This window comes from Cyprinus carpio, unplaced genomic scaffold, assembly GCF_018340385.1.
Source record: "Cyprinus carpio isolate SPL01 unplaced genomic scaffold, ASM1834038v1 S000006593, whole genome shotgun sequence".
Taxonomy (NCBI): Eukaryota; Metazoa; Chordata; class Actinopteri; order Cypriniformes; family Cyprinidae; genus Cyprinus; species Cyprinus carpio.
Genome location: NW_024879242.1, coordinates 647343 through 719431, shown reverse-complemented (window position 1 = coordinate 719431; position 72089 = coordinate 647343). Strand labels below are relative to the sequence as shown.

The 72089-nt window shown below is 36.5% G+C and overlaps 3 protein-coding genes, 1 long non-coding RNA gene and 1 pseudogene across 4 annotated transcripts; 1 reads left to right on the top strand and 4 right to left on the bottom strand.

Moving 5' to 3' along the window:
• Nucleotides 1-2852: 2852 nt before the first annotated feature.
• Nucleotides 2853-4426, bottom strand: LOC109088603 (G2/M phase-specific E3 ubiquitin-protein ligase-like). Its single transcript, XM_042754801.1, has 3 exons — nt 4262-4426; nt 3852-4066; nt 2853-3262 (listed from the first exon to the last, which is right to left on the bottom strand). The coding sequence occupies exons 1-3, from the start codon at nt 4393-4395 to the stop codon at nt 2979-2981; spliced, it is 633 nt and encodes a 210-aa protein (XP_042610735.1). The 5' UTR covers nt 4396-4426; the 3' UTR covers nt 2853-2978.
• A 339-nt stretch (nt 4427-4765) lies between these two features.
• On the bottom strand, nt 4766-7492 carry LOC122144126. Its single transcript, XM_042754799.1, has 3 exons — nt 6908-7492; nt 6137-6450; nt 4766-5135 (listed from the first exon to the last, which is right to left on the bottom strand). The coding sequence occupies exons 1-3, from the start codon at nt 6973-6975 to the stop codon at nt 4870-4872; spliced, it is 648 nt and encodes a 215-aa protein (XP_042610733.1). The 5' UTR covers nt 6976-7492; the 3' UTR covers nt 4766-4869.
• Nucleotides 7493-9966: 2474 nt separating this feature from the next.
• LOC109088606 lies at nt 9967-12774 on the bottom strand. The gene is made up of 6 exons (XR_006159547.1): nt 12266-12774; nt 11775-11855; nt 11560-11628; nt 10508-10573; nt 10369-10422; nt 9967-10134 (listed from the first exon to the last, which is right to left on the bottom strand). It is a non-coding gene; the product is annotated as an uncharacterized LOC109088606 (long non-coding RNA).
• Nucleotides 12775-21116: 8342 nt separating this feature from the next.
• On the bottom strand, nt 21117-25991 carry LOC109088598. The gene is made up of 6 exons (XM_042754784.1): nt 25815-25991; nt 23828-24331; nt 22949-23104; nt 22399-22610; nt 21770-22083; nt 21117-21662 (listed from the first exon to the last, which is right to left on the bottom strand). The coding sequence occupies exons 1-6, from the start codon at nt 25820-25822 to the stop codon at nt 21441-21443; spliced, it is 1416 nt and encodes a 471-aa protein (XP_042610718.1). The 5' UTR covers nt 25823-25991; the 3' UTR covers nt 21117-21440.
• Nucleotides 25992-34295: 8304 nt separating this feature from the next.
• Nucleotides 34296-62443, top strand: LOC122144120 (annotated as a pseudogene).
• Nucleotides 62444-72089: the final 9646 nt, after the last annotated feature.

Genomic DNA, 72089 nt, shown 5'->3' with positions numbered 1-72089 from the left:
AAAGAAACAAGCTGAAGTCAAGTAAATGTAATTATAAACTCTCTTAAGCTGACAGTCTGTTGAGGGAACACCTCCAGGAACAAACAAACACAGGAAGAACAGGATGAATGCCCAAAATGTAACAAGGCAAAAGAAAAGGTAGCAGTCTTTAATTGGGCTTGTTAGTGATGTAACAATATGTATTTATATGTAACAATATGAAGGACCCTTTGAGATACAGTGTGTCTTCTACCAAGGAGAGACTGTAATGATGGGCAGCAAAAGGCAAAAACAAAACACCAAAATCTAGAAAACAAAGTAAAATGTTACTAGGTGCTTTCATTATTATAGACAGGCTGCCAGTTCATGAATAAAGTGTGGGCTTTATAAATCATTTTTCACGGGTCAGAGCAGACATTATGTATTCTGCCTTTTATGCGGCATTGCATATTTATGCATAATTTAGATTGGTCACACAGAAACCATCTTAGCTGTGTAAAAACATTGTGATAGTACTGTTGATTAAATAGCTAGAAGAAACATTAAAGTATGTAAAGGATGAGAGTTGATCCTATAGATTTAAGTATGGTGACATGAACCATCTGGTGTTCGCCAGAGTCCGAAAGAAGAGTCAGAGTTAGGTGCTGTCCAAAGATTAATTTGTGCCTTTTGAGGTTTTCAGAGTCATGAATCTTAAAGGCATGTGGCTCGATTTTTATTTCTAAAAATGAAATCAACAATTATGTAAAAATGATAGTTAACTGAAAAAGGTTATAACAATTTTCTTTGTTTAAAAACTGCAGTGATGTTTGAATATGACCAGAGTCTACGATGGAAAGAAGTAAAGGTAAACTATCTGTAATACCAATTTGTAGCCACTAGATGCCTGTATATCTCTCTATATAAATATATGCTGGACTGTTGGCTGAGCTTGTTCTCTTCTGTCTTCGGTTTGTATTTTTCTTCAGCTCTCGCCATCATGAAGGTACGATCCTATGGTTTTATAGGTCTGACATGTTATGACATCCACTTAAAACATTGCAATGCTCATGATCAGGGCCGACCCAAGCCCTTATTTATTTGTGGGCTCCTCGGTGTCACCAATACACGATTGACTATTGTCAATAAAATGTATTAGTTGTAGCTGTGTTGCTTACATCATACCAATGTCTGCCTGTCATGTTTTTTCCCTTCTAAGGTTTCTAATTGTAACAGTAGCAAACCCACAAGAGTGGTCAGGTGTTCATATTCAAAGTCTTACAGTACTGCAGTTCAGAATGGGATATGTACAATTTTTAATTATTCCTTAAGTAGTCTCTTATGCTGAATATGCTCACTTTCCCCCAGGATTATTTGATGAATAGTTCAAAAGAACAGCATTTATCTTAAAAGCTTTCAAAGAATCCTAAAAAATAATGTTTACACTGTTTTCAAAATTCAGCTTTGATCACAGGAATAAATGCCACAACCTGCTACATGAGCTGCTGATTCAGTTCTACTCGGCCATCATCGAGTCTGTTTTATGCACTTCCATCACTGTCTGGTTTGGTTCAGTTACCGAATCAGACATCAGGAGACTACAGCGGACAGTCCGGAATGCGGAGAGGATTGTTGGTGCCCCCCTGCCCACCATAGGCGGAGGGTGAACCAACTCCAGGGTAAGGCTAAATTAAACATGTAGTAAACATCATAAACACGTCTTTTTAGGCAAGAACCAGATATGGGTGTCATGTAGGTTAAATACAATGTTTTTATTGGGACCGAATTTGCATTTAACGAGATTACAATTTAGAAATGTATAATTATATTGACTGCCCACCCTCCAGGACCTGTACCCTTCCAGAGTGAGGAAGAGAGCCAGTAAAATCCTCACAGACTCCACTCACCCTGGACACCTCCTGTTTGAACTGTTACCGTCTCCGATCACTGGCCACGAGAACAGCTTCTTCCCACAGGCCATTTCCCTTCTGAACAGTTAATTACCCCCCAAGGCATATGCCTGTAAGTGCAATACCTCTAATCTTAGCTGATATTTAAATTTATTCATACTATTCAAAATACTGTAAATATGTTCATAATCTTTAAATGTTTATTCTGACTAAACCTTTTTATATGATATTCATATTTTGTTCTTGGAATTTGTATAATGTTTCTTGTTGTATTTGTATATGTGCACTGGAAGCTTCAGTACCAAGAAAAATTTGTGCAAGCACACCTGGCAATAAAGTTCTTTCGGACTCTGATTGCACTTTACTATATATTCACATAGAAAACAGCTACTTTACACTGGAATAATGTTTCACAATATAACAGTTTTTACTGTATTTTTGATCAAATAAATGCAGCCTTGGTAAGCAAAAGAGACTTCTTTTAAAAACAATAAATGTTGATTTCTTTTAAACATTAAATAGAGAATTTATTTTGGCGGAAACATGCAGGAAGACCTTGAAGTGCATCTTTTTGTTGACAGCAACAGATTTATAAATTATTCTCATTATGAATTTGGGAAGATGTTTGACGCATGTTGTGTTCCCAAATGATAATTGTAAGCGACTCAAACATATCGCCACCTTGGAATATGTGAATAACTCAATTTTGACAAATGGGGATGATATGCTATAGCACTTGCAGAAAAACATTTACTGAGAAACTGAAAGCTATGATGTACTCCATCCAAAACATACAGCACGTCGGATAAGGTATTCGCTCTAAAATATCATATTCTCCTGGCAACATTTGTTACCTACGCAATTAGTAAATGTACTTGACCAGTTGATTACTCTTCGACAGCGATGCCACAGAAATATGGTCCCCATAATAATGTAGGGAATACAAGTACACACACACACACACACAAGTTTAGATTCAGGGAAATTAAGTTTAACAAAACTTTAATGTTTAACAAACATTTTACAATTTCTAGTAAAAAAAAACAGCAATCCAGCAGGAGAGCTATCAGCCACATGGGATGGGTGATAAGGGTTGGGAGAACAGGTTTTTTACGCTACCCCAAATGTTGGCGATTGAATTACACCGGATGTCATGAAATGGCAAAACTCTTCATATTCCTGTCCAATCGGCAACTTCAAAGTAATGGTGCATGTGTTTGCTTCTGGGAACATCCGCCAGTTGCCATTTATGTTCTCATGGAGAAATGTGATATTTGGATTCTCTTTGAATCCAAATACGGGTACGGCAGATGCCCCAGAAGCAAACACAAGGACATTCTCTAGGGTGACTTTAATTGTGTCCCCACCATCCACCTCCACTGCTGCATCTCCATCTGCAACACAAAAAGCAAAGCATCATTTAAAAAAAAGAAATAGTGACACAAAAAGATTCTAATCATACATACCTCCAGTCACTATGAATACTTGATTAGCTTTATATCATTGTTTGAACTAACTGCATGCCATATTTTTATATATATATAAACAAGCTGAAAACACTCAAACACATTAAAAATGTTTTATTCTATATCATTTTATTTATTTATTTTTATTGCGCCTTTGAATGATTATGTAATTGTGGCATCTGTATTTGTAATCACGATTAGAAAAACTATTTATTGTGCAGCCCCAACAGCAACCTAACTCTAACCCTAACCCTACCTTATCAACCTCACAGCAATATGATAGTAACTATACTAAGTACCCTAGCAACCACATAGCAACATCCCAGCAACCACCCCTATGTACCTTAGGAATCGCACTGCATAGCAACCACCCAGAAATCCTTTGTAACTGCATAGGAACTTCCCAAACAAACACTTGTTTAAGCGTACAATTTAATTTTTCAACAAGCAATTTAACAGTGACACTCAGGGTCTGCAAAACTATGTTAAAATTAAAATTAAAATTAAATGGACTCACCTTCGACTTCAATGATCCAATCCCGCCAGTGACCAACTGCAACCTCCTCCAAGGCTCTCCTGTTAGTTCCTCTTGGGGAGTAATGTATTGTGAAGAGGTCCAGCAAGGAGGCAGCTGACAAGGTGGGGGGACCACCACAAAAGAGTTCCTCCATAATGGAAGAGTGCTCCTTTATGGCATTTAGCACCCCCAGTGTCTCCAGTCCTTCTTTCAGTCTTTCAATCAGGTAAGTACATATGTTGTCAGAATCAAACATTTTTAATCATCAGTAGTTATATCAATTGATATGCAACACATTTGAAAAAGTAACAAATGTATGAAAACTTAACCCCTACAGAGAAAGTAGTTTTTACCTTTAATTTTAACATCAGCATTTAATAAAACATTAGTGATCAAGCAGGTAATCTTACTGTTTGAGAGGCATCTCCATCCTTCCCTCTAGATAGTATTTTAGCGCTGCATTGACAAGATCCTGACGCTCTTCAAGGGTTGAAACCTTGCATAAGGCACCGAGCATGTGGAGGCTGTTTGAAGCCTCTAACATGGCTGTGTGTGCCTCTGTAATGGTTCCTGCCCTTTGGATCTAAAAGTTAGTAAGAGAAGAGGTTCTATTAGAAATAACCTTTTGTTGCTGGCAATGTGAAGTGTTCTCCTTATTTCCAAAATAATGGCAGTTGTAGTACAAAAAATAATTGTGATGTATACACAAAAACTTGGAGTAGTCTTTTACTTTGTTATATCGTACCATCATGACAGTAAAATCTGTTATAAATATCAGTCAGTGTTGACTGAAAGTACACACTTATGTAGTCAACTTGTCGGCACAAGGGCCTCTATTATTATTGTAGTTGTTTTTACACAATACGGTCCTTTAGATGTGCAAATTTGAATTTTGCGTTTATCAGTGTGTTGTAATTTTTTTCCTAAATGTTTAACATGTCCATATTTACCAACAATCTATCTATAGCTACTCAACAGACCCCCCCAAAAAACAAAAACATAGCACAATACAAAGAAGCTATTTTGGCCCTGAGGTTAAGGTGTTAATGACATTACAGATTCGACTTTTGATATCATAAAGACCAAAAACAGATGTATATCTTACCTTGTCCAGCTGGTCATGCAGCTCAGGGTCATAAACCTCTTCTATGTTCACTGGTGGAGCAGGGATCCCTGAGAGCTGTGAATACAGCCTTCTGGCCAACACACGGGGTCCCACCCCGCCATGAACAAGGCAGACTGATATGATCATCCCTAACACCTTGTATGTTCCTCTGGATAAGCCTACACAATTGAAATGAAGACCACAGTTAAAAAAAAGAATGAAGATTGTTATCTGTTTTGCAACTAGGGGTTGTGAATTTTGTGAAAACACATTATGGTGTGAAATGTCTGACGTCTCTCGCAGCGCAGTATAGGCAACCCTGCAATTACATGCACCATATTCAACAATCCAACATGTCCTCCAACCTATATGCCCAAATAGGTAATTTGTCACTTTCTTGAAATACAACCCATGGGAGCGTTTACTAAAGTTGCACCCCTATTGACAAGAGGACACGTTCATTTTAGTGAATTTTACCCTTTTATCTGCGTCATAATTCAGGTTTCATGTAGCTTAATTGGTAGAGCATTGTATTGTACCGTGATATGCAATGATGTGATCATGCGATTGTGGCTTCGATCCGAGGGAACACATAACTTTCCATCTGACAAATGCATAAATGTAAATGAGTTTTGTTAAATGGAAATAGGACAAATGAAAGGTAAGGGACCATGTAAAAAAAACACACACACACACACACACACACACACACACACACACTGCATTTAAATAAACACTCATTTTGATTGGTAACAATGATCATTCATCATTTCATGACGACAGACGCAACACGACACTGTCATTATTTTTACACCAGCTAGTTGCAACACCACAAATGTTAGAAGTATGGTGAACAAGCATATTTGAAAGCTGTCTGAAAACTCATGTGACAATGAAGATTTAAGTAATGGCAGTTTTAATTTCTGCTGTGCTATCACAGGAATAAATTGTGTGTTACAGTGTAGTATCAGCTAGATTTTTTTTTTTTAATGTATAAGTATTTTGATATAAATGGCTGTTTTTGCACTCTTTGGAACCTTTTTCTATCTACTTACCTATTGTACTTTCTATTTGGATATCTATCTATGAAATTGTATGTACTGGTTCTATCTATCAATCAGTCTATCAAATAATCAATCAATCTTTTTTAATATATATATTTAAAAGAAAATGTACCTACCAAGGGAATCAAGAGCAAGGCTCTTGCCGTTCTCGGGTCCAACAAAATATCTTGAATCCAGGAGTTCTTTCATCAGTAGCCTGAGAAACTCCCGGGTAGGACCACCAGTATCAACAGATCCCTCCCCTGTTCCGCACGAATCCACAAATACGATATCGAGTTGTTTATGTGGATTGAATGCTCGTCTGTTGAAGGTCCTCAAAGCACATTGTAGCACCCTGGACCTTACTACATTTATGCAGTTTGCTATGGGTCCAGACTCAACCAGATCAACAGCTGACTGTAGACCTTGGAGCAGCCTCCTCAAGTCATGCCTGCAAAACAAAGTACAGCAATGTTATCCAAGTTGTCATAAGAATGTATTTAAATTGTAAAATAATAAACAAGTCTGAAAAATACACCAAATGAACAAAAAATTAACCTTCAGTGCATATTTTGTAGCCTTCCCCAGATCTGTGCCTTGCAACAATCCTGTCTATGAGCTATGCAGGCAGTTCCTTTGACCTCATGGTTTTTTTTTTGCTCTTATATGCGATGTCAGCTGTGAGGCCTTTTATAGAGGTGTGTGCCGTTCCAAATCATGTCCAATCAATTTAATTGACCAAACTTTCTGAATGCACTGCATAGGCTTCAGCAAGCTCTCAAGCTGTACTCTTGTACTGTACAGTGACAAACTGAGTGAATCAGTTTGAACACTGCAGTGCCACTGCTAGTTATCACATACAATGAGGGTCAAACAATTGTAGTTTGTAGTAAAAAAAAACATATTACCTAGTATCACTCACTGCTGTGCTGGTCGAGGTAGAGGTGTAGGTGGAGGCGGAGGCCGGAGAGTGCATAGAGTCAAAGGGAACAGGTGGGTCGAAAGTGTCAACGGAGGCAGAGGGAACAGTTGGGTCGAAAGTGTCAACGGAGGCAGAGGGAACAGTTGGGGTCGAAAGTGTCAACGGAGGCAGCAGGGAACGGTTGGGTCGAAAGTGTCAACGGAGGCAGAGGGAACGGTTGGGTCGAAAGTGTCCATGGAGGCAGAGGGAACGGTTGGGTCGAAAGTGTCCATGGAGGCAGAGGGAACGGTTGGGTCGAAAGTGTCAACGGAGGCAGAGGGAACGGTTGGGTCGAAAGTGTCAACGGAGGCAGAGGGAACGGTTGGGTCGAAAGTGTCCATGGAGGCAGAGGGAACGGTTGGGTCGAAAGTGTCCATGGAGGCAGAGGGAACAGTTGGGTCGAAAGTGTCAACGGAGGCTGAGGGAACAGTTGGGTCGAAAGTGTCAACGGAGGCAGAGGGAACAGTTGGGTCGAAAGTGTCAACGGAGGCAGAGGGAACAGTTGGGTCGAAAGCGTCCATGGGAGGCTGAGGGAACAGTTGGGTCGAAAGTGTCAACGGAGGCAGAGGGAACAGTTGGGTCGAAAGTGTCAACGGAGGCTGAGGGAACAGTTGGGTCGAAAGTGTCAACGGAGGCAGAGGGAACAGTTGGGTCGAAAGCGTCCATGGAGGCTGAGGGAACAGTCGAGTTGGAAGGAATGGCTGCTTCAGCTTGGTTGACTCCAGCAGGTGTTACATTGTCACACAGTGTTACAGAGTCCTGTTTTAAACACATTGAAAACATTGGGTTACTCTAAAGCACAAAAGAACATAACCAGCCCTATAAAATATCTACAAAATGTATGATTAGAAATGATCCATAGGTATCATTGTCTTACATACATTAGAAACTACACAACTGGAATGTGAAACAACTTGTGTTACGGATGCACAGATGATTGTAATATCTGCTGAAAGTGCAGATAATCTGTGGGTTAGACAGGCCAACTCATATAAAATAACATTTCCACAAATTCCGGTCATGGGTGGTCAAGACAAACTATTATGATTGTAAATATTACCTTTACTCTCTAAAATGAAAGGTTGATTAGTACTTATTGCTGCATAATGAATAAAATGGTAATGTCACAAAGGTAGGCTATGTCACATCATCATTTCACATTTTTGAACCAGAAGTCTACACTTCACATTATATGCCTGTAGGTAGCACTTAGCCTTTGTTGAACTAACATTAGTCATACCATCATGCCAACCATACCAAATTATACTTTAAGGTGACTGATTTTTTTTTTCAGTGGATTCTGGTAATGTTACAGATTATCCATGCATCTGTTTCATTCCAAAACCGAAGTCAACAGAACATCATTGATAAATCTGAATGTTACATGTTTAGTCTGCTTTTTAATTTTGACAAGCCATGTAACTGAAATTACCTCTATCTTGTAATGGTCATGTGAAAGTTTTAAAAATTTTTCCTACAGTGTATTGTAAATGTAGGAAATATTTGTAATTATGTTCTATTCTTTTTAACTTTTTATTCATCAAAGAATCCTGAAAAATGTATCACTGGTTATAGCAGCATAATTGTTTCCAACACTGACCATAAATATTATACTGATTTCTGTAGGATCATGTGACACTGAAGACTGGAGTAATGATACTAAAAATTCTGCTTTGATCACATGATTAAATTACATTGGAATGTATATTGAAATAGAAAAGCATTTTCCTGTATTTTTGATCTAAGGAACATCTCTTGTCACCATTGATAACCAAGTGGCTTACACACTGACATATGGCGCAGCTGTGACTTGAGTTCTTTTCCCGATCCCATAACTCTCTCTCCACCTCAAAAAAAAAAAGCTTTACTGTCAATTTCCACTATCCTTTCCAAAAAACCTAACATTACATATCTTACTGTACACAAAGTTTTGACTTGTAGCATATGTCTAAGTTAATTATAAAGTCCTATCAGTTAAAACAGATTACAGTTTTTGGGGCTTTAGTTTAGTCAATTAATCAGCACAATTAGAAAAATGTATAACATACATCTTCAGCTCCCATCCAGCGAACAAAAAATGTGGTGGATTGGGTGATGTAGTCTCCTATTTTCCCATTAGACGAGGTTGTTATTACAACAGCTGGACTGTGTGATATCAAGCAGAGTGATTCAGTTGCTGAATCCACTGCTCCTGCATAGAATATGAGTTGCTAGAAAAGGGAAACAAGTTGCAATTAACCACTTATGTAAATCTGAAAACTTATAATACAGATGTATATAGCAACAGGCTGTTACTTGTATAGTGTTCTGCAGCTGGAAATGTCTGCGTTTCCGAGAGCCATCCGGATAGTGAAACTGAAATGTAACATCTCCTTCTGAAGGGAAAATTGCAGACAGTTGTATCCTCTCACGTATGACCTATGTGACGGAAGTATTTTATTAGTTCATAATGAAATTCATGAAATACAAACCAAATAGAAGCCTACATTCCTACTGTATTTTGTACAATTATTTAAGGAAAATAAATTACAATAATAAAAGGTTACACATTACAGCACACTCTGTTATCACAGGTTTATACAAAACAGAGATGAAATCTTATTTTTATCTGTATTCACAATTATCATGTTTTTTGATTGCTCTCATTATTGACTTCATTGCATCAGTGATGGATTATATTCAACAAAGCAAACAGTGTGAATGCCAAAGTTCTAAATTTCTTAGATTGGAAGCGTAATGTGGTCTTGCTTAATGGACCACCCTTGTCATTGTTTGTGGTTTTATTGCCTGTCTTGATTATGGGACAGATATAAGAAACTGAGAGCCATAAGAAACTAACCACATCCTTGTAGGTAACTGTTGAACTTTCATACTATATGTATGGTTCTTGTAAGTTCTTCTCAATTTGTCTCAGCAATTTGAAAATTACGCTTGAAAAATTAAGCACTATTGATTAATTTAACTTGCCTGGAGTCGTCTCTCCTCTTGCTGTTCTCTTCTTCTCTCATTATTAATCTGTACAATACATGTCATTAACATAGTTACATATGTAGGCTTCTGAATTTCTGCTGTTTAAAAAAAAAATTAAATTACCTTTTCTCTGTCCGACAGCAAGGACTGTTCATATTCAGAATCTTGCTCTTCAATCAGTCTCCTTCTTTCCTCTACACTCTCCTGTTAAACAATTATTGAATCCATTATACACAACAAGGTGGCAACAAAAGAACACAACCACATTTACAACATAATTTGTCAGTGTGTGAAAGAATAACTTGCACCAGTCATTGCTCAAGCAAAAAAATGTATTCTTAGAGAGATAGATATATATGTTATTGTAGTTCCTACAGAGTGAAGTGAAATGCATTTTGTCATTCAAGAGTGTCTGCAAGGTTAAAATGCAGTGCTTACTGTTTCTGCCCCAACTTGATGATCTTGATTTGAATGATTGTTTTCAATGCTGACCTTCAGAATTAATTAGAAATTTAAAAAAAAAATTGCCATGACGTGTAATAACTACAACAATACAGAAGAAAAAGCTTGTTCTTACCATTTCATTATCAGCATTATCATCACCATGATGACTTAGTGAGGATACTTCACTTTCATTGATGACCTACACATTAACAGGCAGACAAACAGAAATGTAACTGTAATAAATACTACATTAAAAAGTGAAGAATTAGGTCTGATTCACAACACATGTTAACGCAGAGGTAGAGTTACACTCACGGTAAACTGCAGTTATTTGCAAGTTCATTACTTGCACCCATTTAAATGCCTTGCAGTTTCAACTTTTCATTAGGGTGCTGTTTTCATAGGTGCTTTTCTGATCGCTTACAGTCAAAGAGCGCATATATTAAATAGCAGGTTGTTACTGGACTGAATTTATTTTTATCACCCAACACTGTCAAATACACAGAAGGTTTACATAAACACAATTTGGTTTGTCTTAAATATAAGTATACAGTTGAATGAAAATAGGACGTGTGTCTAATATTAGATGCGTGCAAGTCTTAAAGCAACAGCAGTAAACATGCTGCAGCTTGCCATTAAAGGGATAGTTCACCCAAAAATTTATATTCTGTCATCAATTAAATCACCCTCATGTTGTTCCAAACCTATAATAATATATTTCTTGTGCTAAACAAAAAAGATGGTTTTGGAGAATGTGGGTAATCAAACAGTTATATCCCCCTTTACTTCCATAGTACTTTTTTCCTACTATAGAAGTCACTTGTTACCATCAACTGTTTGGTTACCCACAATCTTCAAATATCTTTTATGTTTAACAGAATAGACTTCATTCTGGTTTGACTGAATTTTCATTTTCGGGTGAACTATCCCATTGATGTTAATAAAACAACAACAAAAGACAAACAATTCTGCTAATAATTAAACCTTAACCTATTGTAGCTGGGAAAAAAATAAAGCGCTGATTATATTTGTATATTATGTTGTTTATTTGTAATATGCATCTTTGTTCTATTTTCTTAAAACGAAGATAAAATGAAGTACAGATTTTTATCTTGGCCTATATATATGCACACACACATAGAAGAATGGAAAGATAAAAGCAAAGAACGCAATTCATGGTCTTACCATTTCAGTAGTGCTATCATCATCACTGGCATGATGGCTTTCTGAAGAATTATCACTGTTAATGATGACCTTTTTATGGACAGAATTGTATAAATTATAATGGCTACATTATAAACCGGTCAGTAGCAAGCACTTTATATGGTATTTCACTTCATATGCATTTTCCTCAAAACAATTAAATATTACATCAATAATTATGTAATATATGTTCTTACCACTTCCTCATCACCATCAACAAAAACATCATCATCATTATGATTTTGACCTAGTGGGGAATCATCACTTTCATTGATGACCTACACATGAACAGGCAGACAAAAATTTAGCAACTGTAATAACTCCATTGACACCAGATCAGAAACAAGAATTAGGAATGATAAGAGGTAGATACACATGACCTCTGGGCAGAGTATATGTTCAAAAACACAAGAGACGGAAGCGATGCAATACGTTTAGCAAAATACTGAAATGTGATGAGAGTGATCCACATTGACAAAGTTAATAAAGAGTTAAATTCATGTTCTTAACATTTCAGTAGTGTCGTAAAAGCACATGATTAACATAAAACGTAGTAGTACTTTTATTGTAAGTATACATTAACTGTCTGTTTGAATATGTTTTAATAGGCTACATATGGCTTTAAACGGTTATAACCTATATACTTAACACATAATAACTCAAGTCATGGTTACATATTTTTCCTCACCAATTCGTCGTCTGTTGTTGCTGAGTCAATGGATTCCTTAAATTTGTAAACATACCAAAAATGTCAACCCAAATTTTATACTGAACGTCTTTTGTCTGATTATTATGCACAGTATACTGCACAGTACATTAGTTATTATTAGTTACTCACCACTGAAACGGTGTTACCCTCATTGTTGTTTAAAGGCTGCTGTTAAATGTAATTAAACAATACTTGATATGAATAAAAAAATGGATGATTACATTTTGGTTTTTACATAACCTTAGTGAGCTTACACTTGGCCGGAGGTAGAGAGCTGACCTTCCCAGCACTCCACTGTTTCGTATTGCTTTAGGTGTCCCCTCGATCAGTGGAATTACAACACGTTGTCTATTGACTCTGCACATGTCGAATGACTTGCTCTTCAGTTGGGGGTATTCCTCCTCTATAAATGTTTTAAATTGGCCCTCAGTCAAGCTTTGAGGGACCAGAACACTTCTTACTGGATCAGCTGCAAATCAAATACCACATTAATTTAATTATTAAGAAAAAGGCTCTTTAATTTATACTAATATGGTTTCTTCTATTTAATTACTATTTTTTCCCTTTTAATTAATTGAATGGTTAGTTATTGTTAGTGTAAAGTCACAGTATACTGTTACACTCAAACTTGGCACAAGCATAATTTGACTGCGTCAAGTTCCACATTTGAGAACAAACTAACACTGTCTGCTAAAACTCCAAATGTTCAAAGGTGTTCAGGTCATGGCCTGTCTACTGAGCAGCACTAACATACTTTAGATCTCAGTTAGATAAACAGTGCAGAGCTCTGTCTGATTTCTTGCTTATGATGTTTTAACTAACAAATACTGACTTTTAGTTGGGGTACAGGAATAACATGAGTTCTTAACTTCTTAAACTGGGACAGCATTCCCTTTAAAAACATATGTGAGTACTAAAGTAACAATACATACTACAATTTACAGAAATACAAATTGGTAGCTTATAATAGTTGGTACAAAATGCCACAATACAAACATGAAGGTAAATTTTTGTACTCCCTGGATCTCAATGTCAATACTATCCATCCTATATAGTATGTGAGATCAAAAGAAGTGTGTCCCAACCCATAGTATGTTGAAAAGAGTATGCCAAAAGACCCAAGATGGTCTACTATTTCCCGCAGGTCTCCAAAGTGTGGATTTTCATGCACGCTATAACGGATAATATTGCCCACAACCCATTGCATTTGGATGACGATTTGGTTGGTATTGCCGGCTCAGAGCCCTTTGAAACTGCATTGATTTGGACTTCAGCATTTTGGTTGCAGTTTAAATCCATTGTGTGGAGAAAAATCCTGAAATGTTTTCCTCAAAAATTTATTTTTTTACACTGAAGAAAGAAAGACATGGATATCTTGGATGGCATTGGGGTGAGTCAATTATCAGGAAATTTTCATTTTGAGGTGAACTAATCCTTTAAGTAACTTTCTAGGTATTGGGCGAATTAAATGTACGTCAGGGATAGACAGTGTCAGTAATTAAGTGCCACTTTCCTACAGATTCTAGGTCCAAATGTAATCGAACACACCTGAACAAGTTAATCAATGTCTTCAGGAATACTAAGGCAAAAGGCAGGTGAGCTTTTTCACCAGGGTTGGACTCAGCACTCTGACAGCATTTTGACAATATTTAGTGATTAGGGACTGACCTTTCATGTTGTGTTAGATGTTGGACCAGGAGGTGAATGGGGACCTCCTGTCCACACCTCTTACACTGCTCTTTTCCAAAACCCTCATCCTACAAACAGTAATGTACTTGTTAATGTTTGGTTCACAGCTACACACGTCTGTTAAAACTGCACAGTAAGGCATGTCTTAGAATCTGAATGAGAGCACTTTTCACGAGGCTAATTCTGTACAAATACTTTTGCCTCCCTCTATGATTAATGACCCTTTTCCATAGTCCCTGCAAAGGGGCTATTGCTTTTATACAACTACACTTATCAATAACACAAGCACAACAGTTATTTTCTATATATCTTACTTTCTGACTGAGGTCCTCCTCCTCCGCCATTAAGATGAGGTCACTTTGAAGAGGCACAACATAGGCGACAGCTCTGTTTAGTCCACTGTCTTCTTTTAAATATGACACCGTGTAGCCTCCTGCTGGGACTGGCAAGTCAATTAGTTTCCTGCTTCTGCAGCACCTCATTATCTTAAACCCACCGATGCCACGGAGGGCTGTAAAAGCTTCTTCAATTTTAACTTTTACATCTGCTGCAGAACCATTCACTGGAAATTGTATAACTTTCCTGCCAAGTCCATTTCTTTGTAGGATCAGGGTCTCCTCCGCTGATGGAACTGCATCTGTAGATCTTAGCGCACAACCGAAGAAAACATGCTCCCATGGCCCACACACTGGCTTGTTAAAAAGGCTGCTTCGTCTTACTCTGCTTCGAGGATATGGACTATGGAAAAGCCTTGAGAGTGTGGTTGATGTAGATGTTTGAGGAGCCGGTACAAAGGGAGCATGGGTTGAAGGATTGGCAAAAGTTTGGAGTGGACGGGACTGATTAGAAAATGAAGACAGAGAAGGAGCAAGCATGTGGGGATGGGGAAGAGTGTGTGCAATAGGTGGATACGTGACTGGAGTGCTGCTGGCTTGTGTGAGTGGGCTTGAGAGCATCTGGTTAGTAAGAGCAGAATTAGGAGGGAGGACGTTTGCTGTGGAGGGAGGGGGAGAAGGAGTCGGATTTTCTAATGAGGATTGGTCATTTAAAAGACTTGACACCCTTGCGAGCATTGAAGCAACCTGTACCAGCATCAGTTCAACAGCACCAGTGATGAGGGGTTCATGGTGTGAGTTGTTAGTTACAATGAGCAAGACGGACCTCTCACGGTAGGAAATGCACTAAAAATTAACTTAACAAACTTATTGCCAATAATCTGGAAGATAAATTATTCAAAAAGTTGTACAACAATGTAGTGTTGGTGATTCAAAAATCACTCTCAAACACTCTATAAAGCTGAATAAAAAATTAGTTATTTTACAACACTTCCGCTTTGATTATTATTAAATGTGGATCATATTTTAGGATTCTGAACCTAAGTAGAGAACCTGACAACTTGAACATATGGACACTCCAGGTAGGTTGCAGTTATGGAAAATGGTGGCGCTGGAGACTTAAGTTTCTTGATGGTTTCACACTTAAATCTTAATTCTTTTTCGGTTAACGTGTCTTTTCTTCTTCACCTGTTTTTGTCTGACCCTTCTGAACCAGTGAGCCTTTCACTGTCCAATGGTCATGCCATAATGTAGCAGTTTGTTGTATTAGTGAATTAGTTCAGCATACTTCTCACTGGGCATTTAATAATGTTTGTCATTTAACGTTTTGGCCCCAGTTTACCTGTAAAACCTGCATACAATGTTATGTTATGCATGTCAAAATTATTATATATTTTTTTAAACATACAGCCTTCATTAATCATTAAATACCACTTATAATTCATTACATACAAAACTAATAGTAGTAATTAATATTGATGTGGTTTTGGATTGGTAAAATGTGGTTTGAAAAAAAGTGATCAAAATAGCAGCTTGCATAATTATGCATGCAGTTTAATTCGCCTTTTGTTTATTTACGTTGCCCCGGGACATGGAGTAGGTGAAAAAAATATTTTTCAAAAATATATTAGCCTATAAAGAGACAAATTTATATTATACGGCTCGTTTTGAGAAAAATTGTGTTGTAGCTCGTTGTCTACATTGCTGTAAATAGGTGTCATTTGTGTTTTAACAACGTTTAGCTCGAGTTATTGATCCGGGAAGTTCGAATCTGTGAATATTGCCAATTTCACTTGAGTTATTTTTCCTTATATTTGAGTCCAAGTTCAATGAACCGCTCCACTGTAAACGTACGGAGCTCTAGAAACAATGCCAGCGGGACATTAAGAGGGAACGCAAAATATATATATATATATATATAATATATATATATATCTATATATATATATATATATATATATATTTTTTTTTTTTTTTTTTTTTTTTACCATGCCAATTTTTTTTAAAAAAAAATTTTAATTTATAGATAAAACGAAGTCTATGTTAAACGTAACTTGATGAAACTTAAAAATGTTGTTGCTCAATGCCAATTAAACACACAGAAGGAAACCACACATTTTTATGGAGTTACGTTCAGCTTTGAAAACGTAACGTTAGACTACTGCATAAAGTTTTTTCATATATTAATACATTTGTGTGTGTGTGTGTGTGTGTGTGTGTATGTGTGTGTGTGTGACAGCCCTTGCTGTATGTGACCAACGTTACCTTTTATGCATCGTGGGTAGGCCTAATTGGCAGACATTCCTAAAAAGTGCTTTATTGTCATACTACTCTATTTTCCTATGTAGATCTTATTTATTTAAGACCGTGTTGGCCTTCTGTAGTCATGTTAGCGATTTCATGGTTGCAAGCAAAAAAATGTCACTAAAGTTACCAAGCTTCGTATAATTTTCAAAGAAAGTGAATGTAAAAAAAAAAAAACATAGGACGAATAACGTAACAAAACAAGAAAAGGCGGGTAAACGACCGCAAACTATTTTACAGGTCTCTTAAATTTAAAAAAATAACACGGGAACATCGCACTGAGTAGCTACTATTTTGCTCAGCTATGCCAGAAACTATGGAAGAGTGCAACATACCTTTCATTTGGCGCTGACATTTAGATCTCCTTCGTCGTCTTCTATGCCTCTTCTTTTTCTGTGCACACCCAAAAGCAGTTCTTGAGTTAGATATAAATAACTTTGTGTCCCGACCAAAGCTGTGCTCAGGGTTATATAAGTATCAAGCTCCAACAGAGTGGGTGATCAGAGTTTTTATCATAGGTTTTTATACAAGTTAGTTTTGGACACTTTGTAACATTGACAATATTACACAATAAGCCATTCTTTTTGTTATGCGTAAAATGCTTGAAACATCTATACATATATAAGCAGCTTTTAAATAATAAAAGAATAGTAGGCCCTACTTACCAACAGTCTCTAACGTCGTGCACCTTAAAAGTGAAGTTTCGTGGTTTGCGCTTTTTTTGAGCAGCAAAGCCCTGCCTTCTTTTTTTTGATTGGCCGGCTATCTCTGCATTTAATTTTTTTTCTTTGGTAAAAATGCTTCTTGCTTGTTTCATATTTATAAACACAATTTTATAAACACAACATTCTTATTTCATTTAAAATCGTTTTAAAAATAGGGCCTTATTATTTCAGAACTGGTAGGCAATTAAAATACTATTTTAGTCCGCGATCTTTTTAATGAAAATGGTCCTTTATGGTCAATTCTTGCAAAAATTTTATTTTCCTGTTAGGCCTAGAAAATTCGCTATTGTTTTTGATGCTACAACCACAGGACTGCACTAAAGGTTGTGAAAAGACTCTTTTTACTTTTCCTCCTTTACTCTATCCCTTCCAACAGCAGTGGGCAAGAGTTGTTACATAATCTAGTAATAGGTCTATTAGTACAATCTTTGAAAGAGATATTGGCACAAAACCTTCTGTAATTTCCTATTGGAGCAGTTTTGGCATAGTGGATTGGAAAAAAAGTTTGGTTATTGCCACACAAATACCTCATTGTAAATAAAGTCAGAAGTTTCTTTTGAATTAATAGATTCTGTAATTTACAAAACTTTACTACTGTATTTAGGTTACTGGTCAGCAAATATGTGCAGAATGTGAATACAAAGCGCTCACTTACTGTAATATTAGTCTCCGTTAAGCGTTGTTGCTTTACTTTCCTATAGGAGAGATAGGGGACAGTGTTTATCGCGTTAATACGCGTTATCTACTTGTCTGTATTTATCACCAAACCCAGTATACTCAGTGTATACTGGGTTTGGTGGTTTCCTATTACTGTACTAATGGTTTAAGCCAAGTAATAGTTTTATTAAATTTACATCACCACAAATGAGTGTTTCATTATTGTTCATGCAGACAAATTTTGAAGTTATAATATAGAATGTTCAATAGATAGGTAAAAATAGTTTTTTGTATTGTTCTTAATGCTAATATGTTGCTATGCGGTTGCTAGGGTACCCGGGTGGTTGCTAGAGTATTGCTTTGCAGTTGCTTAGGTATTCTGGATAGTTGCTTTGTGGTTGCTAGGGTTTTCTGCCAATAGATTGGAAATAGTAGATAGACAGAGACGAATAGATTTAGCATATAGATAGACATAAACTTCTAAATGTCTATTACAGACCAATTGCAGATGAGCAAACAATTTCAAAAACACTTCCTTAGTAGATACAAACTTCCATTTGACATGATATGCAAGTGTGCAAAGCAGAAAAACAGTTGGTACCGATAGCCTTAGCCTTGTGAGTAGCTTTTTTAGTTTTATGGTTGGTGGTTGTAGAATTTGCCTTGTGAGTAGATTTTATTGATTTTGTATCCTCAATATGTCCTGAGTAAGAGAAAAAAAGTCCTGAAGAATCCCATTAGGGAAAAGTTTCGAAAAAGACCTAAATATAGCCTATTCATTCTTTTTCTCACATGAATAGGGTAAATATTTAAACCTTTAGATATCACCATGAAAATTACTGAGTTTTAGTTTTTAAATAAATAATTATTTTATATTACTTGATAAACCTTTTTTAATCAAATAATATAAATCAAGTAACGAGATCATATAATAAAAAAAAAACAAAAATTTTAAGCTACACTTGAAATTATGAATGTGTACGTGTATAAATATAAGTTATGAATGAGTGTACGTTTGTTAAATAATGAAATCTATACATACAGAAAGAAATGCCTATGTAATCATATTGTATATTTATTAAATATACATACACATTCATTAAACTTACTTACTTACTTACTAAACTTAAATAATGAAAATAGGCAAAGGCAAAATTACTTTCAGGATAAATCTCTGTCCAAATATTGTAGCTGTAGCGTGAACCAGACAAATTAAAGATTCGATCGGGAGCCTGGTTGAAACATGAGCCGAATTCCTCAGAAAGGCAGGATGTTGTAAATCAACTCCCAGCACCACAGTCTGATAACCAAACTCTTTCACAGAACAGCTTTCAACATTAACACCATTAGAACAATTATTGACAATTTCAATTCGAAGAAGAGATTGTCTAATTTGGGGGCAAGTAATCGAAGAGATGGGACAGTCTGACCCTCACATGTAAATCCATGAGAGTAAACAAGATCGGTTGGATTGACTTCCCCCCCACCTAGCAAAACCAGACTGAAATTCCTAAGGAGACCTGTTAACCCCTCTGGTCTTCACAGGACATATCCTTACTCCCCAGAATGGCACAGAGAATGCCTTCCAATGCATATATGCACCAAAATGAACAAAAAAAAAGACTTCTAAATGGATATCAGTCCATTGCTCAACTCCATATCATACATGTAACCCCCACATTGATTATAAGGTTTCTAATCACTTATTGTGTATGTCTTTTTAAATAACTCTTGAATAGCTTAAGGATCATATTCATGTTTAGTATGTGTGTGTTCGAATCTTCTTGCTTGAAAGATTTCTGACCAATCAGTTTATTTGTCAAATGTATCATATTCTTTGTTATAGGAATCATGTCCAAATTATACACCTGCAAGAGCGGGAAAATTCGGACCTCGTGCTTGATTAGATAACATATGATTTATGAAATGTGGTACAAACATCGCAACACCACGAGAAAAAGACAATATCTAATTTGGTCAAGACAACATTTGAGGTGTGGCCAAAAGGCCAGTTTAAAATACTCAGGACACCATCAAATTTGGCTTTTAGCTTTGCTTGTAGTTTAAGCTTTTAGTCATGCTTTTTAGCGTTTAGCTTTCGTTTAGCTTTTGCTATCAGTCATGCCGGCTTTTGAGCTTTAGCTTTTAGTCATAGCTTTGTCATCACTTTTAGCGTTCTTCGAGCGCCGTTCCAGCGTGCTTCGGCCTGCACGCCTGCTGCTACTTAGCCACGATGAGAAGAAACACCACCTAGTCTCGTCAAATTTCACTTCTTTTCTTTTCCGTTTGAGAGTTTCGTGTTCTGAGTTAAGTTTTGTAACGCCGTGTCTCCGAGTCTGACCTCGCGTATCCCGTCTGAAACTACAACCAGCCCACAACTCTGCATCTTCAGCCAACGCCCAACCACGGGCTTCCCAAGACGTCACACTTCAACGACTACTGAACTTCCAGCCAATCAGCAACTTCGGGAAAACCCCTTTTCAGCGACAACAAAAGCGAACCCCGTTAAAACAGGAAACGCAAGTAACCTCCAGACTCACATCTGTAACTGGTGTTATCTAATATAATTTTAACCTCATTGAGGTAACTCAATGCGAGGGTTAATTAAGTGATTAAATGGTTGTTCATGTCTATGCAATTTCACGTATTGCTGTAAACTTGGGATTTCACACAAAAAATTCTCTTAAACTCATTCTTTCCTAACTTTCTATCTTCCTGCAACTTGTGTGAATGTGTGAGTGCGTGTGCTTATGTGTTAGATTAGTTTATATGTCTTAGATTTATCTAATAAAGCCTTATTTATATTGTGTTTTGTGCTCACAAGTTAATGTCTTAAACTGCCGATCTTGTTACTGTGCTAATTAATAGTGTTTTCACTATACTTTGGATATTAATATCCAGCGCAGATTTGATGTTAATAGATTCCGTTCAGTGAATCGCTGGCCATTTCAGTGATCAGCCGTGAAACAGTGATTCTGTTCAAATCCTTTAAAATCTTAAATGATTCCCTTTGACTAAATGACCTGTTTCCCTTACAGAGAATAGGCAAAGGCAAAATTACTTTCAGGATAAATCTCTGTCCAAATATTGTAGCTAATGTATTTAAAAGTTTTTCACTGTATGTTATTGATGACAAATGGTAGCTTACAGCCTATTTTCCGGTGGAATATCTCGTTTCTGTTTATTTAACTGGATGTTGAGTAGAGAAATGTCACTGATGTGAATTAAGAATAATTATTTTACATTATGTAACAGTAAATGCTTATTATTATTACTTAGTTTATTCACTTTATTGTACTTATTTTCCAGACTATGTACATCATTGAATACCTCTGTGGTCCATCTACCTCCAATACACAGAGTTAATCTACAACAACAGTCCAAAAGCCTCTCCAACACATATGGTAGGACAATGAGGTTCAGATCCATTTTAGTGACTGTTCACTACTGAATGTTGTTCAAAACACTTCGAGCCACCATCAGTGCCTCCTGGTAAATATCCACACCAAACAAGTCACTGGTTTTGAAAGGGTCAATGCTACCCTGGAGCTGGGCCTCCAGCATCTCTCGAAGTGCTGGTTGCGTCATTGGAATGTCAGTTTGTTGCTGCGGATCTTCAACAGGAACTGGTCCATCCCAATCAATACCCCAGTCAGACATTTCGACCTATAAGAACGACAAATAATAAGGTACATTAATAATTTGTAATCAGATTTGTCAATATAAACATTGGTCAAGAATCAACATTGACGTACATCTTGAACTGTCTATACCTCTTCAGGAAGCTGTTGTGGTGCAACAAGTAGCCCTGCCACCCACAGCTGCTGGGGAGACCTGTAGCCCTCCGAAGACAGGGGATGTCGGGCCCAGCTGTCAGAAAAGAACTTCAGATGCCAGTTCAGCCTCGGAATCATCACATAGTGTAGACATGTGATATGAACATCACTGTTCGGATCAAGAACTCCAATGTCCTCCAGGTGCCGGAAGGCCGCATAGTAAATATGGATGACTGTGCACCATAAGTCCCGCCATAGCCTCTCTATGCGTTGATTATGGACACTCTTGCCTGTGATGTAGCTCTTGCGCTCTGACAGAAAATTTACATTTAATAATCATAATTTAACAGAAAAGGTACTTCCAACAAAAAAAACTGCAATCAATGGAAATATGCACTGATAATCTGACTAGGGTCAGATGATTTATACAACATCTAATCCTTTTCTAAATGTGATACAATAAACACGTGGAGAATTTTATATATATATATATATATATATATAAAATAAAATCCAACATTGCAGATATGAAGTACTAAAAATGTACAACTAACACCAGTGATGCAGATTTGTATTAACAAGTCACAAGACTCTAGTATTTTGTACTCTTGTCTTACTGCACCTACCAGGTCCTCGATCAGGATGTTCAAGCATGAACCTTGCCACATCTACATTTTCCCCACCATGGTCACTGCGGACACGCTGAGGCAGTAGATGGTCATGGATAGGTTCGATGAAGCATTGAAGTTGAGTAGTGTACATGTTGTTATCGCTGGCTTTCAGGTACATTATTTTACGGCTAAAGCCATCAATGCCCCCATGGACAACTATTCTCCAACTGTGAAAACAGGGAGGAAAAGAGAATATATAATTAGAACAAATGATTTAACTGGAACAGTTGACAATGTGCTGGTATTGATATAACTGCTGATTATTGTAATACCTCAAATGATAAATCAACTTTTTAAAATGTATATTTTGTATTTGCAAACAGACAGCTTTACAGTCGGCTCGTTTTTTTCCCACATTAGAAGAATAATCGAAAAATTTAAAACTTGATTAAAAATTCAACAACAAAGAAGATTCTTGACCAGAACAAAAACTACTTGTACTAATAATGTTACTAATTACAAAAACAAAAAAAGATTAAACGGTACCTTCTTTTATAAGTCTTACCGGATGAGTTTATGGTTTCCATCAATATGCCACAAGGAGAGAGGTGCTGGAACTGAATAAGGGCGTCTTGGCACAATATTCAGTTCCAATCCACGTAACATAGTCCCAACCGGATCAATGGTTCTCATAACCTCACGGACTCTTCGTTGCTGTACCCTGTAGAAACAGAACTGTTATAATGACATGCAAAAGTTTCTCCTCCTTAGTCATAATATGTTGCTATGCATATCAAAGTCAGTAAAAGTCAACCTCATTTCCTAAAAATCATCAAATTCATTCTTGAAGGTGTTGATGTATTGTATGACAACAACTAGGGGTCTGCAACCATGCTCCTAGGTTACCGTCCTGCAGATTTTAGCTCCAACCCTAATCAAACACACCCAAAGGAGCTAATCGATGTGTTCAGGGTTGCGTTCAGAGTTAGAGCAGGGTTGGGACTGAAGTCTGCAGGACAGTAGCTCTCCAGGAGCAGGGTTGAAGATCCCTGCTACTAGGGTAAACAACAGAACCAATATATAGCAGATGTTATTAATGTTCCTATTGGCAATAATTTTATATAATTTGACAAATTAATCTGATTTCAATATCAGAAGGGAAAGTCCTACTTTCAACGAAAGGTGCATGGAACTGGGAATGGAGGAGGGTAATAAGCTCCTGAGCAACACACTGAGCTACTAAATAATACTGAATGGTCCATAGAAATACCATGATAGGAATCGTACTCCTAGGTAGACGTAGATCAGCTGAGAGTCAGCTAATGCAAGTTTGACAAACGTGACCTGCCAGAAGTATAAATCATTTCTCTACATGGTTAAATGTGTTGTGTATAATTTTAAACAGTTCTCTGAAGAAGTAACATACTCATAGTTTGAAACATACCTTATACCTCTTGCTTTAAGATGTCCCATGACCATCTTTTGTCCTGTATTAGGACAACTGGCAATGAATTCCATCACATGTATTTTTAAGTCTTCATCAGAGATATCATTGTAAGTCTGCCTCACAGATAACTGATACTGTGTCATTCTGTTCCGGATTGTTCGTTGACTTACAGAATACATTGCAGCAATTTCTTTAACTGTGAAATGTTCGTCAAGCAAATATTTCAGTTGCTGTTCACTAAGAAAGAAAAATCTTTCACAGGTTTGGACTGGCAAAGAATAGATATGTAGCTCATGTAATGCAATATTTAAAAGTGAAAATATCTCCTCTTCTTGTCGCAGTGATCTGTACACAACAAATCTGGACAAAACATGGACAATGCTTTCCAGTCTAAAGAAAAAGTTATCGCAGTGTGTATCTACAGCAGCCTGTCTCAGCTCTGCACCTAATGACTGCAGGCTCTCAGAGATGGCACTCAGCACATCCAGATGTGCTCCTTCACTGAAAAAAGAAAAAAAGAAAGAAAAAACATCAGATCAATAAATTGCAGTCCAGTTTAGCAATCAGGACACTCGTCTCATAGGGGATACAATTACAGCTAAGTGATATTACCAAAATATCTAAATACTATTTTAATTTTACATTTACATTTAATTTACTTTTTTTTTTTTAATTACAATGTTTGTTTCACTGTTTACTTCAAAAGGTGTCACTTCATTCCATATGTATAATGTCTATACTCTATACTTCATAGGGATGAGTCACGATTTTAGAATATTCGATTAGTTGATTTAATTATAGAATATGGAAAAGTTTGTGCGATTATTGCCAAAAAAAAAAGTTCTCGGTGCTGAGTACCCTATGTAACCAGAGGGTGACTGCCAAAAACGCATCTAAAAGCTGTTAATCAACTCTCAGACAAAAGAAAAAGAACACATTGTCTCACACCAGAGCATGTGATTGGAGTGGTAATATTTCCTCCAGAGCGGAGAGAGACTTTTTGAAGATTACGCTACGCTCGCTAAACCCATGCCCTTTGTGATATGCTGGTTCGACAATATGTGAACTAGGGGCTGCCCCCGACTAAAGTTTTTTCTAGTCGACTACTAGTTTTCTTTTAAGCCATTAGTACAATAATCGCATATTTATATTAATTTAATTACTTAAATATATACTGGAGAGAATACTAAACCATAATGAGCGTTTACGTAGCCATATATACTGAATAGCTATAGCCTATACTGCAGTCAAGCGCACGCATAAAGTTTGCACGCACAAAGAACCGTTTAAAATAATGATTATGAATGTGTCAAACATAGCAAGGAGACATATTAATCATTTATTAATAAACTAATGTTGTCTGTGTCAGTGTTGGCTGCAAAGATGAAGTTGATGATGCTGACACGGCATCTTCTTCACAGTAGTGAGCGCCTATAGAGAGAAATGACCATTTCAAATGAATTACATAAGCAGTGAGTCTGAGTCTTTAAGTTTTTAATTGTTTTGTTTAAAAGTTGACATTTCAAGCTTTCTATAGATATATTTCTCATGTCTTTGAGGCAATTAGGCTATGTTTCGGTTTATTTATGAGACCGCTCCAGTTCACGAGCAATTGTTGTCTGTTTATAAACCATGGTTTTATCATAGTAAAACCATGGTTTTTGGGCGTAGTATTGACTACCATTTGTATTGCGACAAAAAAAAAAATGTTCACTGTAATTACACTGGTAAAAAATAGACAAGTAAAACCGTTTCAATTTTACTTTTATAATGTTTAGTTCTGTATACAAAATTTAACAAAAAACTATTCAAAAAAGAGAGAGAACGCCACATTCATGAAAGTAACGTTAACCGAAACATATAAAATTGTTTTTCACTTTAATGTTAATGGTGCGAACTGACCAAAGAACTGTAAAGCCAACATTATTTGAAGTCTGACAGATACAAAACTTTTAGTCCTGCAAAAAGCGGACTTCCCTCTTACCTTGACATTTCCTTGCTTGATTGTTTCGTAGCCTACTTTCAGATAAATACAAACTACAGCCAACACATGACTGACTTTTAGTTAGGTGAATGAGTCAAGTTCTGTGACCATACAGTCTTACTACACAATGAGTGGAAAATAACATTTAACCATGCACAAAATGTTATAAACGTTTTGTTTAATGCGCATGCGCCAAAACTTCACCAGTTTGAAAAATGGGCCTAGGCCCACCCACATTTCAACAGGGCCATCCAAAACTTTTCTTAAAAAAAATTAAACAAAATAAAAAAAATTCTAATATATTCGAATTTTGTCAAGAATTATAAAAAAAAATCGGAAATAAGCTCATAATTTTTTCTAAAATAGTCTAAATGTTTAGTTTTTAAAACAATTTTAAAAAGCTGGTAATGTCTATTTTGATGTAGTACTGCCCCTTTTGGGTGATTTCTGTCAAACTGAGAATCGCCCCGAGTGCTCTCATAGACTTCCATACAAAGATCTTTTTTTTTCTAACTGCAGGCCAGAGTATGTGAGCGGAGCTGAGCGGGAAGAATTTGCGCTCCACGCTCAACGTATTTCATAATTACTCCGCTCAAGCTCCGCTCTGGGTGTACAATTTTCCGCTCCTCGCTCCCTCCCCCACTCCGTCCTTATACGTCTCGCTCCGTTTTCGCTCCACGGTATTTTTATTTATTTTTTTAATAACACCAGTCTCTGATCAGAAGATGCATGTAGTGTAAAACGAATACGCAGTACTAAGAGAAGAACATCCATACTTTATTGGAATTTTGAACACTGAACAGCCCCAAACCAATAGCTCACTTTTAAACAAAGCAAAATAAAAAAATAACTGTTGAATGAGGCTAAATTAAATAAATTATCAATTGAAAAACATTATATTAAATTATCAAACGAAAAACATTACATTAAATAAAATAAATCACAAACTAGAATATGAAGTTAAACAAATTGCCAAACGAAAAAATATAGATCTCTTTTAGCCATCTTTTAGCCTATATTATTATTGAGAAATAGGCCTAGCCTACTATGAACAGAAAAAATGCTGGCTGGTTAAACATAGGCTATTTTTTAAAAATAAATTATCAAATGAAAAACATTATATTAAATTATCAAACGAAAAACATTACATTAAATAAAATAAATAAATAAATCACAAACTAAAATATGAAGTTAAATTGCCAAACGAAAAAATAAAGATCTCTTTTAGCCAACTTTTAGCCTATATTAATATTGAGAAATAGGCCTATTATGAACAGAAAAAAATGCTGGCTGGTTGACATTAGCGAGCGAAGCTAAATCTCCAGTGTTGCGTTAACTTTTAGAAAAACGAGCTTTTGCAGAGTGGCAGGTGCCAAGCACATGCGATTATTGCTGGACATCAGACCAGCAATAGAAAACACCCTTTCCACGCTGGCCGAGCCGCTGGGAATGCTAAATATGCGTCTTGCAATTTGTGAAAGTTGTGGCAGTACATTAGAATTTTCTTTCCAGAAGCGAAGGACGTCGTCAACTTCGGTGTTCAATCTTGGCATTCCAAGGTATTGCTCGACTTCTCCTCTTACGTCTAGTGTTGTAGAAGACGAACAGGTCACAGTTGCGTATGACTGGAACATTGACTTGACTTTTTTTGTGCTCGATGGCTCAGGGACAGGGTCAGGGACAGTCACAGGGTCAGCGACAAGGGAAAGGGATGTTACTTTTTTATTTACACTGCAGAGAAGTTCTGTTTGATGAACTAACAACTCCCGGATCTCAATCTGTTTGCCTTGAACCTACAAGAACAATACAATTAGCTATGATTATTTAGAATAATAATAATGAGTTTTCATACATGTAGGCCTACTGTATTATTTTTAGCATTATTGTAAGTTAGCATACATTTTATTTTTTATTTTATTTTAATAAACCATGGTTAATTTCTGAATGCTATGCCTTTGTGTAATTAATTACTTGCCTTTTCATCTCTTGCAATCCACTCGTTCTTGAAGCGTGGATCTAATAATGCAGCCAGAATAACGTGAGTGTCGTCATAAAACCTTTGATAACGAGTCTCAAAGTTCTCAGCTAGAGTTTCTGCGAATGCGGAGTGTCACTGGAAACATCAGACATCATTCTGTGTATTTCTGCAACTGCCGGTAGGATCATCCCCAGGTTTCCCAGCTCCTTTTGTAAACTGTCTGTCAGTTCAGCAAATGGTGTGAGTACTCTCACTAAGCCTTTAAGAATGAGGACATCATTGCATGTGATTTTCCCATCATCTGTGATCGACGTCAGCCTGTTTTGCCACAGCGTGTCCTTCTCAAACATTTTCAGCACCGACTCGATCATCCGCAGCTGACTGTTCCATCTGGTTGCGCATGCAGTTGTGGGACGAACACCTAATTTGTCGATTTCCTCTGTGTTCAGTGTGCTTTTTCTGACTGTTTTGACTACTTTTCCAACCTTGTTGATTATTAAATTGATTGCATTGTGCTTCGCAATTGCGTCTTTAATTGCAAGTTGGAGTAAGTGGATCGGACATCTTAGGTGAAGATTTGATTTTGTGACGTAGTTCTCTACCATCATGTTCAATTGGATGGCCAGCTGGTCTGCATGGAGCTGCAGGAGTGCAACATCTGGAGCATCTCCCTCACCATCTGTCTCCCTGTCCCCGAGATCTTGGTCCAGCTGATCCCCGAATTCGCTAAAACCAGGCAGATTGAAGGCTTTTACCATATTGCTGGCGCTATCAGTTCCTCTGATCACACCACGCTGAATATTCCAGCGTCTCAGGACCTCCTCATATTTTTCATAAATGTGCTTCGTTGTGTGGTGTCCCTGAATGTGTTCACAACTCAGCAGAACAGTGTGGCCTTGAAAGTTTTCATCTACAAAACTTCCCACGATACCCAGAAAACTGTGACCTCGTCGGCTCGTCCAAATATCAAGGGCCACTGAGAGTCCATTGCAGTTCTGTAGCAGCAATTTCATTAAACTCTATAAAATTAATTACATAAATATAAAAAATAAAGATGTCACTGCCTATGACGTGAAAAGGCTATACTATACATTGAAAGCTATTTTAACTTATCTAAAAGGGGGTTTTAAGACAGTACCTAACACACACACACACACACATAAACCTTGTGGGGTTTATATAAAATAAAACTATAAGCAATCAAGCAAGAAGGTAAAAAAATATTTATTTCTTATTTTTTCACTCAGGATCAATGTGGGTGCTGGACATTGGTAAATACGTTTAGAATTTCTAACTATGTTTTACTATTGCAAACTGGGTGTAAAGTACAAACCATGCTTGTAGTTTTGGACACTTGAGCTGAAGATTACACGCACGAGTCAGTGGTTTTCGTTAAGTACCACTTTCACTTTTTTATCTGAAGTTATTTTAAGAAACTTTAAAAATTACATGATTCTTATCATATGACTCTGGAGGAGAACTTTAAGTACTACAGTCTTCATCACTCAGTTGAAATGACTGACAGTTTCAAATGGCTTTTAATCATCTGAGCTTTATTAATTTTTTGGAACCAAGTCAGTTGGACTTGTTCTCAAGATATAGGCATTTTGTTGAGGAATGACCAGACCAGACAAATAAAAACAAGATAAATAAGCAAATGAACAAATCATTTGGACAATTGAACTCTTCGCAATTTTGGGCTAATTTCTTTTTGCCATGAAGGTTTGTTGATTTTATATATATGCCAAATTATGTATGAATTTCATGATGACTTCATAAAGATTTGGCTTTACTGAAAACAATAACTTTACAGACAAACACTGAAACGAAATATAACCTTGTTGATGCTTAGGCTAAAGCAAAGATTCAAAATAAACAATTTTGATTATATCATGCATTTCCGTGGAGTTATTAGCAAAAAAACAAGGTGGTTTAATTACTGCGCCACCTTGTGGCTGTTCATCAAATTCAGTAGGCTACACTTGATTTCACACAACACATGACTGTACTCGTTTTATAATGGTAAACCATTCGGATTTTACATCATTAAATGTAACATAATTAAGGAACTGCTGGCAGCAAAATTAAATAGTCATAAATTCCTTTATGACTAAAGGAATTCAAATAATGACTTGGTTCTATGATTCAGGGGAACAATCCTTTTGTTTCTGGCCCTTGTGGTTCAAGGGTTATTAACATACAAATACTTGAGTGACAGTGCAAAATCTCGTGCAAATATTTTACACTTATACTACACTTACAGTAGGCCTACACACAAATGGTTACCTGATGTGAGATGAGAGAAATTTACATTGTACATATAGTAAACTCACGTTGCACTCCCTTTAAATCATGGTTGTCATATTTATTTGCAGACATTGTTAGGTACTGTATTTTACCAAATAAAAAAAGGCAACCTCACTGTTTCCAACCCTGTTCCTGGAGGCACACCAAACACAACACAACTCTTCATAATCACCTCTCAATCAGCTCATCATCACTTCAGTGGAGACTCACGGACATAAAGCAGTCAGAGGAGGGAGACTTCATCAACAACGTGCAATGCTGTAGAGCCTTCAAGGTTTAGATACACTGGACTACATGTCTAAGTGAGGTTCAGAAAGAGTTTTGTGACAAGACCGAGAAAATGTTTCTTCTTTTTACAAGAGGTGAAAAATGATACATTTACAGTACATTCAAACACAGTTTTGTACATTGCCCTGCAGGCTGCATATTTATTCCAGACTATATACGCTTGTTGTTTTACCTAGGCAGCAATATTAAACACACACATAAATAAATATATAAATAAATATATAAACTAGTGCTGTCAAATGATTAATCGCGATTAATCGCATCCAAAATAAAAGTTTTGTTTACATAATATATGTGTGTATACTGTGTATATTTATTATGTGTATATAAATCACACACATGCATGTATATATTTAAGAAGAATATGTTATGTTTATATATTATATATATTTATATTTAATATAAAATATAAGAATATAAATATGTAAATGTATATACATGTAAATATTTTCTAAATATATAATTTATGTGTGTGTATTTATATATACATAATAAATATACACTGTACACATACATATATTATGTAAACAAAACTTTTATTTTGGATGTGATTAATCGTTTGACAGCCCTAATATAAACATAAATGCGATATATATTACTAACAGTAGACACTGTTGTACAACCCACAAAACCATGAAAACAGTGTGTGTTATGATCATATCGCAAATTAAAAAAGTGCAATAGTAAAGATAATAGAATTTATCTTAAGTATTAGGCTAATATCCAGACGTTTATCCACACGTACGTTATACAGACGTTAATCCAGACGTTTATCCACACGTACGTTATACAGACGTTAATCCAGACGTTTATCCACACGTACGTTATACAGACGTTAATCCAGACGTTTATCCACACGTACGTTATACAGACGTTAATCCAGACGTACGTTATACAGACGTTAATCCAGACGTTTATCCACACGTACATTATACAGACGTTAATCCAGACGTTTATCCACACGTACGTTATACAGACGTTAATCCAGACGTACGTTATACAGACGTTAATCCAGACTTTTATCCACGCGTACGTTATCCAGACGCAAAGTAAAAAATAATCCTTTCTTTGCTACGCCGCCGCCACGTCGCCGCGCAGTTTGAGCGCAGCTCCAACACGTGACCGTGACGTCTAACGTCTCATATCTTACGTCTGACGCCTGATTACTATGGGATTTTGGCCAGACGACTGGCGAGCGTATACACGTTAGTTCACCTCTCAGTTTGCTTAGCGATCGCCAAAAAGTGCACAAATCACACCTTATACTTCCGACCATCCGAATTCGCACCGTGTACGCCCGCCTTTACCTACCGTGTAGTGAAACGGAAGTCTAACACATTATAAGGAAGTACATCATCATATCTACTTCCGCGTTGCAAAATAAGGTGGATAGACGCAAGTATTTTTCCTCGTATTAATTCCCTCCTTTCGCTGCTTCACTCTCCAGTCCAGCGGGTGGCGCTAAAACACATACGTTTGTTTGACAAACACCATTAAACCTCAGAGGAAGAAGATTAGTTTTACCGCGCTCTCTGTTGCTTTGTCGTGATGCTGGCTTAATACAAACTGTTAGAAACGTTATTTCTATAAGTAGAAAGATACCGTTTTTGAGTCAGGTCAGTAATCACCTGTAATATTCTCATCCTCACAGTCGTGACTAAGTTTTGAAGCAAGCAATATCTGGAGGAGACTCATCTGAACTGAGATCTTCTGCTGTTAAGATGATGTTTGTTAAAGAAGAGAGTGAGGAGGACACGAGTGAACCAGAAACCTGGAGAATAAAACAAGAGGAACCAGAACCCAGGAGAATAAAACTTGAACAAGAAACCTGGATAATAAAACACGAGGAACCAGAAACCTCCAGAATAAAACTTGAACCAGAAACCTGGATAATAAAACACGAGGAACCAGAAATCTCCAGAATAAAACTTGAACCAGAAACCTGGATAATAAAACACGAGGAACCAGAAACCTCCAGAATAAAACTTGAACCAGAAACCTGGAGAATAAAACTTGAAACAGAACCCAGGAGAATAAAACAAGAGGAACCAGGAGGTTAGTGTTTATTCTTCATTCATCTTTAATGACTGTTTGTGGTACATTAGGCTTACAAAGCTTTAACTCTCAGGGGTCTGAGGGGATTTTGGGGTCCTGGAGAAGTTTTTCATGTCCTGACATTTTTTTTTTCAGTATCTTAAAAACAAAATGGCTTAAAGTCTGATGACACTGTAATCAGCACAAACTGTGCTACAATAATACATGAGCATGAATGTAGCTTACATGTTTGTGTTTTTGAGAAAACAACCACGATTATACATGGTTAGTGAAAAAACAATTAAGTCTCTGAAATAAGGCAGTAAAATACATACAGAACATTTTTTCACGAGACTTTTGAGAACTGGATGTGGTAGACTAGAGTTTCTGCTACAAAATGATGTGAATATCCTCTTGCTCACTCATTCAAAGACAACAATATGATGATGTTATGATGCTATGAAGAATGTGTGGAACCAAACAGTTGAACAGACTTAGTATTTTCTATGTCTGTTCAAGACTTAGTATTTGACCATAGTATTTTCTACTATCAAATGTGGACCAGCTACTGTTTAGTTATCCACATTTTTCAAAATACCTTCTTTTGTGTTCAGCACAAGAAAGATATAAATACATGTTTGAGATGTTAATAATGACAGAAATTAAGTGAAGTGGGGTGATGGGGGGTAATTTTGTATTTTTTAAACAGGGCTATCAAGTGATTATTTTTAATGTAATTAAAGTTATCAATCAAATTAATGACAAACTTTATCTTTAATCAGCACATGATGTATTGCAGGTAAAGTTATCATTGTGTTAAATTAGTAAATTACTGAATAGACATTACAAAAAAAGTAGCTATAGAAAGAAGTTTAAAGGCCCGTTCACACCAAGGACGATAACTATAAAGATAACGATAAAGATATAGTTCTAAAAAATCGTTTTCAGTATTAAAGAACAGCAGAGTCCACACCACAACTATAACGATAAAGACAAAGAAAAACGATATCGTTGGAATCACTTTCAACACGATTTTTTTTCCCATCTGATGAACGATAAAAAATTGACAGCCAATCAGAATCCATCCTGCTGTAACGAGCTCGAGAATTTAAAGCGCCAGACAAGTGTGCGCTTAGAATAAACAGAAGATATCGTCCCCTGGTGTGGACGCTAATATAGTTATCTTTATCATTCTTGGTGTGAACGGGCCTTTAATCCAACATACAACAATACAGATAAGTACTGAAATATTAAATGATTTTTTTTAAGAAAAAGAAACAATGCTCTAAATATAAAACTAAAAGCTCCACTAGGTAGTGGCAAATCTTAATGCCAGTTCACACACTGCATGTGTAAGCAGCGCATATTTTTTTCGGCGCCCTTGTGAACAGATAGAGTATTCACACTGCACACAGAGGCGGGGTGGCAGCGCAGAGCAGAATCGTGATCGTTTCGGCGCCACTTACGCTGAAACCGTATTTTCTTGATTAGGGTCAGTAATCACCTGTAATATTCTCATCCTCACAGTCGTGACTAAGTTTTGAAGCGAGCAGGAAAATCTGGAGGAGTATCATCTGAACTGAGATCTGCTGCTGTGAAGATGATGTTTGTTAAAGAGGAGAGAGAGGAGGACACGAGTGAACCAGAAACCTGGAGAATAAAACAAGAGGAGCCAGAACCCAGGAACCACAACCCAGGAGAATAAAACATTGAACAAGAAACCTGGATAAAATGAAAAACACGAGGAACCAGAAACCTCCAGAATAAAACTTGAACCAGAAACCTGGATAATAAAACACGAGGAACCAGAAAACCTCCAGAAATAAAACTTGAACAAAACTGGAGAATAAAACTTGAACCAGAAACCTGGAGAATAAAACAAGAGGAACCAGGAGGTTAGAAATTCTTCATTCATCTTTAATGACTGTTTGTGGTACATTAGGCTTACAAAGCTTTAACTCTCAGGGGTCTGAGGGGATTTTGGGGTCCTGGAGAAGTTTTTCATGTCCTGACATTTTTTTTTCAGTATCTTAAAAACAAAATGGCTTAAAGTCTGATGACACTGTAATCAGCACAAACTGTGCTACAATAATACATGAGCATGAATGTAGCTTACATGATTGTGTTTTTGAGAAAACAACCACGATTATACATGGTTAGTGAAAAAAACAATTAAGTCTCTGAAATAAGGCAGTAAAATACATACAGAACATTTTTTCACGAGACTTTTGAGAACTGGATGTGGTAGACTAGAGTTTCTGCTACAAAATGATGTGAATATCCTCTTGCTCACTCATTCAAAGACAACAATATGATGATGTTATGATGCTATGAAGAATGTGTGGAACCAAACAGTTGAACAGACTTAGTATTTTCTATGTCTGTTCAAGACTTAGTATTTGACCATAGTATTTTTTCTACTATCAAATGTGGACCAGCTACTGTTTAGTTATCCACATTTTTCAAAATACCTTCTTTTGTGTTCAGCACAAGAAAGATATAAATACATGTTTGAGATGTTAATAATGACAGAAATTAAGTGAAGTGGGGTGATGGGGGGTAATTTTGTATTTTTTAAATAGGGCTATCAAGTGATTATTTTTAATGTAATTAATTAAAGTTATCAATCAAATTAATGACAAACTTTCTTTAATCAGCACATGATGTATTGCAGGTAAAGTTATCATTGTGTTAAATTAGTAAATTACTGAATAGACATTACAAAAAAAGTAGCTATAGAAAGAAGTTTAAAGGCCCGTTCACACCAAGGACGATAACTATAAAGATAGCAATAAAGATATAGTTCTAAAAATCGTTTCAGTATTAAAGAACAGCAGAGTCCACACCACAACTATAACGATAAAGACAAAGAAAAACGATATCGTTGGAATCACTTTCAACACAATTTTTTTTTCCAGTTGATGAACGATAAAAAATTGACAGCCAATCAGAATCCATCCTGCTTTAACGAGCTCGAGAATTTAAAGCGCCACACATGTGTGCGCTTAGAATATACAGAAGATATCGTTCGCTGGTGTGGACGCTAATATCGTTATCTTTATAGTTATCATTATAGTTATCATTCTTGGTGTGAACGGGCCTTTAATCCAACATACAACAATACAGATAAGTACTGAAATATGAAATGATTTTTTTTTAAGAAAAAGAAACAATGCTCTAAATATAAAACTAAAAGCTCCACTAGGTGGTGGCAAATCTTAATGCCAGTTTAACACTGCATGTGTAAGCAGCGCATATTTTTTTCGGCGCCCATGTTAACAGATTAGAGTATTCACACTGCACGCAGAGGCGGGGTGGCAGCGCAGAGCAGAATCGGCAGGTGTTGGCATTTTTTTCGGTGAAATAATGTATTGTTCTTGATTAGGGTTGGGTATTGATTGGGTTTTTTACGATACCAGTGCCATATCGATACTTTTAAAATGGTACCGGTGCCTGAACCGATACTTCAAAAAAAGAAAAAAGCCACAAAAAACTATGGATAACATTAAAGAACATTATAAATATTTAAAATAAATCCATAGCATTCACACACTCCTTGGATGCTCTCATTTCCCAAGTTGTGCTTCCCTTACTCCAAGGCTAATAAATGTAGCCTATTTCATGATCTGGGTCATTATTTAATACAAAACCACTCATGACGCACATTATATTAATGTTATTAAAATAACGCCATACTCCAGGAGCAATGCGTCTGCAGCAGTCATACAGCAATCGTTTCTGCACGGAGTCTATTTCTGCTGTGCTGCAGTGCACATGCTGAATTAAAGTGACAGCAAATGTTTCACGTTAAAAATTAACATGGATTGACACGGAAATGTATTACACAATACATAATTAATGCCTACTGTTTCACAGTCAAACAAATGACTTTTTGGCTAGATTTAAAACAAGGAAAAGTGCACTTTTAGATAAACAAGGGAATAATAGATGGCACTCGTGGAGGAAGGAAAACAGTTATATTTATTGAGTTTAAATATGTCTATGAAAGATTGTATTAATGTACTGTGATAAAATAGAATCACAATGCTGAAAAAGCATTTTCAGAAACAACGTTTGGATTTGAAATCAAAATAATGGATAAATGTTGTGTTTGTGGTAAACAGCCACAGATCAGGAGTGGACTGCAAACGCGTCCTGTGCAAAAGCAAAATGAGTTCATGCTGTTTCTGCACCGCATACACATACTGTATAAGCACTGCAGACGGAATACGTTTGAACCTGGTGTGGCAAACATATCTAATCTATTTCGTCACATGTGGAATGAGCTCTATGACCAATGCATGGCAAAAAAAATAAAAAATTGGCCATATGTCTAGACATTTTGTCACACCTTTACTTATTAGTGATTATTTTGACTTATGTCTGTTCTAGAGACAACTTTTTTGATAAAGCTCTAATTGGTTTTCTTTTGGAAATATGTTTCAAATTCAAACTGAATGAATTTATGACTGTAAAGCATGTCTGTGTGTTAAAATTGTGATTAAAATCGAAATTGCAAAATTTTAAATTTCAAAATTGATCCTTTTTTTTATCCATATCGCACAGCCCTAGTCGACAGGAAAGGAAAGTTTATTTTACTGACATGCATCAATATCTTATCAGACCGCAGTTCCCTGTTGTTCTACATTTGGCACCTGTAGCCTACCTTTTCCACTCTTGTTCAAGAGGTTGTTTGACAAGCTGAAGTGCGCTTCTTAAAAGTCTCCCGTTTGTTGTGGTCGCAAAGAGATACGGCCATTCCGCGTCTTAAGTTTTTAATGAATACATTTTTGAACTCATTAAAATGCTAAAAAGTGTTAAATAAAAATGTTGCATTAATTATTTTTAATAACTAAGCTTTTGATTATTAATAACATTTTATTAAAGAAGATTTTCACAGAATGATTTTGGCAAAATGGCGCCCCCCCATGTTTGCCGCCCCATGCACTGCATATACTGCATACCCCGTTATTGCGCTACTGATGGCAGAATGTGAGCAGCGCGCTTCCTTTATTATCAATAAAAGCTGACATCTCAGTTAATCGCGATCTCATAAAGCTCTGTAATAACACAATAAATATATGCACAATGAATCTTTCACAGTGTCTCTACATTTCGTGTGTTAAAATGAGAGGATTCGTGAGCACGCAATTTTAGAACTGCAGTGAGTCAATTCTTACGTTAAGTCTTTGATTGGCTACATTGGCTCTATTTATAAACACGTGTTATAAATAGAAACTATGCGGGTGATTCTCACAAAATCTTGGTTTTAAAAATTTCAAGCATGAAAATTTAAAAAATGCTTCAATTAATTTTTTGTTTGTTTTCAGACATAAGCAACAAAGTCTGGAGTATTTGTGAACATTAATTTAAAAATTTTTACTTACCATTTAACACCTTTTCGAACATAATTTTCAAAATGAGTCCTAAAAAATCTCCTTACCGAAACTGTCTGAAAACATCAACACTGTTAGAAAATCAAATAAATTTTCACATATTTAAAAATGGATTATTAATGGTCATGCGCAGTTACTTGAAATTCTGAAATATTTATTTTTAATTTAAGTTTTTTTTTATTTTGATTGATTTTTCTCATTACCGCAACACCTTCCACAATTTACAACCATTTTTTTTCAATGAAATCTGACTCTTTTTTTTTTTTCAAAATCACGTGACAAAACTGAAAGAACACAATTTGTAGATTCTGCACATGCATTTAAAATCAAAGTACTATTTTTCTATTAATTACATTAACATCTAACGAACATCTGTTGCGGTAATGATATGTAGGTTTTGGAAATTAGGTTAATTATTTCGGTAATAATAATAAATATACTAGTCTGAGATTTATACTGAGACTAGTATACTAGTCTGAGATAATGTAGAAAAAAAATCAGATAATATTGCAATTATATGCATTCAAGTTCAACACAGTTTTATTGTGTAGTGCTTCAAAAATACAAAAGCCAAAAAATAAAAATTTAAGAAAAACTTTAAAATCATAATAAACAGGGCAACATGTGAAAACATGAACATGGCACTAAAAAACATGGCACTAAAACAATAACTGACCAGTAAGGACAAATATCACATTTTGATTTGTCAGAACTTGTCACATGTATATTAATTCTTAACAACCATGACACTCTGCTTCACTGTGTTGGGATCATCTTGGAGGTAGTATGCAAATGAACATCATATGGTGTCAGTGTTTTACACACATTTGTACTTTGCCCAGATCTCAGGCAACACACAGAAGTGTCGAGCTGAGGATGTGGCAGGTTGTGGCTCTGGAATGATGCCTTTTATGTCATCGAAGTAGTACCAGACGTTTTCTCCCTCGTATCTTATGGATGGAATTAAAAATTTGTTTGGTCCAGCACAACTCATTTTGTCAACTTCATACTGACCGTCTACAATCTAGAGAGTAAAAATAGATACATCAATAAACAAATATACAGAAATAAATAAATGTATGGATTTTTCCTCAACATCAACATCCATAGCACATACTTCTTCATACCTGTGTGATGGTGCAAGGGAACAGTTCTCTGTCATATTGAACAAGGACCCACTTTCCTACTTCTAAAACTGACTCTGCGTTCTCCATTTCTGATTCCACATTGTCTTGGAAGGCAAACTCCTTTGGACTGAAACATACACATGCAAAATCACAAAAGCAGGACACTTCTCTGGTGTAGATAAGGCCTGGTTTTGATGATGTCAGTTTAAAGAGAAAAGAATGGTTATTTTACATTAAATTACAGATATCAAATATTAAAGATATTAAATATGGACAGACGTACCAATATCAAATAACAGATAAATAACATCTTTTAATCTCTCTTTTAGAGTTTTCAGGAAATTACCTCAATGAACCCACATAACTGTCTATTTTTAGTTGCTTCCATATACTTACACAGTACGTTTCACATTTACATTTCAGTACCTAGTTTACTTTAGTTTTAAACCGTCTCTTATTTACAGCTTTAAGAATATTATCATCCAGCAACTCAACATAAAAATGAACTTTTTCTCCTTTTAGGTATAGTTACTTTAGACTTTTTGCATTGAGTTTGAAAATGTTGTTCAATGTGTTTACTCACCTGATGATTTCTCAATTTCCCAGGTACTGGCTTCAGGTCTGGTGGAACTAATTCAGAACTTGTTTTGACATCTTCCTTCATAAATTTAAAACGATTTACAGATGAATTAAGATTCAGATGCTCAAAAAGAGTGTTGGCATCTGGTATGTTGGTACCATAGGACACAATTCTGTCAGCCAGGTTTTTCAAGGCACCACCTACTCCATCAGGAGCACCCTTTCCATGTGATGCCTCTGTGAAGTTCCATGTTACATGATTAAATCCTCTCATGAATTGCACTGTTGAGGCTAGATAAAAGTTTGTTTTGTTCCGATACTGAGATGTGGGCCCATCGGAAATGAAGTGGATGGTCCTTGCATTTGGATGCTCCTCTCGTATGCTCCTCAGTACTGGGTCAAGGTGAGCCCATGTGGCTATGGCATTGTGTTGAAGACAGTCTGAAAGGGATGCAAAGGACTTCACTTTCCCCCCACTGAAATAAGTAACTCCAGTTACCTGCTGATTGCCACCTCCAAAGTGAGGTTCTTTTATTTCTCTGCTATATTTACAAGCGTAGTTCTCATTATTGTGAACATGAAATACTACTTCATTCTGGGTAAGGGACTCTCTCAAATTCCTCAGTCTCTCAGACTGATGCTGTATGTTGTAAATGTGTCTTGAGAAGTTTGAGAGGTGGTCCTGTGTCAGTTCTACAAGCTTTTCAATGGAGGTATGTAGGGCTGTGCAAAAAATCGAATACGATTTTCATGCGCATCTCATCAGTAAAGACGCTCCTGTAATTAGTAGTATATCTCCAGCACGTGCATTCAGATCAGGGTTGCCAGGTTTTCACAACAAATCCTGCCCAGTTGCTTCTCGAAACTAGTCCAAAACTAGCCCAATCGCGTTTCCAGGAGGTTCCCCGATAAAAATTGCATCCCGGGGTTAAAATATACGTTTTTTTGGCTTGGTTGCCTTGGTAAAATTATCATTTTAGGGGCTAAATATCACGTTATTGGTATTGGGGTCGCTTCAACCCGCGGACATGAAAAACAACCGCAAACTTGGCAACACTGGTTCAGGTGGAGCGGCATTTACTACACAGAGCCGTAGTCCACCGACAAGCTACACAAAATCACTTTCAAAATCGAGAAAGAATTGCCTGCGATTTTAAAATCGATTTTGTGTAGACTGTCAGTGAATTATGGCTCTGTGTAGTAAATGCTAACCAGTGTTGCCAAGTCTCTGGTTGTTTTCCATGTTCGCGGGTTGAAGCGACCCCAATACCAATAACGTGATATTTAGCCCCTAAAATGTGAATATTACCAAGGGAACCCTGCCGAAAAATGTACATTTTAACCCCGGGATGCAATTTTTATCGGGGAACCTCCTGGAAACGCGATTGGGCAAGTTTTGGACTAGTTTTGAGAAGCAACTGGGCAGGATTTGTTGTGAAAACCTGGCAACCCTGATCTGAACGCACGTGCTGGAGATATACTACTAATTACAGGAGCGTCTTTACTGATGAGATGCGCATGAAAATCGTATTCGATTTTTTGCACAGCCCTAGAGGTATGTCTCTTCTCAAGAAAAACTTTCCTCAAATCCTTCTCTTCAGTGGGCCCTTCTTTTCTTTTTTTTTTGTACCTTTTTTTTTTGTGGGGTGTTTTGGTAATTTTTTAATTATGTCTTGTAATTGCTGGATGTGTTGGTCACTACACACACTGGCCTGCACAATGTCCCTTGGGGAGGATGTGGCTATGATTCCTATCTGATGCAGCTTTTTTACCTTCAGGCCAAAATTTTCATGTGAACAAGCACATGTTTCTCTATCTTTTATTTTACGGTGGACAATCCAAAATGGCTTAAGTTTACAGAACTGAGACAAAGAAATGGCTTAAGTTTACAGAACTGAGACAAATTTGCCATGTTGTCTGTCAAGGCTCTCGTGCGAAATATCTGGCCCTTTTTTCGAATTTCACCAGTTTTGCCATTTATAACAGTCAAAACTTCATCTTGATGAAAGAAGCGGCTAACAATTCTGCGCATTAATGTTCTGTGGTTGTTGGGTATTATTCTCTGGTGACCTCTCTTTCTAGATTTTTTTTGGACCTCTCTGCCTTCCATGTTCACAAGTCCCAGCTTTCTCTTTCACTTCTCAAGTCTTCTCAGTCTTTTCCTTAGGTTTAAAGTCTCTTTAGTCCTCTCCAGAAGCTTCTCTTCCATGTAGCGCAACTTTCCCTCAATTTTGATATTGTTGTCTTTCTTTTCTTTGTTTTGGGTGATTCTTTTGGTGTAGATGTATTTATTTGTCTTGGTGTCTGTATCCCATTTTTTTGGGGGAGTTGAGTTGATGTCATCACGCTAAAAAAGTTGAAAAAAATATACAAGTTGGGAACTCAAAAACAGCTAAGCTTGCTAAGTTTTAGAACTTATGAGAATAGTGTATGTTGTATCAGTTGAACTTAATTACAATTATACTCAGTTACTTTCACTTGTTTAGACCAAACTGAGAATTCAGTACACAATACAGTTATTTATACTCATCGAAAACCTTATTCACTCTAATAGTAACTTGAAACAAAACAGAACTGTTACAATTAAATATAATAATAATAAAAACACTAAAGAGCTAAATATGTTAAACCTTAGTAACCCATGTTCTTAAATCAAAACTGAAATAAGAATACTTTGATTAAAATAAAAATAAAAAAGTTATTCAGGAGTAGGCATGGGCTGATATCCGGTTTCAAGGTATACCGCGATTTGAAATTTTCACGGTTTCAAAACCACTAATATTTTCCATTATACCATTCCTGCGGTATGCGCCGGTTTCCATGTCTCCTCAAAGACCGAAAGAGAGTTAATCCCTCAGTCTGAGTGCAGTGTAGAGAGTAACACTGACCCCTCCTCCTCCGGTTGGTGCGAGCGGGCGGTCAGTCACGTAGCATGACCCGGGTACACTTCACATGCAGCATTCCTTTCAGTCTCGCGCACCGCTTTCATAAGCATACTCAACCGCAGATGAGCGCGGACTGATGAGCTTGACACAGGCGCAGTACCACAGGGTGTGCGGCTGTCCGCGAGCCCTCTTGATGACGAAAATAACGTGATGAAGATGTTGTGCAGACGGCCGAAATATAATTTGGCCTTTATGAGATCGGGGAGCAGTACGGCAGTTTTTTGGGTTGTTGGAGATCTCTGTTCTGGACTTGCACAAACTGCTTTGTAATGCAATAATTTTCCAAAATGTCATTTATGTGAAAATATGAAGTCTGTTAACGCCCATTAACACAGGCCGGAGATGCTGAAGACAGATGCACAGAGAAAAATACTGTAGCAGGCAGATCACTCACTGTTCATGGTGTACAAACTCTTGGAAGAAAATCAGTATTGATTTGTGGGTTTATATGAATATTTCTGAGGGGAGCTGACTGTCTTCTGAAAAGTTTACATGGTATAATTTCACAAAGCTTGTCAGAACATTCTGTTTTTGCTACAAATTGGGTTATTATTAAATCAAATTATGTTAATGATTATTGTTATATAACTAAATGATATGAAATTATATAAATTATATGTATATGAATTACATAACTAAAATTAAATAACTAATTACATATTTAGGTTAAATTAAGCATAAATAAAAAAAATTATTTTTAGGAAACAAATCAAAGAAAAAAATTAACTAATTCTACTGTTTCTAATATTCTGTATGTTGCTCAAAAACAAAATATATTGTCCAGCGGGAATTTTTTTTTTTTTACCCAGTCATTTAAAAATAACACATTTCAGAGCTGTAACAACAATACCTTGAAACCGTGATATTTTTGCTTAAGTTTATCATACTGTCAAAATCTCATACCGGCCCATGCCTAGAACACATGATCATATAGTATAGACTTGATGCTTACTCTGTGTGTGTGTGTGTGTGTGTGTGTGTGTGTGTGTGTTTGTTTGTTTGTTTGTTTGTTTGTTGAAATGAATTGAAAAAATAAGTAATCAAGAAAATAAAAACAAAAAAAATATATAAAAATATAAAAATACAAACAGGAGAACAAATAACTGTTTATTTATTGTTTAATTAAATTATTAATGAACGATAACAAAATTATTAACAATTTAAACTACTGAAGTTTGTTTTTAATTAAAATTAATGGCAGAGTGCAGCAAATTTATTAGCCTGCTGTCACTTTAAGAGTCACACAACCTTAGTGTAGCGGGAATTACCCACAGTATGAAAAATAAACTCAATCCAGCACCAAAGTCCTGTTATAGTAGTGGCTAAAGGGTTGTGTGTGTGTGTGTGTGTGTGTGTGTGTGTGTATGTACGTACTCATGTACATTTTCTAACACTAGTGTTTTTTTTTTTCTTTTTCTAATTACTCCTGTTGTAACATCTCCAAGCCTAACCTCTCTCTCTCTCCTTCCTTCTGTACTCCTCGAGCAGTTCTGGGTTGCTGTACAATTTTTCCCTGAACTTTGTCAACCTGGCCTTTTTCTCAGTGCATATAATTAGACCCTTATAAAGTACATTTTCATAAAAAAAAATTGTAAATCTAACAATATTCGAAATGTAGAAAACTTCCTGTTTCGGTAATGATAATAAAAATCTTGTGTTAACAGTCTGACAATAGAATATTTAATATTTAACTGGAGAGATATAAAGAGATGATCTTACCTGGTAGCCATCTTGAAGTAACTGGCCCATGTGCTTCTTCACTGAAAATCAAACTTTATTTAAATTCTGTATGTTTAAACAGTCCTTAAAAAATGTTGTGGAGGATGAGAACATCAGGCATGGACACACAATTTTCCTAATTGTTTTCATTATTATTATACATGAATATTCAGTAAATTATTTTTCCTGTTATCTAAAATCTAGTAGAACATCCTTTTTTTTTTTTCTAAATATTTTTGTTAATTTGTTTAACACACCCAGACACATTGCGGTAATGAGAATTTCAGCAGAAAATGTAGTAAAATAGAAAAATAATTAATTCTCAAATAGAAAATACACATTGTGCAAGGTAGAGAACAGTATTGTCTTTATTCTGATGCTTTTTTATATTACTAAATTACACATTTTATATTTAAAATCATTAGTGCCGTGGTGTTTTAATGATTTCATGAGTCACCCATGCCTAGCTTGCCATGTCAAACATTTTACTGTCAATATGAGTTGTTCTTTTTGCTTTTGTGCAACAGATGAATAATTTTTTTTATGTTTTAGACACTTTGTTTTAGGGTTGTCACGATACCATAAACAAATGTTTCGATACTATACCAGCTGAAGTATCAAGATACCAAATAGTATCGCGATACCATGCCATATTGTATTAATTCAAAATTCAGATCTACAAAATGAATCAAAATGTCAGAAATACTAAGATAGAAAAAAAAAAACAGACCAAAATTGTACTCAGAATATTTTTTTTAATGAGAATGAATAACTGGCTCTTTGAAAAACTCAAGAACACTCATGAAATTAATTACTTAAATTCTGTTTGTTTGTAAAAATGCATAAACATTTTTAAAATTTTGAACATAAAAAAATAATTATATTCAGTTGCCCATTTCATATTTTTTTTCAATAAAATAGAATACAGAACATTTTACATTTTTAATTTTATTCAGTTGCCCATTTCATATTTTTTTTAAGTACTGTACATTTAATAAAATAAAAACAGTGTGATGACATTTTTTAATTAATCAAATGAAATCAGTGTACGCAAAATACATTTTAGAACTGCAAAATTGGCACAGAAGGTGCTTGCCATAAATGAGTTTTTGTTTTTTTTTTGTATATTTTGTTTTTTTTATTTAATGTAAAATTATATTATATTTTTGAAAAAATTATTGTTTTATGGATTTAATTTGGATGGTAAAATATAAAGTAGGTTGGGTTGGTTCTTAATTTATTGACAGTGCCATTCAAAAGAAACGTTTGGTCACTTCAGCAATGAAGCAAGTGATTACTCAGACGGAACTTTGTGAATGGCTCATTACTAGGGCTGGGAGATATATCTAACGATATGATCATGCGTATCTAGTCAGTAAAGCCGGTTCCCTGATTAGCGGCTAAATCGCCATCACACTGCTTTCAAATGGAGCGGCATTTAATAGACAGAGCCGTAGTTCACTGACAAGGTACGCAATATCGCATTCATTATGAATCGCCTTCGATAATGAACGCGATATTGCATACCTTGTCAGTGAACTATGGCTCTGTCTATTAAATGCCGCTCCATTTGAAAGCAGGTGATGGCGATTTAGCGGTAATCAGGGAACCGGCTTTACTGACTAGATACGCATGATCATATCGTTCGATATATCTCCCAACCCTACTCATTACACAATTTACTCGCCCAATTCATTCAAAACACAAATATGTTTAGGATCGAAACAAGCTGATTTGAACATTATAAACATTATAAAGGGCATTCTTCATAAAGAATGGAAACCATTCATCCAGAAGGTGGACAAAAGAGCAAAAAAATATTTATACATACTATATACACTGCATTCCAAATTATTATGCAAGTGACATATCAATAGGATTTCAGTACAGTAAAGAGTCAGATTTTTTGTTTGTTGTTTTTCACATCTTTTTAGATAACTGGTCTCAATCTCAGACAGGTTTGTTCAATAGTTTGCCAGGTCTTCTTAGGTAAATGGAAACCACACTTAAAGAGGTTGTTCCACATTATTAAGCAAGTCACAGTTCTCATGAAATATGGTGAAGAAAGATCTTTCTGAAGATGAAAAGTATGAAACAATGCAATGTCTTGCAAAAGGCATCAAAACAAACAGTATTTTGCGAAAAGCAAATAGAAATGATTGAACTGTCAAAAGATTTGTTTTAGTTTAGTTTATTAGTTTATAATAACGTGGACAGTCTCCTTTCATAAAAAGAGCAGCTTTAGCCTCTACGGCTAATTTCCAGCTGTAGTCCCCGGCCAGTTGTTAATAGGTATACATCAAATAAATACATTACAATTATATTCATATTTACAGCATAGCTAGACAAGGAGTTAGACATACGAGCAAAGTGGCACATAATTAAGACAAGCACAGACAAGCAAGCACAAACTGCAAATGCATAAAAGCAGTTCAAGCTATAAAACAGTACAAATCGACACAAAGAATTATCACACAGAGGCCACATTGTAGCACATACAGGACATAACATTGAGGCAGGCAGCAGATATCGAGTGGCAGAAGCATGACCATGTCACATCTAATACACATTACATCTATCAGATTAATGTGTGCAGTTATAATTGTTAGACAGGCAGTTTTTAAGGTACATACATACTAAAAGTAGAGTATGTATGTATGTATGTTTTTGATTGTAGTGGGTAATGAGTTCCAGTTTTGTATTGCTGTAACAAAAAATGATAATTGACCAAACGTGCTTTTCCTGAATAGGATTAGAAGTTCGCCTCGTGTGGTGCTTCTGGTATTCTGACTGCTATTATTACATTGGATTATGAATGAATTAAAAAGAGCAGGAGCAGTATTATGTAAAATTTGAAAGATGGTTAAGAAAGATTCGACATGCACATAAATGACAGTGTCATCTGCATACATTATTGTATTGATATCAGGGCAAACTGATGGCAGATCATTGATATATAGGCTTAACAAAAGTGGGCCAAGTATTGATCCTTGTGGCACCCCTGTGCATAAATTAAGAGCTAATAAGCGATGGGTGTTCATAGAAACGTATTGAGTTCTACCAGTATGACTCAAACCATTTGATTGCAGAAGGAGAGAAATTAAAAGTAGAGAGTTTGGCAATAAGGACCTGATGGTTGACTGTGTCAAAAGCTTTATGAAGATCCAAAAACACAGCACCAATAACACCTCCCTTGTCCACCATTGCTCGAACAGTCTCTAAAAAGAAACAGTTTGCTGTTTCTCCAGAGTGATGGGCCCTGAAGCCAAACTGCATCGGATGAAGGGTGAATGTACTATTATTAAAAAAGGAGACAAGCTGCTCTGATACACATTTTCAGCAACCTTAGAGACCACAGGTAAAATACTAATTGGGTGGTAGTTAGATGTGTTCAGAGGGTCATTTGACTTAAATATGGGAGTTACAATTGCAGTCTTCCAGGTAGTTGGAAATACCCCCTCAAATACTGACTGATTTACAATCTGTGTAATAGGGTAGGCTAGATGTTCTTTAAGGAATTTAACCATTTTAGAGTCCATTCCATAAATATCTTTTGCTGATGTAGCAACAATCACTTTCTGGGGAATAATTAACTCAAATGAAGTGAATATTCATGAGTCTATGAATATGATGTGCTTATTACTTACAAATATTAAATTCCCCAAAGAGGGAATCTTTAATCATTTAAAGGTAATCTTTACTAGAATTAATGTAAGTTATCTAGACAATCTGTTCATCCCACGAACTGGATGCTAGACTCCCTTATCAAATATCAATAAAAATACCCTTCTTACAAACTCCAAGAAATATTAATCTTCTGATCAGGAAGAACAATATTTTCTGTGTCTGTAGTATTTAGATTACTGAAATTAATTCCTAGAAAACAAAGCTTGTAGCTTAGATTACAAGATTCAGGGACTTCGATCTTGATGAGCAATAAAACGGTTCAATTCAAGCAAATTATGGTATTTAATAAAAGCGGACTAAAGAGTACATAACTACAATTCACACAGAGTAAATATGAGTATATAGCAAAACAAACAATACAATTTAAACAAGATAATCAAACGAAAATAGTAATGAGATAGAGAGGGAGAGAAAGAGAAAAAGTTAGAGAGAGAAAAAGGGAAGGCAGATCTCAGTGACAATTTTCAAACGGTTAACTTTGTGAGAGACTCCAAGTCATTGGATAATTTCACAAAAGTGGAATAGCCTAGACAACCTTAAACAGCAATTTTTAAGTTGCGATATAAGAAAGTACTTGCTTTGATCTGGCTCTTGTGTGTAGCTGAGCTCAAATTGTCCGTTGTTGTAGCTTCTGCGTTGTCCGTCCGGAGCTGATGATGCGTGAGTTCGATGGTTAACGCGAATGTAAACTTTGCCAAAAAGATGATTAGACTTAAGTTTGTTTGGCTCGTGAGGACAATTGAACGAAGTCAAATATCAGAAGACAATAAAGAAAAAACTAAGATAAACGAAAAAGTAAAGAAGAACAAACGGAGGGACTTCTTGAGAAGTCCGATCGCAAAGCTGGGAAACCCCCCTCTTTCTCTGGCGGAAATGCCACGAGCAAGGGTTTTCTTTTGTTTTTATTGAAAGGTTGGTTCACATCCTATGTCACCTTATGAACCAATGAGGTGTGAGAAACTGAGGCGGGAGAAAAATCTTCTTTGTCTGCTGATTTCAGCCCACTGGTCTAATTTATGGCGATGACAAAATTATACATTTTTCTTCAGAGAGATTGTACTTCTGAAACAATGCATCTTTTTGTAATTTGCCGTTGAGATTCGTCACAGTCGGGTTTCTACGATCATACAGACACCATAAGGGTCAATGACGTGGCGTGTCAATTCTGGTGTCCAAAGCATATTCATAATATTAAAAATGTATACATTTTTAAATGCATTTCATTAAATGACTCAACTTTCCCCTCTTTAATTACTCATGTGAGAATTCATTATAAAATAATTAATCTTTAAGGATCTATTGAGCTCAAAAGTCCCAAAATGTCATTCCGGGTAACTGTCCCGACTAAAAATCTGAATACAAAAATACAATAAAAATTTAAAAATAAAAATATTTAAAATCTACTTGGGCATAATTGTATTGATGTTTTAAAACGATACCCTGCAAATATGGTTATAATACTAAGCTTAATTACATTTTAATGACAGAAAGACTTTTGTCCCCAAATTGTGATTTCTGTAATGTCATTCCTGGATAACAGACACCAATGACCATTTTAGACCATAATGCATTGTGGTATGTCATGTGACATAATATTGTATCAAAAAGAAGACCCTGAAGGAGCACCAGAACATGTGCAAAGGTGAGTAAGCGTCTCTTAAAATGTTGATATTTTGACCTTTTCGGTCACTGATGCACTTTGTAGCAATATCATGTGTCCCTTTTGGATAACACTGATAAACTATTTATAATGTTTTTATATTAAAAAACTATCTATTTGATCTAAAAGATTACCTTAAAGCGATGATGGCTAAGTTTTAGTTTTCCATAGGTGGTTAAATTAGTGCCTGATTATAAAAAAATGTTTACTTTGTCATTCCTGGATAACAACATGTCATTCTTGGATAACAAAAAACCCTCTGTTAGCCAGGACATGTCATCCGTTATCCAGAATGACATAGGCATAACAATCTAGTTTTTAATTAACATTTGTAATACTTTTAGGTATAGTTATTATAGTTATATTATTAACATTAACATTATTTACATAATTGTATGTTTTTGCCATATTTTTGCTGTCATTCATCTTGATTTCATATGATTCACATTCAATTATCATTGAATTGAACTTTTGTAATGTTAATGGTCAAATCATGAATAATGGTAATCATTTTTATTAATATATCCACATTTTGGTAATACGTTATAATAACTAAACGTTATTAATCATTAGTTAAGCATCATTAAACAGTTAATTTGTTTATAAAGCATTACTTAACATTTATAAGAATTTTATAAATGCAGCTATAAATCCTTAATGCTTGATTTTATAAGCCTATCCATAAGTATGAAATTAAAGTATGAAAATACAATTATTAAACACATTATAGATATGCTTTTAAATAAAAAATAAAGCATTTATAGCTGTATTTATAAACTGCTTATTAATGTCTACAGGTCCTTCTAAAAAAAATTAGCATATTGTGAAAAAGTTCATTATTTTCCATAATGTAATGATAAAAATTAAACTTTCATATATTTTAGATTCATTGCACACCAACTGAAATATTTCAGGTCTTTTATTGTTTTAATACTGATGATTTTGGCATACAGCTCATGAAAACCCAAAATTCCTATCTCAAAAAATTAGCGTATTTCATCCGACCAATAAAAGAAAAGTGTTTTTAATACAAAAAAAAGTCAACCTTCAAATAATTATGTTCAGTTATGCACTCAATACTTGGTCGGGAATCCTTTTGCAGAAATGACTGTTTCAATGCGGCGTGGCATGGAGGCAATCAGCCTGTGGCACTGCTGAGGGTGTTATGGAGGCCCAGGATGCTTCGATAGTGGCCTTAAGCTCATCCAGAGTGTTGGGTCTTGCGTCTCTCAACTTTCTCTTCACATATATCCCACAGATTCTCTATGGGGTTCAGGTCAGGAGAGTTGGCAGGCCAATTGAGCACAGTAATACCATGGTCAGTAAACCATTTACCAGTGGTTTTGGTAATGTGAGCAGGTGCCAGGTCGTGCTGAAAAATGAAATCTTCATCTCCATAAAGCTTTTCAGCAGATGGAAGCATGAAGTGCTCCAAAATCTCCTGATAGCTAGCTGCATTGACCCTGCCCTTGATAAAACACACAGTGGACCAACACCAGCAGCTGACATGGCACCCAGACCATCACTGACTGTGGGTACTTGACACTGGACTTCAGGCATTTGGGCATTTCCTTCTCCCCAGTCTTCCTCCAGACTCTGGCACCTTGATTTCCGAATGACATACAAAATTTGCTTTCATCCGAAAACGAAAAGTACTTTGGACCACTGAGCAACAGTCCAGTGCTGCTTCTCTGTAGCCCAGGTCAGGCGCTTCTGCCGCTGTTTCCGGTTCAAAAGCACACGCCTGTGCACGGTGTCTCTGGATGTTTCTACTCCAGACTCAGTCCACTGCTTCCGCAGGTCCCCCCCAAGGTATGGAATCGGTCCTTCTCCACAATCTTCCTCAGGGTCTGGTCACCTCTTCTCGTTGTGCAGCGTTTTTTGCCACACTTTTTCCTTCCCACAGACTTCCCACTGAGGTGCCTTGATACAGCACTCTGGGAACAGCCTATTTGTTCAGAAATTTCTTTCTGTGTCTTACCCTCTCGCTTGAGGGTGTCAATGATGGCCTTTCGGATTCACAGCAGTCAGGTCGGCAGTCTTACCCATGATTGCGGTTTTGAGTAATGAACCAGGCTGGGAGTTTTTAAAAGCCTCAGGAATCTTTTGCAGGTGTTTAGAGTTAATTAGTTGATTCAGATGATTAGGTTAATAGCTCGTTTAGAGAACCTTTTCATGATATGCTAATTTTTTGAGAGAAAATATTGCAGAATGTCATTCCGTCTAACAGTATGTCATTCCGGCTAACAATGACACGGGCAATTCATTTAACCCATATTTGTGTGTTAAATTACACAATTCAGTTTTTTTTTGTTGAGTTAATGATAAAATAAGTCTTATTTACTTTATTGGAAAACATTTTTAAACTTTTTCCAGGTTTTTTTTTTATTTGGTTCTGAATTTTGAGTTAGCAGCAGCCCAAAAATGAGCCCGTGTCTATATGAAATCCCAAATTGATTATATTAATTGGTGATTAAAATGTAGTTTTTCTGAGCACTAATTGTTTGTTGAGCTCCAAATATGGAGATCAGTACATTTTTTATATGCCAACAATGGTAGAAATTTAATTAATTTAAAAAATTCATTACGTTACCCCAGGAATGACATTTTCATGGGGAAAAAGATCTGTTTCACCAAAAAAAAATGGTTAATTACATTCTTGAAATGTGTAAATATCATTGCATTACATACACAACACTCTAATAAGTATAGAAAGTCCTAAAATTTAAATTTTTTGCCAGTTTTATTTTTTTTCACATTTTAAATCCTTATCCGTCATTCACCCAAATAATTTTAGTTTGTGATTAAGTTTTAATTTTTTGCAGGTTTTTTTTTTTTTAAAGTTTTGTAAAGTTTGATTAAACACACAGTAAACATTATATCTATTCCACTATATCACGTGAAGACATCTAAGCACATAAAGAGATACATTTAATACATTTAGAGGTAGTTTTATCAAAAATGTTCATGTGTGAGCCAGAAATGCTTGTGTGTGTGTGTGTGTGTCTGGAATGTTGTCGTGCTGTGAGTAAAAAGGCGGGTGTTTGTCTTTCCTTTGATGCTCACGAGAGTGTCTCTGGATCATCTCGAAGGTGTAATAAATGTCACGAGGGCTGAGATGTCGTCGACATCGCGGCGCCCGAGTGGGGAGTTATGTTGGAGGATGTTGTAAAACAAAAGTCCTTATCTTTTTTTTTTTTAAGTTCTTGTCTCTGAGTGCAGGATGTGTTAGAGAGTCAGGATTTATTAATATGAAACAGATGGTTGAATACCATCCGCTCATTAGTGTTACACTGATGAGATTTTAAGAGAATTAATAATTGCCTGGGTTTTAATTTCAGAGATAGGTTGAATGCTAAAAGAAGGCTTGCTTTCATCTAATTTGACAATATCTCCAGTTGTTAGGGGATAATTCTGTGCGATTTCATCCACAGAATTGATAAAATATTTATTAAAAGCTACAGCTAATTTGTGCTGGATCTTGTATTAGTTTACCATTCAGGTTCAACTCTAACTGGTTTCTAAGCCTATGGCTAATTCCCATCACATTCTTAATCTGTTCCCAGATCAGTTTTGTGTTACCCTTTCCCTCATTAATAATTGTCATAAAAAAATTGGCTTTAGCCTTTCTGATCACTTTGATTACTTGATTACGTAATGAAGTGAACCTATGCCTATCACTATTTAACTTGGTTTTTAAATCATCTTTTTAAAGCAAAGTCTCTTTCTTTCATCAAATTAAATATTTCAGTATTGAGACAAGGGAGTGCATTGGTAATTTTTTTTTTTTTTTTTTTTTTTTAGGCTTCAAAAAGATATTTTGTTATTGGTAAGATAAAGATTTATTATGGAAAGTTTCTGTCAAACATATGAACTGTATTGTAATGCCAGCTGTAAAAAAGCCACTGCTGAGCAGCAGACAGGTGTTTGAAGCTACTGGAGTCTCAAGATCCTCTACATACAAACTGACAGTTGTGTGTAAAGCTGCGTTTCAGTCACTGCTAACCAAACCTCACAAAGAGAAACCTGTCAAACGTTGTATTTAAATTCATTGTATTCACTAACAGGAACAGACCATTGCAAATTAAATTGAAATGAACTGAATCAGATGCTTGTCAAAAAAAAAAACACAATACCATATATGGTATATAGGGCGCGATTTCTACACAGGTTTTTTGCACGCTTAAAGGGAACAGCAGAAAGATGACAGAAGATGAAAAGATGCTATTTTGTTAATTTGCAACACAAGTGTTCGGACGTTTTAGCAACTGCCCCACAAGCCACATACAACAGTACTTACGGTAGAACCGTAATGACGATACTACCATTTAAAAAATACAGTGGCACCGGCAGTATTTTAAACCCTTAGTATTGCGATATTACCATAGTACTGGTAAACCGTGCAACCCTACTTTTAGATAATTTCTGTTTTGTCCTGCAAATCATTTTATTCTCCCACATCCAAGCACGCACACGAGTCTCTTCCTGCCCGCACCTGCACTTGCCCATCAAGATCTGTCCCGCGCCGCACCCTGTTGCGTCGGCCAGAGTCGGCGCCAGACCATAACTAACGGGGGGGGCACGCAATCAGCAACAATAACAAGGCATAAAAACAACCAATACAGTGCAAGCGCACACTCATACAACTGGTAGAGACTAGGGATGGGTCACGATTTTCGAATATTTGATTAGTCGATTTAATGACCGATTATCGATTAGGCTGTGCGATTATTTTCTAAGGATGTGGACCGTGCCCGAGTGCGTCTTACCCCCAAAGCCCAGTTCGGTTGACTAATGTGATCGCTCCGTGCCGCGCTCGGACACGGTTGGTTTGAAGAGGTGGGCCAGAGCGCAGTTCAGTTTAATCAGGGTGCGGTACACATGCAGTGTGAGCGCTAACGCGCCGGAGCAGGGAACTGCTGATACGTGCAGCATGATTACGTGAACATTTCTGAGCGGCAAACGCAATAAATTTATAAAGCAATATGTTGTGAGAGGGTCTTCTGTGTCACCGCGTCCCAAACGACTAAAAATAAAGAACCCCAAAGTTAACAAAACGATGCGCTCCACTGTGCTGAACGAGAAACTTCCTGTTTCCCATGCAAGTCGTGATTACAAGCTAGCTGCATTAAAATGATTTGTTATTTGTTGAAGGAATAAAATGTAATATTCCACTGGTATGATAACCATAAACATTTTTTTAAACCATTTAAAAATTCGAGTCTGTTATGTTGATTTTTCTGAAGTAAATAATGTTATGTGATTATTCACAAGCTTTTAATTATGGCATAAATGCTTGGAAATAATATGTAACGTTTTAATCGCAATAAGCTTTGGACTTTCTATTATAACACAAAGCCTCAGTCTTCTATCAATTTAAAGATAGAATTAAAATACAAATAATAAATGTTTTTTACGCTCTTTAATCTGTAGTGAGATATTCGGCTCCTTTCATGCGGCATGTGGATCAATTATATTTTCCTGTTTAATATTTGCAGCACGAAAATAATAACGAATATTTGAGTGCATGTTAAAAAAACTGAACAATTTAATTACAAACGAGTGTCTCGTGAAATAAATCAGTTTGACTTTAAAAAATCGTCAGTAAGCCTATTGCTGTTTTTCGTGTTAAACGTGAAGAATGACAGGTGCCACATACTTTTTTTTTTTATAAATTTTTGGCGGCGTATACAGGTGTAATATATTCAATTTTACTTCATGCAGTGTGGCATGATTTCATTGTCGTACTTTTGACTTAATTCCTAAAATATTATGACGCTAATCTTTTTTTTTTTTTTTTGAAAAGGATAAACTGTCAAAAATGCTCAACTCACGGTCATGGCTGGCCGCTTTGTAGGCTTTTTAAAAACAAACTTGAATTTAACAAACAAAATGTTCCAATCATATTTCTGAATTAAATTAATAAAGAATCAAAATGAAATATGACTACTTTGCCATTAAAAACCAAAACTAAACTATTATAATGGCTGCAACAACAGCTGTGTAATGAGGACAGCGACACGGGCAGAGAATTCTGATTAGCCCCGCGCCGGGCCGTGTAACGCTCAATATTAGTTCTCTCGTTTCAATTAAAAGCTCCCCTTCGGTTTGGCGGGCCCATATAAGTACCACCTACTTTTTTCATGGAAGGTAGCAAACTCTAAGAGGGTAGCAGAGATGGACAGAACACCGGCGCGGAGCGTGAAGGGCAGTGTGAGTACAGGCCAGCGGGGGAAGGGGGACAGTGACAGAGGGTACCGCCAATAACTGTAGAACTGTGGACATGCTCTTTTTTATCTACTACTAATCGAATAATACTCAGTGATTATCGATTATTACTTTTGCTTGAAATGCACATCCCTGGTACAGACTGTCAGCTCATTTCCCATGTAAAGTGAAGAAGAAAATCACAAACTAATCAGTATTACCACAATCACGTTGCAACAAAAATAAAACAGGTTGACAATTATATGCTGTTAACGTTCTAATAGCCACAATTCACATTTAAGCTTATGTAAATTAAATAAACGCATAACTTAACTTTTAAAAAAGCTGAAGGCAGCGCGTGCGAATATTAAATTTCCTTAAAACGGTGTCCTTCCATTCGGTGGTGCATCTTCGAGTAAGATCCCTCTCGAAGGCCAGCTGAACAAACTGGGCCTTCCGTTTGTGAAGCATTGAGCATCTGTGGTCCATAAAAACATTCAATGATTCACTCTCCGGATCAAGCGCAGTAAGTGTGACTTCTGTTCACCAAACCTCTGATACATCTCTCCAAACACTGCATGTACAGTGCTGTAGTACAGTCTCTTGAGTTCTGTTTCCATGTCATTTTCTCTTTGACCTGTTGTTCCTTCCACCAAAAAATCGTCCATATTCTTGTTTCCCATGCGTCTTCGCTTCACAGATGTAGTTTTTGATAAAAATGTGTTTTTCTCATCTTTTTGCTCTAAATTATGCATTTTTTGTGAAACCTACCTATAATCAAGTGTTGATTTTAAAAAAGAATGCGTTAAGCTAGAATAAAATTTATGTTTTTTTGTTTAAAAGTACAGGCTCTGATCTTTATTTCGGTGCATTGCATATTCAAATATTCATACAGAAAAATATACTGGAGGCCATCAAATTTTTGTGAAAAACATCAAAATCGCTGGCGGTGGCTGGCATCTTTTTAAAAAAAAATGCTGGCTGGGAAAGAGCTAATAAACACGTGTAAAATTAAAAAATACATCAAATTACCACAATAACCAGTAGATGGCAGCAGAGGAGCACTTCTTGGCTTATTAGTCATTCATTTCTACTTGCTTTATATTTTGAAATTATAAAATAACTATTATAAAACATCAGATCATCAAGAAATCAAATTTTGTCAAACTTTTGCTCTATTTTTGTACAGTCGTGGCCAAAAGTTTTGAGAATTACATAAATATTAGTTTTCAAAAAGTTTGCTGCTAAACTGCTTTTAGATCTTTGTTTCAGTTGTTTCTGTGATGTACTGAAATATAAATACAAGCACTTCATACGGTTCAAAGGCTTTTATCGACAATTACATGACATTTATGCAAAGAGTCAGTATTTGCAGTGTTGGCCCTTCTTTTTCAGGACCTCTGCGATTCGACTGGGCATGCTCTCAATCAACTTCTGGGCCAAATCCTGACTTATAGCAACCCATTCTTTCATAATAACTTCTTGGAGTTTGTCAGAATTAGTGGGTTTTTGTTTGTCCACCCACCTCTTGAGGATTGACCACAAGTTCTCAATGGGGTTAAGTTCTGGGGAGTTTCCAGGCCATGGACCCAAAATTTCAACATTCTGGTCCCCGAGCCACTTAGTCATCACTTTTGCCTCATGGCACGGTGCTCCATCGTGCTGGAAAATGCATTGTTCTTCACCAAACTGTTGTTGGGTTGTTGGAAGAAGTTGCTGTTGGAGGGTGTTTTGGTACCATTCTTTATTCATGGCTGTGTTTTTGGGCAGAATTGTGAGTGAGCCCACTCCCTTGGATGAGAAGCAACCCCACACATGAATGGTGTCAGGATGCTTTACTGTTGGCATGACACAGGACTGATGGTAGCGCTCACCTTTTCTTCTCCGGACAAGCCTTTTTCCAGATGCCCCAAACAATCGGAAAGGGGCTTCATCGGAGAATATGACTTTGCCCCAGTCCTCAGCAGTCCATTCACTATACTTTCTGCAGAAGATCAATCTGTCCCTGATGTTTTTTTTGGAGAGAAGTGGCTTCTTTGCTGCCCTTCTTGACACCAGGCCATCTTCCAAAAGTCTTCGCCTCATTGTGCGTGCAGATGCGCTCACACCTGCCTGCTGCCATTCCTGAGCAAGCTCTGCACTGGTGGCACTCTGATCCCGCAGCTGAATCCTCTTTAGGAGACGATCCTGGCACTTGCTGGACTTTCTTGGACGCCCTGAAGCCTTCTTTACAAGAATTGAACCTCTTTCCTTTAAGTTGTTGATGAACCTATAAATTGTTGATTTAGGTGCAATCTTAGTAGCCACAATATCCTTGCCTGTGAAGCCATTTTTATGCAACGCAATGATGGCTGCACGCGTTTCTTTGCAGGTCACCATGGTTAACAATGGAAGAACAATGATTTCAAGCATCACCCTCCTTTTAACATGTCAAGTCTGCCATTCTAACCCAATCAGCCTGACATAATGATCTCCAGCCTTGTGCTCGTCAATATTCTCACTCTGAGTTAACAAGATGATTACTGAAATGATCTCAGCAGGTCCTTTAATGACAGCAATGAAATGCAGTGGAAAGGTTTTTTTTGGGATTAAGTTAATTTTCCTGGCAAAGAAGGACTATGCAATTCATCTGATCACTCTTCACAACATTCTGGAGTATATGCAAATTGCTATTATAAAAACTTAAGCAGCAACTTTTCCAATGTCCAATATTTATGTAATTCTCAAAACTTTTGGCCACGACTGTAGTAAGAAAAGTTACAAATCACCAATCTTTTCTTCACTTTGTGATTGAATTGCACATCAAACTCATTGAAGTTGTTGGTCATTTCTATATAATACTATAGAAGAATAATGGTATATTTAGTTTAGAATATATACATTTTCTATATGAAAAAATAAATTTTGTATGCTTCCCAAATTAAGCTCAGTGCTTTACTGCCATGTGTATCACCAAGAAATAAACATGTAATTATATTAGCAACTGCATTTATTAATGCAAAACCATAGTAATTTTATGATTAAAATCTTTATTTTTGATACCCCAGACACCAGCCCCCCAGCGCTACCAAATCTGCTTCTGGTGTCACCATCCGTAGAACTTAGTGCATGGCTCCAGACTAAAATTTGAAAGCAGGGCTGTTACATCAGGGTTCACTTTTATGTTCACATTTCACAATTTTTACTTTTATTTCAGAGTTGATTGAAGAAAAAGAAAAGAATGAAGAATCAAGTGATGTTGAGGAGAAAAATCGTGTCAAAACTGGAGAAAAACGTTTGAGTTGCCCTCAAACCAAACTGAAAGATTTAAAGAAAAGAAGAGCAAAAAAATCTTTCACCTGTACTCAGTGTAGAAAGAGTTTCACAGGCAAAACAAGTCTTGAGCGTCACATGAGAGTTCATACTGGAGAGAAACCATTCACTTGTGATCAGTGTGGGAAGAGTTTCACACAATCAGTAAACCTTAATGATAACATGAACATCCACACTGAAGAGAAGCAGCATGCATGCGATCAGTGCTGTAAAATGTTTTTATGGGCTTCAGTTCTAAAGAAACCCTTGAAAGTTCATGCAAAGAAGAAGCCACATACATGTCATTTGTGTGGTAAGAGTTTTTTGCGTCTACAGAATTTGAAAGTAGGTCAGAAAATACATGCTGCTGTGGAAGAGTACATGTGCTTTGAGTGTGAAAAGACTTTTACTTCAGCGACCTATACAAAACTGCATGAAAGCATCCACACTGGAGAAAAACCTCACAAGTGTTCACACTGTGACAAGAGATTCAGTAGGTCAGGAGACCTGAAAAAACATGAGAGGATCCACACTGGAGAAAAACCTTATAGGTGTTCACACTGTGACAAGAGATTCTGTAGGTCAGCAGACCTGAAAAAGCATGAGAGGATCCACACTGGAGAAAAACCTTATAAGTGTTCACGCTGTGACAAGAGATTCAGTAGGTCAGCACATCTGAAAACACATGAGATGAGCCACACTGGAGAAAAACCTTATAAGTGTTCACGCTGTGACAAGGGATTCAGTCAGTCAGGAGACCTGAAAATACATGAGAGGATCCACACTGGAGAAAAACCTTATAAGTGTTCACATTGTGAAAAGAGATTTAGTCAGTCAACACATCTGAAAAAACATGAGAGGATCCACACTGGAGAGAAACCTTATAAGTGTTCACACTGCAACAAAAGATTCAGAAAGTCAGGAGACCTGAAAATACATGAGAGGATCCACACTGGAGAAAAACCTTATAAGTGTTCACATTGTGAAAAGAGATTCTGTAGGTCAACAGACCTGAAAACACATGAGAGGATCCATACTGGAGTGAAACCTTATAAGTGTTCACATTGTGAAAAGAGATTCAGTCAGTCAGGAGACCTGAAAAAACATGAGAGGATCCATACTGGAGTGAAACCTTATAAGTGTTCACACTGTGACAAGAGATTCAATCATTCAGGACATCTGAAAAGACATGAGAGGATCCACACTGGAGAGAAACCTTATAAGTGTTCACACTGCAACAAAAGATTCAATAAGTCAGGAGACCTGAAAATACATGAGAGGATCCATACTGGAGTGAAACCTTATAAGTGTTCACACTGTGAAAAGAGATTTAGTCAGTCAACACATCTGAAAACACATGAGAGGATCCACACTGGAGAGAAACCTTATAAGGGTTCTCACTGTGAAGATTCAGTCATCCATCAAATCTGAAAACACACAAGAGGATCCACACTGAAGAGAATCCGTATCACTGCACTGCATGTGGGAAGCGTTTCGATGATTCATCTGCTCTACACAGGCATACAAAAAAACTATAACAGTAAGGCCGCGTACATACGGAGACGCATTTAGCTGTATATGTAAATATTTTGTATCGTATTTGCATTTTGTCCAGACAAATCTGGCATTTTGGGAGCCTGAAAACGCTATTTTTTTAAAAAGTGGATAAATCTTAAAACAACACCTTTGTGTTTTTGTGTATAGCCAATCCGTAAATTTTGTGACACGATGTCATCACCCTATGTCTCAACCCCAGTCAGACACTGCTACGTTACGTAACAACAATAACAAAGGCGGACTGCATGCTTGTGTTTGTGCTGCAGAAGCCCATTAGCTTTACTAACTTCACTAGCTTTTCTTGTTGTTGTGTTGGGTTTGTATACTGCGCGCAAGGTTGGTGCACATGCTCAAAGTTGTCATCTCCTTTTTTATGTGTATCTCTGCGGTAGAATTACAATGCCACATACTGGTCTGGCATAAATACTACATCATTTTAAGTCAGTTTCAGTGGTTTTGTTTGTACGCAGGTATTTCTTGAGATGATGCCATGTTTACGGAAGAATGAGAAGATAAAAGTTTGGATATGGAAAGCTCTGGTTTCGTGTGGATGAGCTCTAAGTAGATCATCTTCAGATCCAGCACTTTTAGATCTGATGCTGCTTTCTCATCAAATGCTATACAATAATACATCAAGCAGTAAAATATCATCTGGATAAATCTGTCCTAACCAGTCATAACAAGCGACATGACAAAGAAACATTATCTAAAGTTTTCACAGTGAATAAAGTTAATCTTCATCTTCAAAACCAGCAGATTCAACTGTGAAATTCAGATCAATTTAAAGATGGAGCTTCTGCCTAAAGTACAATGTCAAAAATTTTATTCGTGTATGCCATTTTGCTTCATGATATAAATGATTTTATTGTGTTTTCTTTTGAGTTTCATATTATGTTCAATTGTCGTATAATGCATGTCATTTTGCTTTGCAACTGATTCTTCTGTGCTTTTTTAAGTAGGAATGAATACCTGAACCTGGTATTAAAGTGCCCCTATTATGCCATTTTTAAGGTTGCTAATATTGTTTTATGAGTCTCCTAAAACAAGGTCAAAAAACGTTAATTTTCTCAAAAAATAATTAAATTTTACCTCATTTCTAAATGATTCGTAAACGACTCGTGCAAAGCAGTTCAAAGAATCCGTCTCTCTAAACCCCTCCTTTTCTGTGAGCCCTTACTGCTGTGATTGGTCAGATGGCACAGTCCTTTGTGATTGGTCAAGTGCCGTAGAGAGATTGGCTCTGGATTGGTCTACCGCGTACAGCACATGTCGGAATCGAAACGCCCATTGCCATGATGGAATGACAGCCCTGGAGTCAGTACATAGAAAACATGGTATCGATTGTACCTTACCAATTCGAGCCAAAGTCTGAATATGAATCGGTTGAATTGGCTGATCGAAAGAGACTGATTCGCAAGCTGGACTGGAGCAGGACGTTTCTCAGTGGTAAGTGTCAAGGGTTTAAGGTGGGGTAAGTGATTTCTGGTAGCCAATGTTGACATTTTAAATCACCTAAACAAACACGCCCCTACCCCAAAAGGGTATCACCCCTATTTTGATAGTTCTGCCCCACACATACATGCGCAACCCAGGCAATGATTAGTTCTGTGAAACAAAGCAAAACCAATGTTACACCGTGTCTACACTGGACACGAGTGGCACGGTGTGACAAAATACTATAAAAATGACAACTTTATTTTATATACTATAAAAATGACGACTTTAGTCAGGATTGTATTCCGGGTCTGTTGTGAACGCGACTGCTGTGACTGTTGACGTACGACGCTGCTGACGTGTTTTCTGGTGCGCCCAATAACAAAGAAAACATGTCAGCAGCGTTGTACGTCAGCAGCGTCACTGCAGTGTTGTGAACGCGCTCACAACAGACCCGGAAGAGAAGAAAATGCTGAATAAAGTCGTTATTTTTGGAGCAAAATGTATTTTCGATGCTTCAATAAATTCTAACGGACCCTCTAATGTCACATGGACTACTTTGATGATGTTTTTATTACCTTTCTGGACATGGACAGTATACCGTACATACATTTTCAATGGAGGGTCAGAAAGCTCTCGGAGTAAATCTAAAATATCTTAAACTATGTTCTGAAGATGAACGGAGGTCTTACGGGTTTGTAACGACATGAGGGTGAGTCATTAATGACAGAATTTTCATTTTTGGCTGAACTAACCCTTTAACCACAGAAATTTTACTGTTTGTGGGCAGGCAAGTTGGTGATGTAGAACACGGGCAGACATTATGCAGATGTTACTTTGTGGTGTAGAGTAGGGATGGGCGTATCGATCCTAAGTATCGATATATCGATACTGACGCAAGTATTGAAAGTATCCATTCTCAAACAAAAAAAAAAATCGATACTAAGGTGTATTTTATTTACCAGTGATTGTTTATTTAAAAAAAAAAAAATGATGCGTAAAAATGCACTGAATTGGACAAATAACCTTTGTTCGCAAGTAATGTGTAGGATAGAACTATTTTCCTGCTCATCTGAACACACGCAAATGATGCAAGACAGAACCAATCCATCAATGAGAGAGTTCGTTCACTTATTTCTGTGAGTTCAAAAATTGTGACAGGGCTGCGTTTCCGTATAGTATGATAGGATTGAATTGAAGGCCTGAACAATGCTTATCAGAGAACAGAAAAAAAACATGTTTGAGTTATTTCACAATAAACAAATGGAAATCGTAGCCTACATAGTTTGTGCATTTACATTTATTTAAATTGAACGTTGAAAGATAATAAAGATTATCTTCTATTCTGTAATTTTAATAGAAATCATACACTGTCAGAACAAAAAGGTTGCATTTTATGCATGCAACAGCCTCTCACTGGCAGTCCCTTATGATAATGAACCATGGTTTTACTAAAGTGACCATAGTAGTATTTGTAGATTTAAATCATGTGTAAACAAAAAAAACACATTTGAACCATATGTAGACAAAAATATAACCTAATAAATTACAATTAAAGTGTATTGAATGTTAAAATGCGTTTTAAACAAAGTTAAGTGGTTATCATTACACATTTTACTCTTAGTAATTTAATTTAATAAATTTCACCATTTAAAACTTTAGTTCAGAAGAATCGTATCGGTATCGATATCGATATCGACGATACTGCCTTGAGAAATATCAGCATCGTATTGAAAAGAAAATAAGTGGTATCGCCCATCCCTAGTGTAGAGCCATAACAGAATAAGATTTGAATTCCTGACGAATCGTATAGGCGATTGCTAGCCGACTTTTTTTTTGTTTTGTTTGTTTTTCTTTTAGACAACTTTATTCATCGTACACTGTCGGCTTCACAACTTTTCTGATAGTTTGTTCACATACAGCTACATGGCACACTGCATAAAAGTTAATATTCGAAAAGGCATAATGGGGCACTTTAAATGAGCTCTGGGGCTAAATTACAAAAGACTGTAGTATCGAAAAGCGAATGTTAACTGTTCTGCTTTTGGTGCTGGGGAAATCAAGGAAGTACACGTACAGTTTATTATTGATACATAAGTATTATAAGTATTATAACTGTATCTTGCCAACCGTTTCTACATGCGATAATAGCAAGACATTCATTACTGATGCTTTTTCGTTATTTTGCTTTTCAGAAGCGAGGTCTCTCTTGTACTTTAGGGCTGTGAGATAAATCTAATTTTATTACTAATTTTATATAAATTTTATTTTCGATTGAGTTTGACTTCTGAGGATTATGAAAAGTTGTTTGAATTAAAGCGATATATTAAAGACAATCTGATTTGTCTTGATGACTTTATGGCTGCTGCGCGTGTCTGTGAAGTCCATGTGACCGTAGTAATACATTATTATAAGTTTACACCACTGATCTATAATAGAGAACTGGATTGCTCATGACATCATAGAAGTGAAGCCACTGTACCATCATATTATACCCTAGTATTCTCATAGGTTCTATTGAATTAATAGTAAATCTTACCATCTTAATGAGAAAACATCACCTAACGAGTCAATCTTAAGGTTTCCTGTACATTCTTACAATGCAAACGTGCTGCATGTAAAAGGTTATTTGTTTAATGTTAGGAATTTCCTCTATTTAAAAAACAAAACATTCCTTACAGTAGCAAACATAAAATGAGCATGATGAAAATCAGATGGACAAGATCCTCAAATGACAATGTGCTTTTTCTGAAATCTGAATAAAATGTTATACTTTGTGCATATACCTTAATTCACTTCGTACAATTATTCACGGTTTATGTAATTGTTGTTACATTGTTTTTATTTGTAACTGCAAATGTTTCAATGATTTCATTTTGATGCAGTTGATTTCAGTGTTGGTTAATTTAATAATATATACATAACATTTTACTCCTGTGGAAACTGTAATGCTAGAATTTGCACGTCTGAAATAGATGTTGCTCATTTAGGACAAAAATAAATACATCATAACATCATTTAGAGAAATAATGCTGACAACATACAGTACAGACTTAAAGACATGAAGCTTAATTTCCAAGATAATGCATGGTGAGTTTTGAATTTCAATATAGTATAGAGCAACAGTAACAGAGGCTTGCATTGTAATAATTATTGTATAGTCAAATCAATTCCTGATATTAATAACAGATATATGTTCATGTTTAATATAGTCTGCTTAATCACATAAAGAAATATATTTTATGTTCAGTTACCAACTAAATTTAAGTGTAAAGTGACGTGATACAGCCAAGTATGGTGACCCATACTCAGAATTCATGCTCTGCATTTAACCCATCCAAAGTGCACACACACAGCAGTAAACACACACACTGTGAACACACACCCGGAGCAGTGGGCAGCCATTTATGTTGCGGCTCCAGGGGAGCAGTTGGGGGTTCAGTGCCTTGCTCAAGGGCACCTCAGTCGTGGTATTGCCGGCCCGAGACTCGAACCCACAACCTTAGGGTTAGGAGTCAAACTCTAACCATTAGGCTACGACTTCCCCAATTTTAATATATAGGCCTATGGCTTATCTTGCCTGAAAATACCTTAAACATTGCTGATAACATTTGAAATAAAAAATAATTTAATTTACACACATATCCTAAAAATTACTCTTCTATGACTGATACGCTTGAAATAGGGTGATTCTCGGTCAGTGTTTTGGCTGTCAGTCAGTGATGCTCTCTGCTAGTAGGGAAAGATGGCCAATCGAACACTTCACCGCCTGATGACAGTTCAGAACACAATGAGGAATCCAGTCATTATATAGATCGGTGATTTACACTTGCACATGGAGTCTGAAATTTTCATATGCGTTTTTTTTTCTTTCTTTTTTTCATATTCGTCATCCTTTCCTATCAAAATGCTTGCTACGGATGTGAAAACAGAAAATCAAATCTGCTCTGAATTTTTTATGACTTAATAAAATGGTTGATTTTATATTTTTATGCTGGTTTAACTTATTTTAGTGTTCTGAATTTATTTATTTAAGTGTTTTTTGTGTATTGATGTGGTTTTATGTTGTATTTTTTTTTTATTTTATATTTTTATCATAAAATTAGTGAATTGGATTATACTTCAATTTTAAATTATTTCACACCCCCTGGAGGATCGCTGAGCCAATCAACAACCCCCCCCCCCCCCCCCAACATTCAGTATTCATCACATCCCAGACATAAGGTTGGTTTTAAATGTTACTTTATTGTACATTATTTCTGTATTTATGATTTCAAATGTTTTTATTACCATTATTTATATTTCAAAGACTTTTCATACATACTACACCATTTACATAATTTATTCACATTAGATAAACAGAAAGACATAAATGCTTCAAGGGTTAGTATGCTCGCATAAAATTCAAGGGATTAATGTTTGCCTACAAAACCACCACTGGCTCTGCACCCTTTTACCTAAATTCATACTTATGTGCCCTCTGGAAACTTGCATTCTGCAAGCGAATGTAGCTTTATTGTGCCATCCCAAAGAGGCACAAAATCACTTTCACTGACTTTTAAATTAAACTCCTGGTGGAATGACCTGCCCAACTCAATCCAAGCATCTTCAAGAATCGGCTAAAAACACATCCCTTCCATCTTTATTTGACTCTCTAACTCTATAGCACTCTATTCTAATTCAATTTTTTTTTTTTTAAACATCCCTTTTAGACTTCCACTCTATTCATTTACTGCTTGTTTTCTTTTAAAAAAAAATAAACTAACGCTAGCTTTTCTAACCGTTTTGTATTCAGTCTGTTTTCTTTTTATTTATTATACAATTAACAAAAGCAAAAAAGCGCCTCTAAGACTAGCTTGCTCTATTCTTTTTCAATTCTGTCGCTTGTTTTCTTAAAAAAAAAAAAAACATTCTCTTATATCTATTTGTTTTCTTTTTATTTATTATACAATTAACAAAAGCAAAACAGAAAATTGAATTTCATTTGTTGATTTTGATTGCTTCCATTGTCCTCATTTGTAAGTTGCTTTGGATAAAAGTGTTTGCTAAATGACTAAATGACTTAACAAATGATCCCAAATGAATTATTTACACACCATTAATTACACACCCTCATGTTGTTCCAAACCCATGAGACCTTCGTTCATCATCGAAACACAAGATATTTTTGAATAAATCAGATTTTTTTTTTTATATTTATACTTTAATACTTGTAGAATACTTGTATTGCCAAAGATACTATGTGAAAGTCGATTTCAGTTTCAGTTTTATTGTCATGCATATTCGTACAGAGTACCACAGCAATGAAATACAATGTGCCTTAGCACTCTCTCAGCACCAGTCAATAAATAAGATAGAATAGAATAGAATAGAATAAAAATAAATTTAAAAACATACGCTCAAACCTCAGCCCTCCTTCCTCTTACACTATCATTCAGTAGCCTTACAGCCTGTGTCCCTAAAACGTGACGTACGTGTTGGGATGCTCTGCCAATGTCTCCCTGATGGGAGTTGGGAAAAGAGACTATGTGCCGGATGACTAACATCCTGTATAATTCTCAGTGCCTTCCCAATGCTGCGTTTCCAATAAATATCCTGTAGTGATTCCAGTGGAACCCCAATAATTTTTGATGCAGTTTTAACCACCTTTGTCAGATGATTCAATTCACTTGAAGTAGCCCTTCCAAACCACACTGTAATATTACCTGTCAGTATACTCTCAATTGTACAACGGTAAAATTTTTTACAAATATTTAGAGACATACCATATTTCTTAAGACACCTCAAGAAATAAAGCATCTGGTGTGCCTTCTTAATGGCGCAGGTGATGTGGAAAGACCATGAAAAGGAGTCTGAAATATGAATGCCTAAAAACTTAAAAGTATTAACAATTTCAACTGCAGAGTTATTGATATAGACAGGTGTATGTGTGGGTTAATTTCTTCTAAAATCTATGATGACCTCCTTAGTTTTCCCCACATTCAGGGACAAATTATTTCTTCAGCACCACATGATCAATTTACTCGCCTCATCCCTATAGGCAGTTTCATTATTGCTGTCAATAAGTCCTACCACTGTAGTATCATCTGCAAATTTCACAATACTATTTGTGGGATATTTTGCAATACAGTCATAAGTATACAGACTATATAATAAAGGACTAAGACAGCAACCTTGAGGTGCTCCGGTATTTAACACTATTGGGGCTGAGTATGTAGTGCCTACTCTAACTGTCTGAGAACGGCCTGTTAGAAAGTCCTGTATCCACCTGCAGATGGAAATACAGAGGCCCAGGTCTAACAGCTTAGGTATTAAAATGGAAGGTCTGATGGTATTGAAGGCACTGCTATAATCAACAAACAGCATCCTGACATACGTATCCCTACCCTCTAGATGTTGAAGTGCAGAATGTAAAACCAATGATACAGCATCATCCACAGCTCTATTTGATCTATATGCAAATTGTAGTGGATCCGTAAAGACAGGAATGCAGTTGTTAATATATGATTTCACAAGCAGTTCAAAGCACTTCGTCACAGAAGTCAAGGCTACAGGTCTAAAATCATTCATACAGGTGGCAGTTGTTTTCTTAGGCACAGGAATTATTATTGATTTTTTAAAACAATTCGGAACCATACAAAAAGAGAGTGACAGGTTAAAGATATCAGTAAAAACAGATGCAAGTTGACTACAACATGTCCTTAAGACACGCGGAGTAATGCCATCAGGCCCAGCAGCTTTCCCAATTTTCACAGCTTTAAAAACTTTACAAGTATCGGCAGCTGAGACCTGATATGCTTGACTGCCAAGGGTAACCCCATCGGGAGATGATATGTCTGTGTATGTGTTCCCATATGAAGGTACTTTAACATGCACATCCCCAGTTGGAGATGTTCCCCGCGTCAATGCCTCAGCAGCGCATTCAAAACGAGCATAAAAGTTGTTCAAGTCATCTGGGAAAGAAGCAGAGCTTGTTATGATGCCACTAGGTTTGGCCTTATAACTGGTGACCACTTGTAGGCCTTGCCAAACACGCCTAGAGTCCCCTTCAGAACAATATTGCTCTATCTTCTCCCGATGTAGTTTTTTAGCAGATTTAATTGCATTCCTAAGCTCGTATCATCCCCGGATTTAAAAGCAGCTGTCCTCTCATGCAATTTCGCGCGAACATTTTTGTTTACCCACGGTTTTTCATTAGGGTAAACACAGAAAGTACGTGTGGGAATACAACTGTCCACACAAAATTTAACATAATCCGTAACTGCTTCAGTGTACTCATGCAGGGTAGCAGAATCACTAAAAACAGACCAGTCAGTAGAATCGAAACAATCTTGCAACATAAGCTCACCTTCAGCAGTCCAGCGCTGTACTGTCTTCACAGTGGGTTTCCCCCTTTTTATCTCTTGCTTGTACATGGGAAGCAATAGTATACAGAGGAATGATCTGATTTCCCAAAGTGCGGCCGGGGGATAGATTTATAAGCTCCCTTGATAGTTGAATAACAGTGGTCAAGAGTTTTGTTGCCTCTGGTTACACAGCTGACGTGTTGATAATATTTCGGTAGCACTGACTTCAAATTACAATGATTAAAGTCCCCGGCTACTATGGAGAGAGCTTGCGGATGCAGCCTCACACACCTGTTGACAACGTCACAGAGCTCATCCAAAGCTGCCTTGGCGTTAGCTTGGGGAGGTATGTATACTGCAGTGAGTAAAACTGATGGAAATTCTCGTGGTGCATAAAACGGCCCACATTTGATGGTAAGCTGTTCAAGGACCAGTGAACAGGAATTAGAGATCACTTCCGCGTCAGTGCACCACGAGTTGTTTGCCAAAAAGCACACACCCCCACCTTTCGATTTACCGGTCGTGTCCTTAGCTCGGTCCGAACGTAATACAGAGAAACCATCCAAATGTACAGCACTGTCAGGATAATCCGATGTTAGCCATGTCTCAGTAAAACAGAACACACAGCAATTTCCCAGATCTCGCTGGACACTAACACGGCAGCGAAGCTCATCCATCTTATTGCTGATAGATTGCATATTTGCCAGCAACATGCTTGGTATTGGAGGCCGTGTAGGTCGATTCCGTAACCTCACCAGCAGTCCTCCGCGTCTTCCTCTCTTTCGCACATATCGCCTTTGATTCCCAGAGCGCCAGTTTCCTGATCTTTTGTTAATATCCACAGGTATCATAGATGTTATAGACAGTTTTGGAACATTTTGTCTAATGTCCAATAGAGTCTGTCGATCATAAGTAATAGAGGAGGACATAGGCTGTATTATCAAACTAATAAATAAAGTTAAAACTAACACTAAACGTAGCGTGAGAGAGGCTCGTAGCGTGTCGCCATACATCGGCGCCATCTTGGATGTATGGATGTATTATTTTGCATAATAGATGCCCTTTAAGTTAAGTTTGGGCCGTCATTAATAAATTGCATCACAGAAAATTGATAAGCTTGAGGTTTGAGTCGCATTTCAAATGAAAAAAAAAACACCTTGTGAAGATAGTGTTTTTTTATGATATATATATATATATATATATATATATATTAATTTGACCATGAATCCAGTTGTTTCTTTAAAATAAACGCCTCCCTGAGGGGAAAATGATAAACATATTTTGAAACATGGTTTTTTAATAGACATAAGAATTATGATATCAGGACTGAGAAAAATGCATTGATCTTCCACTTAAAAACCATGTAAAAAATAAATAAATAACATACTCTGAAACAAATGTAACCTCTGTTCCCTGAGATACGCTACAGGAAAAAGCCCTTTTTTTCCTCCTAACCAAAGCCTTTTTAAATAATGCAGTGTATCTGCACTGCCATTGTTTCATGCAGTATACTTTAAAAATGAACAAATGGCTCAGCAGAGGTGCCACGTGGCCACCTGACTACATAAGCGAGAGCTTCGCCATAGTCGTCGCTTCAGTCGATGTAACCTGAATCCTGAGTCCTGCAGCTGCATAGCACGGCTTGCAATGCAGTACTCATTCCCGTATCTCAGGGAACCGAGGTTATGTTTGTAACTGAGTACATTCCCTATTGATACTCGTACTGCGTCTGCTAAGAAGCTATGGGAACCAGTACAATCACGCCGTGTTATTGGCAGAGGAACGACTACATGTGTATCCTTGCCCTAGGCACTTCAGGGCCCAAGTGAACAAGAATAACAAACACCTCCCAAGGCGAACGGGCTAAGCTGAGTGATTGTTCCAAGAGACTTGCACAGCCCCGGCTCCCATGAGGGCCGAGAGCGCACAAGTAAATCCTCTGATAGGTTTGAGCGTGTTACGGGCAAATTCCTGCTCAGAGCGGTGATGCATAAGGGAGTGCATGTCAGTTATGCAGAAAGAACCCTAGCCTGTAAGGCATGGACGTCCAGGTTGTAAAACCTAGCGAATGTGGACAGTGAGGCCCTAACGGCTGCCACATAAATTTCTGCAATAAACATGCCGGTAGACCACGACCATGAAGAGGCAACACCTCTAGTTGAATGCACTCATACTCCAATGGGGCATTGCAGACCCAAGGAAGAGTAAGCTAGCGTAATATAATAAGCTAAATCATATAGCTTCTCAAGGGGCTGACCTGCAATCCTTCAGCAAATTTTTAATTGATTGAACAACTTTGTTTTTAGCATAACAGACAAACTCCTATACCAAATGGAGCTGCAATATTCCAGTACACTCATTATCACAGAGAAAAGAACAACAGAAGAATCTGCTTTCTTACTCCAAATTACCTAAGACGAAGAAAGTAGATTCTCCGCTTTGCTCTTTTACAGAGAGCATCAGTATCTTTCCATTATAACATATCATCAATCATCACTCCTAAATACTTGTATGTTTTAACCTGTCTGATTTTTCCATTATGTATAAAAACAGGCGTTGTATTAGTATGAGATGTAGACCCAAATATAATCTCTTCTGTTTTACTTGTATTGATGACAAGATCATTGTTCTCATGCCATTCTACCAATTTAGTCACACCCTGTTGATGAAACCCAGGACTGTCTCCGTCATTCAACACAGATATTAAAACAGTGTCGTCA

Excerpts from the sequence above, each read along its gene's own strand:
- LOC109088603 (XM_042754801.1), bottom strand. The coding sequence starts at position 4,395 with ATGTTAGAGGCTTCAAACAGCCTCCACATGCTCGGTGCCTTATGCAAG. Across the intron at positions 4,067-4,261 it reads ATGGAGATGCCTCTCAAACA|ACTGAAAGAAGGACTGGAGA; the intron begins GTAAGATTACCT and ends CCTGATTGAAAG. Across the intron at positions 3,263-3,851 it reads TTGGATCATTGAAGTCGAAG|ATGGAGATGCAGCAGTGGAG; the intron begins GTGAGTCCATTT and ends TTTGTGTTGCAG.
- LOC122144126 (XM_042754799.1), bottom strand. The coding sequence starts at position 6,975 with ATGCACTCTCCGGCCTCCGCCTCCACCTACACCTCTACCTCGACCAGC. Across the intron at positions 6,451-6,907 it reads ACAGCAGTGAGTGATACTAG|GCATGACTTGAGGAGGCTGC; the intron begins GTAATATGTTTT and ends TTTGTTTTGCAG. Across the intron at positions 5,136-6,136 it reads CCTTGCTCTTGATTCCCTTG|GCTTATCCAGAGGAACATAC; the intron begins GTAGGTACATTT and ends TCAATTGTGTAG.
- LOC109088598 (XM_042754784.1), bottom strand. Across the intron at positions 23,105-23,827 it reads CTTAAAGCAAGAGGTATAAG|GGTACAGCAACGAAGAGTCC; the intron begins GTATGTTTCAAA and ends CTGTTTCTACAG. Across the intron at positions 22,611-22,948 it reads GGAAACCATAAACTCATCCG|TTGGAGAATAGTTGTCCATG; the intron begins GTAAGACTTATA and ends CTGTTTTCACAG.